The following is a 71,063-nucleotide window of genomic DNA, read 5'->3' as shown; positions in this document are numbered from 1 at the left end:
TTCCCACAGGGGCTGGGTGTGTTCAGGAGGGGGTGGTTGTGTGTGTGTGTGTGTGAGAGAGTGTGTGTTTTGTCTTGGGTGGGTGGGAAAAATCATCTGTGTGTAGGTGAAAGAGGATGTGTATCACTCCATAAGCATTGTAGGAAAAGCATGCACACACGAACCTTAGGTCGTGTCACATCCGTACGCTATGAACTTGATTCTAGGAGCAAGCTTACTTCTGCCCCCTATAGCTGCCATAGCCCCACCTGACTCTAAGGTGAGGTGGGAGCAGAAACCAAGACTTTGTATTTCCCCGAGCAGGGGCTGCACATGCCCAGTCCCTTTTGAGGCTAGAGCTGGAGCGCCCAATTCCTTAGCCCACCGAGTTCATTTCCTAGTGCACCCTCATGTACCTCTCCAGACGCGACTGTCTCTGCACCTGTGAGCATGTCTGCCAGAGAGGGCAGAGTGGTAAGAAGGTGGGTTTTTGTCTGTCCATACTTGAAACTTAGCACCGTACAAATAGTCCCGAAATTTCTCAGTGATGGCCCACTTCAAGGCCAGGAACTCCAACTTGTGGATGGAGTAACGAGTTTCACTATCAGACAGCCCTCGGCTGGCAAAGGCCACAGGTTTATGGTTGCCATTCACATCTTGGTACAAGACTGCTCCCAAACCATCCAAACTGGCGTCTGTATGTAGGAGGAATGGCTTGTTTGGGTCAGCAAAAACTAAGACTGGAGCATGAGTTAGCCAGCTAATGATCTCTCGGAAAGCCCTTTCACATCCCTCATCCCATCATGGTCCAAAGGGCTCTAGGGGGCCATATTGTCTTGGATCAGGAGGTCGTGGGGGCCTCCCCTTATTCTTGGTCTTAGCCTTCCTCTTGATGGCCGGGTATCCCCTGGTAAGATCATTCAGAGGCTTTACAATGATGGCATAATTCTTCACAAACCTCCGATAGTAGCCACTAAATCCAAGGAAAGTCTTAAGCTCTCTGTAGTTTCTGGGGCGCGGCCAGGTAGTGAGTGCTTCTACTTTATCCGGATCAGTACTCACACCTTCTTGGGACACAATATGACCAACGTACTTCGCTGATGTTCGGCAGAATTGACACTTATCAATGGAAAGTTTCAGCCCATGGGCCTCCGACCTGTCAAGTACTTTAAGAAGTCTGTCTTCATGCTCTTCCAAGGTCCTTCCAAATACAATCAGATCATCCAAATAGGCCAAGACTTGCAGTAAGTTCATATCCCCTACAACTTTCTCCATGAGGCGCTGGAATGTGGCGGGGGCCCCAGAGATCCCTTGAGGCATGTGTTCAAACTGATAAAACCCCAATGGGCAGATGAAGGCGGTCTTCTCCTTGTCCTCTGCTCCCAAGGGGATCTGGTAGTATCCACTTCGAAGATCCAATACTGAGAACCACTGGCTTCCCAATAAACAATCTAATGCATCTTCTACTCGGGGCATCGTGTACTGGTCAACCACAGTACGGCGGTTCAGGGTGTGGTAGTCAATACACATCCGAATTTTCCCATTCTTTTTGCGGACTACCACAATGGCTGAGGCATAGGGGCTGTGGGACTCGGTAATGATGCCAGTTGCAGCCAGCTCCTGAAGGTGATGTCGCACATCATCCATCTCTGAAAGTGCAATTTTTCTAGATCTCTCCCTGAAGGGTTGGGGATCATGTAGCCTGATGTTGTGCTCAACCCCTTTGGCACACCCCACATCCCACTCATGCAGTGAGAATACTTTCAGTGAGAGGTCTTTCAGAGAACTTCTTCCTCAGGCGATCCTTCCACTCTTCGGGCAAGGGTGAATCTCCAAAGTCAAACCTTGCTGGATCTATAGTCTGAACGTGGGGTTCACACTGGGGACTCACCATCGATTCAGGCTCGAAAAGATCTGCTATCTTTTGCCCTTGATTCACAATAATATCACGACTTGTTTCATTAGCAATCAGTACCGTGAGCGGGTCCTGGGCTGCTGCTGGCAAGGTTATAACTCCACAGGGGACCAGGACCCCATCAGGAAGCTCTCCCTCAGTTGGTTGTTCTACCATGGCAAACACTCGTTTATTGCCTTTCAGCCAGGTACTCATGACGAGCACTTCCTGCTCTGTCCTTGCAGGCACTACTAAAGGGTTCGTGCCTGCATACCTTAGAGTACCCCTTGGTAGCTCAGATGTCTCCTGTTTAGCATCTTCAATTTTCCTATAGGCTTCAGCACAAAGGGCGTGGATCATCAGGGTGTCCAGATATTGGTCCCCAGCCCGTCGTCTGCAGTATTCTGCGAGCACCTTGAAGAGACTGGAGTTGGTCCCTATCAGCACCGACACATCAGGGACCCCTTTAGGGTCGGGGCACATCAAGGCTACTGTGTCCACCTCTTCTCTTACCCCTGCCACCTCCTCAGGGAATTCCAGGTGCACTATGACATACCCTTTGTAGGGATATTCATTCATGCTGAGACCACACAGGCCAAGGCCAGTCAATGGCTGGCTGGGCAGGTGCCTGAGCATCTGTTGGTAGAATGACTGGAATATAATTGTCACCTGTGATCCGGTATCAAGCACTGCTTTGCACTCTGCCCCTTCAATCCTCACTGTGACCTCTGCTCGAAGCCCTATCAGTCCTGAAGGGATCCTAGCTGAGTGGTCTTTTCTGGGGAATCCATCAAATCCTGGGGGCCTGGGTGGTCCCTGTCCCCCAACCGTCTCGTGACTGATTCTCAGCTTTCCATAAACTAAACTGGAGTTTTCCTCATTTTGGCAACGTGCAGCCCTGTGCCCATCTTGACCACACCGGTAGCAGAAGAATGATCCTCTCCTTTCGGCTGGGTGGGATGGCAGCTCCAGGCGCTGACTTCTCCATCACCACAGCCTGAGGTTCCTCATCCCTGCAAATCCTTGCTTGGTCACTGGCTCTCTGCAACTCAGCAATCCGTTCTGTCAGGACCTGAACTTGCTGGGCAAGGTCTCCTCTGGTGTTCACCATCAGCACGCCAGCTGTTTGTCGGGATGCAGTGCTGGTTGGCTTAGGTGTCTGGGCCTCCCAAAACTCACTGGCAGCCTCCCTTTCTTCCTCCTCTCTGACCTCCTTTATCAGTTGGGAGTATGTAGGGGGGGGGTGTTCCTGTTGTTCTTAGCCGGAGGTGTAGTAGAATCGGGCTGTAATATGGAGTTCCTCTTACAATTTGAGCCAGCCTGGTCTGGTCCATCTGCTCAGCAGTCACGGCTCCCCTAATGACAGCTCTCTGCAGCAACCTCTCCAACCTCTGTACATAGGCTGAGACCTTCTCTCCCCGGTGCTGCTTAGCATTGAGAACGTTACAGAAACTGTCTTCAGGCCCCTCCATGCTCCCAAAGGTGTGAGTGAGGGCCTCTAGGCAGTCCTTTACACTGACCTCAGGGTTAGTGAGCTTCAAGGTGCGAATCACATCTAAAGCTGGGCCCCGGAGACTGTCTACTAAACATCTTTGTTTTTCTCTGTCTGGCACAGCCCACTGCTCTAGCATTTCAGTGGTGTGTTCCAGCCAGGGTTCAAACTCCTCTTCCCCAGGGAATAATCTTAACTTACAATAGGAGCTTGCCATAGCATGGGATAGCACACATTTCTCCAAGATTTGCCCCAGGCTTTTGCCCAATCATCTGCTGAGGTTGCTGCCTTTGAGCTAGAGGCTTCTGAGCCAGGGCCCAACAAACCTGACAGACAAGCCATGATACAAACAATAATTTCCTCAAATACAAATCACAATTATTTCCCACAACAGCAACTCACTCAACATGTGCTTGCGAGGGGTACTGACCCAGTAAATCCCGGACGAGCCCCCAAAATGTAACCCTTCTGCCGGGTAGGCCGGGCAGTAACCAGGGCTGGGTTCAATATCTTGGGGTCAATCTCACATAGAACCGGCTCGAGCCCCCACCCAGTAATCTGAGAAATTCACGCACCCCTGGGCGCCTCTGAGAGGCAATGCTTCCCCACTCGCAAGCACTGAGTCTGAGTGTAGGAAAGAAACATTTAATGAAAGAGAGAGAGAAGTCATACGGCATTAACTTGGGGAAACCACCACAAACAGAGTTCATAACCCAAACAAGTCAAGCCCCCACCCCAGCCAAGAATCGCCCAAAGTCCAAAGAGTCCGACACCCCAAAAGTCTCTGTCCCTGGTCCGTGCCACCCAGAGTCCCAAAGTTCACCCACAGGGTTTCACCTCCCAACCTGGGTAGAAATGGGGGTGGGGGGATAGGGGGCACCTTATACAAAACTCCGCCACACTCCACCAGCTGTCTCGTCCCACGCCTCTGGACACTCCGCTGGGCACCTGCCGACGCTCCTTGTCTGCTGCCGCCACTGGTCACCGCTCCTCGCCTGCCGCCGCTCCACATCACACCGCTGATGGCCGCTCCTCGCCTGCCACCGCTCCACGCCACACCGCTGGTCGCCACCATTTCACTGGCTGCAATAGGTCTGGCTCTCAGCCAAACCAGTGATTTCAGCTCTCAGTGATTTCAACTCTTTAGCCACCAGCTGGACTGGCAAATGAATCCAGCTTTCAGTGGACTAGCAAAAGAAAAGACTCCTTGGGGAGTCTGCTTTAGGTCTGGCCTTAAAACAAAAGGGGGAAAGGTGCAGGCTGGGCCAGTCTTATAGCTCACACCTGGCAGGCATGAAGCAGACTGACTCAAGCCCTTTAACCCTTTCCCCCAGCTCAGTTCCCTCAACTCTGGAAGGGGGGAGGCTTGTTCTTCCGAGACCTCTTACCATGATGGTGGTGTCTCTCCTGCAAGCACTGGTGTCATGTTTTACAGTTCCCACATTTAGGGGTAGCATGATTAGTGACCCTGTCACGTTGCTGGATCTTGAGGGGAGCAGCCAGATCACTGATGCACCCATAGGTGGGGGTGTTGGCCCCAAAAAAAGGTATAGAAGGGGGCCATGTGAGGTATTGAATAGAAGCTTATTATCGGATAATCCTATGTACGCTGTTCATGTGTTTGTATAATGTCTGTGTGTGCAATTATTAGCATGTACTTGTATGGACACTGAAGATTTCCCTGCATGTGGTTAAGCATTGGGCAGGGCCGAGCCTGTGGAGCCTGTGGACATGCTAATTACCTGTGGAACAATGGCTCTCAATGGGCCAAGGACACACCCAAAGAATGGGGGCTGTCACCTGAGAGCAGCCAGCAGGGAACACAGAGAGGCTGAGGACCAGGTGACCTGCTGCATACCAGAAGAGGCCATGTGGTCGATGCCATTTTGTTCTCAGCTCAGCACTTCATCCCAGAGGCAGCATTGCAGGGATCGAAGAGCCCGGAAGACCTGTGAACCCATCCTGACCCTAGGATGTGCAACAAGAACTTTTAAAACAGCAGCTGTAACATCTCTGCTAGAGCCTGCATCGAGGACTGGGAGATTCGGTGCATGTAACGTACTAATCTTTAACAACCTTACTCTCATGCTTTTCTTTCTTGTGTTAATAAACCTTTAGTTGTTAGATGCTAAAGGATTGGCCCAGCGTGATTTGTGGGTAAGGTCCAGAGGGTAAATTGACCAGGGATCTGTGACTGGTTTCTTGGAACCGGACAGGACTTGTTCGGGGTAGGTGGGATTGGGTGCTAGGACCCCCCCACCTGTGTATGAGGCCCGGGGCCATCTGGGGCACGGATATTGCTGGGGTGTCTGAGGGGTTTTGCTCGTGAGGCTTCAGGCAGGCAGCCGAAGCGCTCTGTGGGACTGGTTTGTGGCCTGTTTGGAGAGGTCACCAGTCTGGGGGCTGTAAGGAGCCCCGGATTTGAGCAATTCGCCCTGAGCGGACACCCTCAGTTGTGCCCAGACATGGCCCGGTCCGTCACAGACCCCCACAACAGTCCCAAATTATTTACAATTCTTCACATTCCCATTCAGCCAGGGCTGATGGAGGGTCAGTGTTGGAATGGATTTCCATAGCCACGCCTCAGATTCTGTCCTGAGCAGTATTTACATAACAGTTAACAGTTAATTACCTTGCAGAGCTAAACAATTGTAGTGGGCACACCCACCCCTCCTTTTAGCTGGCTGATAGCAAGCAGCAGTTCAGCCCCTGCTTACAGATATAAACACAATACTGTATCCATGGCATGTGTGCGCGTCCTGATTTAGTTATAGACACCCTGGTTACACACGCATTAGGGGCTTCTGATCTCAAATTGACCATGAACACAAAGCTCAAGAACACATAGGTACATGTGAATACACGCAAACATGCACAGAGACATATGTATGTTTTTGATATAGACATATGCCCAAGCTAGTTAGTACAAGCACTTTATAAAGTAAGTAACTTTCTGTTGATCACAATCTCACATTTATGGTATGGGTCAGCGAGTTACTTTATCTATGTATATGTCCGGGGTTTGGGGTTTTTTTGCAAATGTTGTGTGTACATTATATGATATATATATATATATATATATATATATATATATATATATATATATATATATGGTGTGTCTGTTTCTTACAACACAACAGTGTCTTCAGCTACGGTACAAAAAGTCGACTAATCCTGTGTTATGAAATGAAAAATAATTATAATCCTGTAGCTCGTGAAATCCCACGGTGCAGTATATTGAAGAAGGAGGTAGAAGGGAAGGATAGGCTGCATTGGTCGTCAATTTTTAAGACATTAAAAGAACAATCGGTAATGTTCGAAACTTTTTCTTTCCTTGCACAGAATATGGAGGTCTCTTTGATCTCCTTAGGTGTTATTCTGGCAAATGAAAAAAAAATGGCATTACTGCTGGAGATTATATTTCTAACGGGAAAAAGGCAATGTTAACAAGGGGAAAATATCTATGCGTTTTTTAAAAACACGATCAAGGTTCGCCAGGTCATGGAATATCAGCTGGTGGGTTTGGAGCTTGCAATTACACTACTGCGTATTACTGGAAGCTGCAACGGCCAACACCACAAACCCCATGCAACTATTTGTACGAGTGAGACACAGTGTGGACTCCAAGCAGGAAGGAACCGCTCTATTTAAGGGGCAGAGGGAGGGGGTTTTAATAGGATCAGTGGACAAAAAAAACTCTTGGGTGTAATAAATGTTCATCTGTATTCTGTAATCAATAAATAATTAACTAATATTAGCATGTGGTCTGACCGGGCAGGGACCACAAGACCAAAAAAAAAATTGTTTGGAAGTGTATGTTGAGTGAAAAAATCTGGTTTGCAGCAGGAAAGGGTAAGACGTGTGAATTCAAGGGGGAATATGACCGCTAACTTTCTTTCCTGGAGGCGGGGGGGGGGGGGGGGGGGGTGGAGAAAAAGAAAGAAAGAATATGACAGGGGAAGCAGTCCCCTAAACCATCCAGAGCTTCAGGTTCAAAAGCCCAGTTATACACATCTCAGAAGAAAGATCTGTGCATCCAGCTACCTTCCTCTGGCAAGAGAAGGAAACTAATCCCTTAGCAAAAGCCTGATTGCTCCTTGTAGCGGCTTCCCGCTCGCCACAGCGCCACCTGCCGTCGAGTTGGGGGATTAGCACTGCTGGCAGGTGGCCGGATCCCTTTCAGGACATTGCCCTCCGGTAATGTCCACAACAGCCTGAGCTTTCCCCCCTTCCAGGGGGGTTTGTGATAGGCTGGTGGGCCTTCAGGTGGCGGCTCCTCCGCCTCCTGCACAGTGGGAGACGTGCCTGCCTCCCTGCATTACCACGCCTTAAAACAGTCCAAGTGGGCGAGTCTCTTCCCGGCCTTCCTTCAGGTCGGTCCCAGAGGTAATCGTTCGCGTGCCTGGCCTTGCTTCAGGTCCGGGCCGCAGAGGAATAAGTCCACCCCTTCTCAGTCTATTATTATACAGTTCTGGGCAGGGCAACCGTTCTAGTCCTGCCCCTTTAAGAGTTCCCGCCCGATGCACGGACGGTCCCAAACGCCCCTAGGGAAGCCCACGCTCTCGAGCAGGGCGGGTGACAAATACAGTCTACAAGGCCCGGCTCTCAAGCTGGGCAGGCCAACCGACATCAAGCCAAACTCAGGCCCTAGCTCCAGGCAGGGCAGCAAACGGCGGCCAGGCCCTAAGGCAAGGCAAGGCTGCAGACAAACACCAGTCTGTAGACGCGCCTCATTCAGGAGCGAGGCTGGTATGGCACCTGCAGCAGCGGTGAGGGGGAGACTGCCACCCGGTTAGGGGGTGGCGGGGGGGGGGGGCGCAGGCCCACCCACCTCACTGCACCCCGGCTCAGGGGCCCTGAATGCAGCAGTGCAGCTGCGACTGGCTCAGCAGGGGCTCCGGCCCATAATTGCTGGCCGCGGGCCACTCTTGGCCCGGGCTACCCCTGGACCACTTCTCGTCTCCCTGTTCCCAGGTACCTGTAGCTCCAGCAGGTCCATCAGGGAGTCGAGGCGCCGTCGTCCCCACAGCGTCTGGCCAGCCCGATCCAGGGGTTGGAGCTTGGCAGAGTCCTGCACGCTCATCCGGCCCCAGCATTCCAGTACCCATCGGGGGTCCAGCTGGTCCACCAGGTCGGGCCCATCCTCCAGGTCCACAGGTGGTTCTGCTGGCAGGCTTGGCCAGACCTCAGTAGCCCGGGCAGGGAAGCCCTGGCTGGCCGGCCGCCAGGGAAGCAACTGAGGGCAGCCTAGCCCGGGTCTTAACCTCCCCAAGCAGGAGCTCCAGAGAGGCCTCTGGCTTCTTCAGAAGCTGGACCCTGACTGAGCTCCCCGACAACCTTCTTATAGTCCTAGCCCCGCCCTTTGACTTCCAGTCAGGTGAGGGGGCGGGGCTAGGCTGGGCCCAAAATGGCTCCCAGAGGGAATCCTCTGTTTCCAGCTCTGTGGGTGCCCACTGGATGCTTGTGAGAAGGAGGAGAGGGAGCAAGGTATAGGGGCTGCTCTCTTCTTTCTCCCCTTCTATCCTGGTCCTGCTGCCTGCACCAGCTGGAGCCCTCCCCACCTAGCTGCCTGCCTGCTCCCCTGGATGCTGCTCCAGCTGCTGCTCCCCCTCCTCACCGCTTTCACCACCACCACCACCAGCTGCTGCTACTGCCTGAGAGGGGAGAGGGGACCTGCCGGCTGCCCCCCCTCCCCTCCACCACTCCAGAGAAGGAGGACCACCCCACCAGCACCACCACCACCACCACCACCTGGAGGCCTTCCCCTGCTGCCTGCCGGCTGCTGCTGCACCCCGCTGAGGGGGAGAAGAAAAGATCACCATCGAGAACTGTGGCGGGGGTTTGTTTAAAAAGACTGAGCTTTTTTCATCTGCCTCAGGGGTGGTGGTGAATTGAGCTGTTAAAAGGGGGGCTGGGGGAGAGGCCCAGAGCCCTCCCCCTCAGTCCAGCTGCCCCCCCCCCCCCCGCTGCCACCATCCCCTCCACCACCCCCCACCACCTGGACTGTCTCTTCTCCCCCTTGTGGGGATTGCTGCCCTGCCCTCCACCTGGGACTCTGCTGCAGCAGTGGATGAGGTCGAGCCCCCACAGTGCTCGTGGGTGTTCTCCCTCCCCACCCCCTTGGACTTGGCCCCCCCTCCCTCAGCTACATTTGGCTGGGGGGCCACCCTTACCCCTGGTCACCCACCCTACCCCAGCAGCTTGTGTCCTTCCCCACTGCCTGCCCCTCCGCTGCTAGCCTAGTTTTTCATTTCCCCTCCCTCCCCAGTCACTTACCCGCCACACCCGTTCCCAAAATTTACCAGCCACGCCCCTACCCCAGCTAGCCCAACTGTGTGTGCCCCGCCCCTCTCAGCTGCTGTTCCACTTCCATTTCATCCCGTCCCCCCCCAGCCGCCTGTCAGCTCTTGAGCACTGCCCGATCTGCCCTGTCCCCCCTGCCCCGAGCGCTTGTGCCCCACCCCTCCCCTTTTAGTTAGCCCCCCCTGTTCACCACACTCACCCAATGGCCCCATAGCCCCCCCCCCTTGTATCCCAGTGCAGCCGGAGGAGCCGGCCCCCGCCCTGTACCCGTTACCTTGCCCCTTGTCTGCCCTGCCAGTGCCCTCCTCCTCTGTCTGCAGCCTTACAGGGAGGAGTGGTTGCTGGCCCCTCGGTGTCCCGTTTTCGTCCCGCCATTGCTGGTGCCCTCCCTCCCTGCAATAGTCAGCAGGAGGGAGTGGTTGCCTTCCCCCCCTCCGCCCAATCGCGCCCCACCCTTTTTTTCCCCCCCCGCATCCCTCCCCCTACAATAGCGCCCTCCTCCTCTGCCACAGTCTCAGCAGGGAGGAGAGGCTGCTAAACCCCCACCCCTTCCTCAGTTGCCCCTCCCTGAAACCTGTACCCTTCCTCTTTCCCCCTCCTTCCCTTCACTGACGCCCTCCTCCCCTGCCTGTTGCTCCGTGGGGAGGAGCGGTTAACTCCTGCCCCTCCCACTCCCCCTCTGCCATTTGAAAGCCCCTTCCCGCTTCATGGTGAAGGAAGCCCCTGCCCTTGTCAGTCCCACGGTCCCCCCGTTGCCACCGGGCCTAAAGAATGCCGCAGCCGACCTCCCGATCCCAGGTCCGAGCGCCACTGCTGCCACGGCCGATGCTCCCTCACATCTGGGAGCAACCACCACCTCGGCCGGGAAAAAGGGCGGGGGGAGGAAAAAGGGTAAAGGCCCGGCCCCGAAGGCCAAACCCCCCATGGTCAAGGTGTGACGGACCGGGCCGTGTCTGGGCACAACTGAGGGCGTCCGCTCAGGGCGAATTGCTCAAATCCGGGGCTCCTTACAGCCCCCAGACTGGTGACCTCTCCAAACAGGCCACAAACCAGTCCCACAGAGCGCTTCGGCTGCCTGCCTGAAGCCTCACGAGCAAAACCCCTCAGACACCCCAGCAATATCCGTGCCCCAGATGGCCCCGGGCCTATACACAGGTGGGGGGGTCCTAGCACCCAATCCCACCTACCCCGAACAAGTCCTGTCCGGTTCCAAGAAACCAGCCACAGATCCCTGGTCAATTTACCCTCTGGACCTTACCCACAAATCATGCTGGGCCAATCCTTTAGAATCTATATCTAAAGGTTTATTATCACAAGAAAGAAAAGCATGAGAGTAAGGTTGTTAAAGAATAGTACGTTACATGCACCGAATCTCCCAGTCCTCGATGCAGGCTCTAGCAGAGATGTTACAGCTGCTGGTTTAAAAGTTCTTGTTGCACATCCTAGGGTCAGGATGGGTTCACAGGTCTTCCGGGCTCTTCGATCCCTGCAATGCTGCCTCTGGGATGAAGTGCTGAGCTGAGAACAAAAATGGCATCGGCCACATGGCCTCTTTATACCTCCTTCCTGGCCTCTTCTTGTATGCAGCAAGTCACCTGGTCAGAGGCCAATCTCTGTGTTTCCTGCTGGCTGCTCTCAGGTGACAGCCCCCATTCTTTGGGTGTGTCCATAGCCCATTGAGAGCCATTGTTCCACAGGGCCTCGGTAATTAGCATGTCCACCAGCTCGGCCCTGCCCAATGCTTAACCACATGCAGGGAAATCTTCAGTGTCCATACAAGTACATGCTCATAATTGCACACACAGACATTATACAAACACAAGAACATCATACATAGGATTATCAGATAATAAGCTTCTATTCAATACCTCACATGGCCCCCTCCTATACCATTTTTGGGGCCAACACCCCCACCTATGGGTGCATCAGTGATCTGGCTGCTCCCCTCAAGATCCAGCAACGTGACACAAGGCCACCCCACCCCCTGTGGCCCTATCGCCTACCGCAGCCCCTCCTTCCCTTGCTGTTCCCACCACCAGCTCTGGGGGTGATTCAACCAAGGCCCCCAGAGTGTACGCCCAGGTGACCGCTGCCGCCCCCTCACCTGCCGTGTCATCAGCCCCGACCGCCGCCTCCAGTTCCATCCCGGGTGGCCCGGGGCCCCTTCCCCACCATGACCAGGAGGCACGGCGTTCGTTGCCTCCTGGTCGCCTCCTTGCCCCACGTGGAAACTTACGTGCAGGCGTTGGCGAGGGTGGTGGGGGCCTCGGACGTGGTGGCAGCCTCCAAAATGTACGGGAAGGTTGTGTTCTTCCTCGCCCAGGAGGCGGTGGAGAGGGGCCTGGCAGTGGGGGGCGTTCACGTGCCCCTCGAGCCATTGGAGGACCTGGGAGTACGGGTGGTTCTTACCTCCGTCCCGCCCTTCCTCCCCAATGCTGCCCTGTTGCCTTCCCTCTCCACCCTGGGGAAACCTATCTCTGTCATCAGCCCTCTCCCGTTGGGCTGTAAGGACCCCGCCCTCCGCCACATTTTATCATTCCGCCGGCAGGTGCAATTGCAAATGCCGCCGGCGGCACGTGGCGGGGTGGCACTAAAGGGATCCTTTATGGTGCCCTACCAGGGGGCCCTCTACCGGGTCCACTATTCGATGGGTGAGGCCCGGTGCTTCCTCTGCCGGGCGATGGGGCATGTTCGGAGGGACTGCCCCTTGGCCTGGTTGGGGGAAGCGTCCGGGCCCACCGGGGCCTGGGAGGGCGCCAGCCCCACCACTGCCAGCCCCCCTGGTAGTCCGGCCTCTGTGGCTGCCCCTCGTCCAACCGAAGGCTCGTCTCGGGAGCTGGAGGTGCCCCCTCTGGCGTGGATACAGGGGATACGCCTTCCCCTGCTGACCAGTCTTCCGCTTCCACATCGGAGGGCTGGACGCTCGTCGGGGGAAAGCGCAGGGCCCGCCAGTTGTGGACTCAGTCTCCCTCCTCTGATGAGGAGGGTGGGAAGGCCCCCCTCTGTAAGATCCCGAGGGGGGCCAGCGCTTCTAAGATCGCCCCCGACGAGCATCAGCGGGAGGCACCGGCCAAGAAAGCCGTGGCAGCGAGGGGGGACGATGTCTTCCCCCCTGCGGAGCTTACCCATGAGGAGGCCTCGGGTGGAGCTCCCCCGGCGCTGGTAATAGCTGACCCCCCCCCCCCCCCCCCGCAGTCGCCATCGAGGTAAGTGTCGAGGGGATGGAACTGAGCTCCATCTTCGAGGAGATCGAGGCCCTGGGTCTGACCCCGCTCACCCAGGGGGATGACGGTCTTCCGCCAGCGGGCCTCGGTCTGGGCGGCGTCTCTGTGACGCCGCCCCCTCCCTCCCCCAACCCCAATCCTAATCCTATGTCCCAAGTGGCCGACCCCGTCCTCACACTCGGGGCGCCCCTGGTACGGCCCGGCCCGACTCGGGCGCCGGAGCTGAAGCCACTGAGCCCTTCGGGGTGGCGGCTGGCGACGAGCGGCCGGGTCCCGAGCTTGGGGGCGCCCCCTCTCCAGCAACTGAGGCGGGGCGGTCATCTCCCCTTTCCGTTGGGGGCCCAGTGGAAAACCTCATTCAAGCCAACGCCGTGGCAACACCTCCTGTTCCTTCATCTGAGCCCGGCGTCGGCGTGGGCCCCCTTTCTGTTCCTGTCTCCTCGGTTCCCATTCGGGAGGAGCCACAGCCCGGTGGCACAAACAAGGGGGACCCTTCCCTAGACCCCGCTCCAGTCTCTGGTTCCCTTCCCTGTCCCGTTCCTTCCCTCACCCCTGCACGTGCCCTGGGCCCAGACCCTACCCTCTACGAACCCATTTCCAGCCCCGAATCCTCCCCTGCCCCTGACCCCTTTCCTATTCTTACCGCCCCCTCTCTTCCCACCCCTGTCCCACCGTCCGGCCGTGAGCCCGCCCCCCCCTTCCACGCCTACCGTGCTGCCTGTCCCGTCTGCACCGTCCTCCCAAACCACCATTATTGCCACCCCCACGGGAGCCGTCTCATTCCCATTAGCTGCAAGCGGCTCTCGTGTGGTGGTATTTGTATCCCCGGTCCCCAACCCGTTAGGGGCTGCCTTGTTCCCTCCCTCGCCGGGGTCGGGGACGGGCGACGCGGCGCCATCTCTGTCGGCGCCGCGTTAGGGATCGGATCCCTGTTTGCCCGTCTCCGTGGCCCGTGAGCTCCACCCGGGGGCCCGGACAGAGGAGATCCCTGATTCCCCCCTGGTGCTGAGGAGCGAGCTGCGCCAATTCCTCAAGGACAACCGCGGAGCAAAAGGAAAGGTGCAGCTCACCCTCCAGCGCTGGGGGGACTTTCATTCCATCCTTCAGGCCACTAGAGCCCTCTTGCAGGAGGGAAGAGGGACTAATAGGCAGGACAGCGCGGCCTACCACCGGACCCGCAGGTTTCAAGACGCTCTCCTGACCTTCGGGTCGGGGAGCGGTCTGCTGCGGGGCCTGCGGGAGGCCGCCGATTCACCTGCCCGTGAGGATCTACCCCAGCCCTCATCATGAACTACACCACCATCGCGACGCTGAACACCCGTGGCTGTAGGGCGGGTCTCCGCAGGAGCCGGGTGCTCTCCTTCCTTCCGGAGGGGGGGTACTCGGTGGTCTTCCTGCAGGAGACCCACATGACTCCAGCCGTCGAGGCTGGCTGGCGGCTGGAGTGGGGGGACGGGGTGTATTTTAGCCACCTCAGCGCTCGCTCGGCCGGGGTGGCCACCCTGTTCTCCCCTGCCCTATGGCCTGAGGTGCTGGGGACCGCCGAGGTTGTCCCGGGCCGCCTGCTGCACGTCCGGGCCCGTGCGGAGGGGCAGAGGTTGAACCTGGTCAACGTCTATGCCCCAAACGCGGGCCCGGACCAGGTCACCTTTTACCGGAAGGCGGCCACCTTCCTCGGCACTCTGGATCCTCGCGAGTGCTCGGTCCTGGGCGGGGACTTCAACACCACCCTCGATGACCGGGACCGTATAGGACTCGCGAACTGCCAGGCCGCGGCAGACGTCCTCAGGGAGATCGTGGAACATCACTCCCTGGTGGTCGTCTGGCGGGACCACCACCCGGACGACAGTACCACCTTTACTTACCTGGTGGCCGTGAAAGCCTCTCTGACTTCGGAGAGGCTGGGGCCGGCCTATTGGCACTTTAATAATAGCTTGCTGGAGGACATGGGCTTCGTGGCGTCCTTCCGGGAGTTCTGGCAGGCCTGGCGGGGGCAACGGCCTGCCTTTCCCTCGGCGCGGCGATGGTGGGATGTGGGGAAGGTGCGCGCCCGGTTCTTCTGCCGTGACTACTCCCGGGGCACCAGCCGGCGGAGGGATGCGGCGATAGAGCAGTTGGAACGGGAGGTCTTGAAGCTTGAGAGGCGCCTGGCGTCCGCCCCCGAGGATCCACTCCTCCGCGAGGCATGCCGGGAGAAGCGGGAGGAGCTCCGGGCCCTGGAAGATCACAGGGCCCGGGGTGCTTTTGTTCGATCTCGCATCCACCTCCTCCGGGAGATGGATCGCGGCTCCCGCTTCCTCTATGCCCTGGAGAAAAGGAGGGGGGCTAAAAAGCATGTCACCTGCCTCTTGGCGGAGGATGGTGCCCCCCTCACGGATCCGGTGGAGATGCGTGGAAGGGCCAGGGCCTTCTACGCCAGTTTGTTCTCCCCGGATCCGACCGAAGCCGACGCCTGCAGGGCGCTCTGGACCGAGCTCCCGACGGTCAGCGCGGGCGACCGAGACCGGCTGGAGCTGCCTCTCACTCTGGCCGAGTTCTCGGAAGCCCTCCGTCTCATGCCCAACAATAAAACCCCGGGCATGGACGGGCTGACCATGGAGTTCTACCGCGTGTTCTGGGACGTCCTCGGCCCAGACCTCATCACCGTCTGGGCCGAGTCCTTGGAGAGCGGGGTCCTCCCTCTGTCGTGCAGGCGAGCGGTGCTCGCCCTACTGCCGAAGAAGGGGGACCTCCGCGACCTACGGAACTGGCGTCCCGTCTCGCTCCTCAGCACGGACTACAAGGTCGTAGCAAAAGCCATCTCGCTGCGACTGCGGTCCGTGCTGGCGGACGTGATCCATCCCGACCAGACCTACACCGTCCCGGGCCGTAGTATATTTGATAACTTGTATTTGGTCCGGGATCTCTTAGAGCTCGGGTGTAGGGACGGCTTGTCGTTCGCCCTCCTGTCCCTGGACCAGGAGAAGGCGTTCGACAGGATGGACCACGGGTATCTCCTGGGCACCCTGCAGGCCTTCGGCTTCGGGCCCCAGTTTGTGGGTTTTCTCCGGGTGCTGTACGCCCTCGCGGAGTGTTTGGTCAGGTTCAACTGGACCCTGACCGAGCCGGTCAGCTTCGGGCGGGGGGTACATCAGGGGTGTCCGCTGTCGGGCCAGCTGTACGCTCTGGCGATCGAGCCCTTCCTCTGTCTCCTCCGTAGGAGGTTGACGGGGTTGGTGCTTCGGGAGCCGGAGCTGCAGCTGGTCCTGTCAGCTTACGCCGATGACGTGCTCCTCGTGGTCCAGGAACCGGGCGACCTGGCGCGGGTGGAGGCTTGCCAAGCCGTCTACTCGGCAGCCTCCTCCGCCCGGGTCAACTGGGTCAAGAGCTCTGGCCTGGTGGTCGGGGACGGGTGGCGGGCCGGCTCCCTCCCACCCGCGCTTCAGGCCATCAGGTGGAGCGCGGGTCCGCTGCTCTATCTGGGCGTCTATTTATCCGCCACGCATCCTTCTTCGCTGGAAAACTGGCAGGGTTTGGAGGCCAGGGTGGGTGAGCGGCTGCGGAGATGGACGGGGCTGCTCCGATGTCTCTCCCTTCGCGGGAGAGCACTGGTGCTCAATCAGCTGGTCCTGTCCATGCTCTGGCACCGGCTCAACACCCTGCGCCCGGCCCCGGAGGTCCTGGCCAAGCTCCAGAGGGCAGCTTTGGGGTTCTTTTGGCCAGGACTGCACTGGGTCTCTGCAGGGGTCCTGTCCCTCCCCCTGGAGGAGGGGGGCCAGGGCCTGGTCTGTGTCCGCTGCCAGATCCGGACCTTCTGCCTCCAGGCCCTGCAGAGACACCTCTTTAGTGCAGGTAGTCCGGCATGGGGCACCTTGGCGCGCGCCTTCCTCCGCCGTCTCCGAGGGCTCCGATACGACCGGCAGCTCTTTTTTATTCACCCGAGAGGTCTTCCGCGAAACCTCTCAGAGCTGCCGGAATTCTACCAGGACCTCCTCCAGACCTGAAGGCTGTTTTTAGTGACCAGGTCCGTTGTGGCCGCCGAGGGAGCAGACCTCCTCGCAGAGCCCCTGCTCCACAATCCAGCCTCGTGCGTGCAGGTGGCGGAGTCTCCCTCGGTGCGCCGGAGGCTGATCCTGGCAGAAACCACCATGGTCGGAGACCTCCTGGACTATGACGGGGGACTGGGTGGACCCCCGGGCGCTCGCTCGGCACATGGGGCTCTCCACCCCCCAAACCCCTCTGCACCTACTCCAGGAGGTGGAAGGCGGCTTTGCCGTGGCCCGCTCTCGACTTCCTACAGAGAGCCCTGCAAGAGAGGACACCCTGCCCCTCCCTTCCTGCAAAGCCTCCGTCCCTAATTATCAGGCCCCTGTTCCGCAGGTCCCCCCGGCCTTCCCATCCTTGGACCCCCAGCCGGCTGCAAAATCTGCAGCCGGTCTGTTTTCAAACCGCGCCAAGGCAACATCTGTACACGCTCGTGCTCCACACTTTGCATCTCCCCACCCTCGTGTCCCGCCCCCATACCAAGTGGCGGGACTACTTAAGACCCATAGAGGGTGGGGAACCCCGATGGGCCAGGGTCTATTCTGATCTAATCCCGCGGCCCATCGGGGACATCAGTTGGCGGCTCCTTCACGGAGCCGTGAGCACGGGCGTGTACTTGGCGCGGTTTACCCCAATCCCGGACACCTGCCCCTTCTGCGGCGTGAGGGAGAACCTGGCGCATGTTTACCTGGAATGCGCCAGGTTGCACCCCTATTCCGGCTCCTCCAGAACCTCTTATTGAGGTTCTTGCTGCACTTTTCCCCCCACCTTTTCATTTATGCACACCCTATCCGTGGCCCCACAAAGTCGCGAGACCTCCTCGTCAACCTACTCCTGGCTCTAACGAAAGCCGCGATTTACAACACCAGGAGTAAGATGTTGGACGAGGGGGTTCTCTGCGACTGTGGGGCCTATTTCCGTTCCTCCCTTATGTCACGAATCCGGGCAGAGTTCCTCTGGGAGGTGTCCTCTGGCTCCATCGACAGCTTTGAGGAGCAGTGGGCGCTGTCCGGGGTTCTCTGCTCGGTGTCCCCATCCGGTTCCCTAGTTATAAACCTTTAGCCCACACTCCTTGCCCCCTTTGTCATTATTTGTCCCCAGTAATTAATTGAGCACGGGTCCAGTCGTCCCTCCCACAAGGCTTCGCCCGCCCACTCTCCCGTGTCTTCAAATAGAACCGCACTACACTCCTGTTGAAGCAAATGCTCCTCTCTGTTTTGGCGGCTAATATACAGCTTTATTGATCAATAAGGCACAGAGTGAGCCAAACGTGGTCCCAGCAGAGCCAGGCCCAGTAAGGCTGCTAATACAATCAATCCTAGTATCTTTATACCCTTAACCAAACAAGTCTGACGTCAGGGCATCCAATTACAGAAATCATCAATTAAACTCAGAAAGCAAAACCGTTATCAGCAAGATGGTGGGCAGGTACTAGGGAGTGAAGCTCCTTTCTCAACCAGCTCAATTAACACATTCCAATAGCTTATCTGTCTGGCCTGGCACGGCACATGGGGGTGATAGAAAGTTCACTCTGGTCTACGTGCTAAAGCAAGAATCTGAAATGGTTTGTTATACAAGATGGCTTCTAGCTAAATATGAAATGGTTTCCACACTCTCTTGAAGTCAGATGAGCTCCTATCTCCTATCGCCTTGCGATTAGATAGGTGGCGCTCCTCCTCTGCTAAATTCTCCCCTAGAGCCAGCCAGGGCACCTGCACAAACCAGCAATCTCATAAAACCATTGGGGATATCAACTCATGTGCCAGGTGAGTAATCGACAGGATAATCCAGAGAGATTGCGTGCCGTTTACCTCCATCCACAAGTGCCACAATAGTTACACATTAACGTAATACAAAGAAGACACACAAAACATAAAGCCCTTTGCAAGCCAGAATTCCGCCTGGGGGTGCATTACTCTTCTCTTGGAGGGCTGGAACCTGGGAAAAGAGCAACCAGGCAAGGGAGAGCTGTCCTTACCTCTGATCTCCAGGTGTGAGGCTTGGGTTTATGGGGCTATACGTGGGACACAGCTATTTTGCTAAGGACTAGTTAGATATTCCAGTTCCACTGAGGCATTTGGGGTGATATGCCTAAATGAGCCCAGAGGCAGCTGGGGGGGGGGGGGGGGGGGCAAAATAGGGGGAAATTGCTTTAAAGCCGTCATCAACAATGAATTTCACTCTTCACTCAAAATCCTCTACCTGAAAGTATTTCAAGGTCTCTGCCCAAGAAGGCATTGCAAAAAGAAGCTACAAGTACCTATGGGCCCCACCCAGAGTACATTATACCGCTTCCGTGAATAACAGAAAAGTGATGGATAGTGCAATTTCTTTACACACATTCTCCTTTTCTCTTCCTCCTCTGCTTAAGTGACATTCTAACATGGTGGAGATGGGATCTTTTCCAATACATTTTCTTGTGTATCAATCATTGCACATACCAGAAGCACATGAACTGCATGGCAGCTAGATCAAATGGCGATAGACTACTTTAGGAGCTGTGTGTGTAACATACAACTTCTGGGTTTTGACCATTCCCAGCCAACAGCTTTTTGGCCTAGGAATATTTAGGACAAATATTTTTCAAGTTGGGTTGTTTTATTATTTAGAGTCCAGCTAAGTGGTGCATCATTGAAATGATTTTTTATTAGTCCTCCCAACGGGCTTGTGAGAGCCCCAAAGGGGAAAAAACGCTCATTCCCACCCCTTAATAACACCAGTGGGATCTAGCAAAATTTAACATGCAGTGGTTTAAAACAAGCCCATCCACCTAGGTCTCAAATGTCAGGAAACACCCTTAAGTGAATGGAGACTAGGAATATAAGTGCAAGATGTATGTTTAGGCTGAGTGTGTGTGTATGTGCGTTTGCAGTGTGTGAATGTGTGTGCAATATGTAGGATGTCTACACGGCTCTTATGCGGTGTGAATTTGTGTGTAGTATGAGTGCTTCTGTTAATGTCTTTGTATAGCTGTGTTACTGTTCCTAAAACTCCTGTCATCTTTCTCTAGTCCCTCTACTGAGAAAACACAGAAAAGTCAAAATGCTGGACTCAACATTTTGAGCTTGTATCCTGTAGCATAAATAAGGAAAAATCTTTTTTGGGGGATTACATTTTAGGATTAAATGTCCCTTTTCTCTCCAAAACTCTCCATGAACTGAGGGTGGGTCTAGACCACACCCTTCTGTCAGAATAAGCGATGCAATTTGCACTGAGGATGTTAAAATGCGGTTAATCGACTAGTCAATGGAATTTCCATCGACTAGTCCACTAGTCGATAGGCACTTCTGCATTCCTCCTCTGAAATGTACAAGAGCCCCCACTGGGGCTCTTGTACATTTCAAAGGAGGAACGCGGAACACCACATACAGCCTGGGGCCAGCAGGAAGTCCCACTGACTCCAGGCTGCATGCAACGTACCTGCTTTGAAATGCACAAGAGTCCCCAGCAGGGGTTCTTGTGCATTTCAAAGCATTTCAAAACTCACAGTCCCTTGCTGACCCCGGGCTCCATGCTACGCTGCATGTCACTAGGAGCCTGGGGTCAGATGGGGACTCCTTAGCTGACCTCGGGTTCCAGGTAAGTGCTGCACAGAGCCTGGGATCAGCTGCGGAGTCCCCAGCTGACCTCGGGCTCCACAACTGCCCCTTTGAAAGGTGCGGAGGTGGCCGTTTCAAAGGGGAAGCCGCCGCACAGCTGATCTCAGCTGTGCGGTGGCTTCCCTTTTGAAACTGCCACCTCCACACCTTTCAAAGGTGCAGTGGAAGTCCCAGCTGACCCCGGGCTCCCCATGGCACTTACCTGGAACCTGGGGTCAGATGGGGACTCCCCAGCTGATCCTGGGTTCCGGGGAAATGCCACGGGGAGCCCGGGATCAGCTGGGGTGTTCTCTGCTGACCCCCAGGCTCCATGGCTGCCCCTTTGAAAGGTGCAGAAGTGGCATTTTAAAGGGGCAGCGGCTGCCCCTTTGAAACGCCACCTTGGGGTTTTAAAGTGGCAGCTTCGCTGTGCGGCACTGCCACTTTGAAGTACCCCTTCCCTACCCCCTCCTTTGCTGCCTCTATCTCATAGACTCTATGACATAGAGGCAGAAAAGGAGGGGGATATCAACTAGTCGACTAGTCAAAAGACTATCCGATAAGCAAATGCTTATCGGATAGTCGAGTAGTCTTTTACATCCCTAATTTGCACTACGCATAGCTTATTCCAAGTCTAAATCAAAAGAGATTATTTCAAAATAAGGCACTATTCTAACAAACCCTTTAACCCTCATGGAATGAGGGTTACAGGGATACCGAAATAGCACGCCTACTATTTCAGGAAATGGTGCTTTTAAAGATGCAGCATTGCTATTTCGGGATACTTCCAGTATCCCGAAATAGCAATGCAGTCTATATGTACCCTGAAGAAGATTGGATCAAATGAACCCCAAAGTGTGACTAATCCCCTTGTTTTGCATGAAGTTTTCTGCAGCAGTTCTCATTAAGGGAAGTGGCCAAGTGTCCATTGAAAAGAGGGATTTTAATAGTTTTATAGAAGACTGTTGTGTATATATCCACTTTCACCAACAGGACCTCTGTTTATCTACAAATGACTCAATTCAGAGGCCTTGCAGGGCGGCAGAAGAATAAAACAGGATACAGCCTGGAAGTGGATCCTTTTAATATTTATTACTAGCTGGAGATGAATCACTTTCCAATACAGGCAGTCCCCGACTTACGCGGATCCGACTTATGTCGGATCCGCACTTACGAACGGGGCTTTCTCGCCCCGGAGGTCGAGGTGGCGGATTGCTACCTGCGAGCTCTGGGGCGAGAAAGCCCCATTCGTAAGCTGCTCCGGTGCCCCTGGTCTGCTGGAGACCATCTCCAGCAGACCAGGGGCACCGGGCGGGTTCCCGCGCTTCTGAGGCTTTGCCAGAGCAAAGCCTCAGAAGCGCGGGGAACCGCTGCTGCTGCCGCTTCAGTCCCGGTGCCTGTGGTCTGCTGGGGACCGTCCCCAGCAGACCACAGGCACCGGGACTGAAGCGGCAGCCGCGGCGGGGTCCCGCGCCTCTGAGACTTTGCCAGAGCAAAGCCTCAGAGGCGCGGCACCCCGCTGCCGCTGCGGCTCTGCTCCCTGTGTCCCTGGTCTGCTGGGGGGGGGGGGGGGGGGCGCAGCTAGTGTGCCCCCCCCCAGCAGACCAGGCTTTTGTTTTGGACCCTGGGGCAGAGCAGCTGGGGCGCTGCCGATTGGTCCTGCAGCGCCGCTCTGGGCACTACTGGACCAACCCGGCAGCACCCCAGCTGCTCTGCCCCAGGTCCTGATTCAGCCGCTGCTGGTCAGTTTCAGCAGCGGCTGAATCAGGACGCCTGGGGCAGAGCAGATGGGGTGCTGCTGGGTTGCTCCAGTAGCGCCGCTCCTCGGTGCTACTGGACCAACCCAGCAGCACCCCAGCTGCTCTGCCCCAGGCATCCCCAAGTCAGCTTCTGTTGAAACTGACCAGCGCTGACTACAGGAAGCCCGAGGCAGAGTTGCTCTGCCCCGGGCTTCCTGGAATCAGCTGCTGATCAGTTTCAGCAGCAGCTGACTTGGGGACGCCTGGGTTTCTTAAGTTGATTCTGTATGTAAGTCAGAACTGGCGGTCAGTTTCAGCAGCGGCTGAATCTGGACGCCAGTTCCGACTTACATACAGATTCAACTTAAGAACAAACCTACAGTCCCTATCTTGTACGTAACCCGGGGACTGCCTGTATATGGGCCACTAAGGGTGTGACTAGTGTCACGTTGCTGGATCTTGAGGGGAGCAGCCAGATCACTGATGCACCCATAGGTGGGGGTGTTGGCCCCAAAAATGGTATAGGAGGGGCCCATGTGAGGTATTGAATAGAAGCTTATTATCTGATAATCCTATGTATGCTGTTCATGTGTTTGTATAATGTCTGTGTGTGCAATTATTAGCATGTACTTGTATGGACACTGAAGATTTCCCTGCATGTGGTTAAGCATTGGGCAGGGCCCAGCCTGTGGAGCCTGTGGACATGCTAATTACCTGTGGAACAATGGCTCTCAATGGGCCAAGGACACACCCAAAGAATGGGGGCTGTCACCTGAGAGCAGCCAGCAGGGAACACAGAGAGGCTGAGGACCAGGTGACCTGCTGCATACCAGAAGAGGCCAGGGAGGAGGTATAAAGAGGCCATGTGGTCGATGCCATTTTGTTCTCAGCTCAGCACTTCATCCCAGAGGCAGCATTGCAGGGATCGAAGAGCCCGGAAGACCTGTGAACCCATCCTGATGATAGGATGTGCAACAAGGACTTTTAAACCAGCAGCTGTAACATCTCTGCTAGAGCCTGCATCGAGAACTGGGAGATTCGGTGCATGTAACGTACTGTACTTTAATAACCTTACTCTCATGCTTTTCTTTCTTGTGATAATAAACCTTTAGTTGTTAGATGCTAAAGGATTGGCCCAGCGTGATTTGTGGGTAAGATCCAGAGGGTAAATTGACCAGGGATCTGTGGCTGGTTTCTTGGAACCGGACAGAACTTGTTCGGGGTAGGTGGGATTGGGCACTAGGACCCTCCACCTGTGTATGAGGCCCGGGGCCATCTGGGACAGGGATATTGCTGGGGTGTCGGAGGGGTTTTGCTCGGGAGGCTTCAGGCAGGGAGCCGAAGCGCTCTGTGGGACTGGTTTGTGGCCTGTTTGGAGAGGTCACCAGTCAGGGGGGCTGTAAGGAGCCCCGGATTTGAGCAATTCGCCCAGAGCGGACGCCCTCAGTTGTGCCCAGACACGGCCCGGTCCGTCACAGTGGCGTAGTCGGCAGGATCCACAGATCTTGGTCAATTGAGCTTTGGGATCAGGACCCCACGCTGTCTAAATTTGATTTTTGGTGTTGAGAGTTGGGTTGATTAAAGAGCCGCTGCGATGATCCCGGGATTATATGAGAGTCTGGGCAAAAGTGCTCTGAAGGATTTGTGCTTGGGGAGAGGCATTGCCTTTAGGAAGAGGGCCTCTAAACTAGATCTGGTAGTGTTGTTACTAGCCAGAGATGTGGCTGAAAGGGAGCAGAAGCGAGCCAAGGAAGCTGCTGAAAGAAGGCAGAAGGCAGATGAAGAAATTGCTAAGAGACAGAAGGAGATGGATCGGGAACTTGAGGAGAAAAAGGCAGAATATGCTGAGAGACAGAGGAGGGAAGAGGTAGAGAATGCAAAGAAGATGGCCCTAGCCAAGGAGGAACATGCTAGACTTGACCTCCAGCTTAAGAGACTAAAAGAACAAGAGAGACTGTATCCTCCTGTATCAGAGGGGTAGCCGTGTTAGTCTGAATCTGCAAAAGCGACGAGGAGTCCTGTGGCACCTTATAGACTAACTGAAGTGTAGGAGCATAAGCTTTCGTGGGCAAAGACCCACTTCTGCATCTGATGAAGTGGGTCTTTGCCCACAAAAGCTTATGCTCCTACACTTCAGTTAGTCTATAAGGTGCCACAGGACTCCTCGTCGCTTTTGTATCCTCCTGAAGGTTCAATGTGTAACTCTGTGGGTATGCGGTGTGCTTATGATATGGCAGACGTATTTTGCCCAGCTGATGTGATGACCCAACCCCAAAGCATGTGTGAATGCAAACCTTTTGTGGTACCTGTAGCTAACAGGGAGGTTTGGGAAGGGGGTGCATGTGGGGTATGGAAAGTTTCCTGGAGCTGGTCAGTCTCCCTGTAACCAAGGGGAAAGTGTCTCTACATGTGTGCCTGTGGCAGATGGCTGTGTGTCTGTGCAGGGGGGCAGTGAGCCTGTGGGTGAGGGCCCGTCTGATGCCTCAGAGGTGAGGCTGGAATCAGAACCGGGGCAGGAAGAGCCCAGAAGTCAGGGAAATGTTTCTCTGGGGCAGCCTGGAGTGGCTGGCCAAAGCAGAGTTTTGGTTGAGGTGTTGGCTAGTGAGGTTTGTGAAATTGAACCTGCACAAGCTGAAAGTGATTTGTGTGAAGAAGCACAGTGTGTGCAAGCTGGCAATATGGCTGGTGGAAGTAGCTATGGGGAAGTGAAGGAAGCTGTCCCAGGCTAGCTGTATGACTGAGATTAGCCAGGGGTGTTGGAACAAGGGAGAAACTGTCTCTGATTGCCTGTCTGTGTGTGGGGAAGAGTTTCTTCCTTTGTCTAAGGAAGGTGCCTCTGACCCTGTATCTTGTGAGTCTGTCTGTGTGCCTGAGAGGGGATTGTCTGTGAATCCACCTGAGGGGCTGGAGATAACACGGGGAGTTAGGGAATTGCAGGAGGAGTTGGTTGTGGCTCAGCAGGGCAAGGCTGCTGCAGAGCCAGGGAAGGGTGAACTGTGGCTTAAGGAAGCTCATAGGGAGGAGAGTCCTGGCAGTGCTTGTAGCAAGCAGTTTGCTGTGACTGAGGGAGGTGACAGGACCTTGCTTGGAAAAGGCATTCAGGAGAAAGCTCTGCCTGTAAAAGGCAGCAGCTTGTTGTGTGAGGCACTTGTTTTGGTGCCTGATGGACAGAACTTGTCTGTTAGCAGTGACTCCACTGACTTGGGTTTAGGGAAACCCAGTGTGGATGGTGGTGGAGAAGTCTCAGAGGGACTGAGGGTTGTTCCAGATGAGGCAGGAACATCCAGAGAACTGGAGCAGGCTGCTAACCCAGTGACTGTGTGTGACCAGCTTGCTGGGAAGTCAGTGTGTGGGGGACAGGATTGTTCCCAGGTGAGTGAGGAGAGTGGGAAGTTAGTGTCTCAGATTCAGGAGAAGGACTGTGTAGCTAAGTATGCAGAGCAGAACAGCTGTGTGGTCACTCTCCCTAGGATGCAGGAGATGGCAATTAAGCTCCCATCTCTGGACATGGTGGATGCTCATAATCAATCAGGGAAGTTGATATCTGGTTCCATGTGGAAACAGAGGTTGGAGGTGGACAGAGGAGAGACTTGGGAGTCTACAGCTTACTCCTGTTACCCCACTGAGTGGGGGAAGGGGGAGAATTCCAGGGCCATTGTGAGCCAGGGCGTCACGCCCAGCCAGCCCATTGTCTTGTTCAGGCCAGAGGTTTCAGGCCTGGAGCCCAGAGGACAAGGGGGAGGGGTAGGACTTGCTTTGACAAAGAAGATTTGCAGGTTGAACCTGAAGGGCCAAAACTGCAATGGTGTGGCGCCAAAGAAGGGGCATGATGGGGAATGTCAATATACACCTGATATAGGATTGTTCTTGTTACTGATGTTAATTCTTGTAACCAATGTATTATTGTTGCAGAGAATTGTAAAGGTATACAATGTGCATGATCTTATGAAAATACCATGTAATCTGTCTGGAGATGTACCGAACGACAGACGGTATGTAAGGGGACATTGTGATGTTGCTATTTCATGGTTAACACTTGTAACTGGTTTTGGAACTTCTTACAGGACAAAAAGGGTTCCCGCCAGAAGGTCCCGTGTGAGAAGGGAAACTGAGGCACGCCACCATTTTTGTTTGGGGAGGCCTGTGATGCCCTCAGTGATGTTACTGGCATCACTTCCTGCATCAGTTTTGAGTTGGGGGTGTCACGTTGCTGGATCTTGAGGGGAGCAGCCAGATCACTGATGCACCCATAGGTGGGGGTGTTGGCCCCAAAAATGGTATAGAAGGGGACCATGTGAGGTATTGAATAGAAGCTTATTATCTGATAATCCTATGTACGCTGTTCATGTGTTTGTATAATGTCTGTGTGTGCAATTATTAGCATGTACTTGTATGGACACTGAAGATTTCCCTGCATGTGGTAAAGCATTGGGCAGGGCTGAGCCTGTGGAGCCTGTGGACATGCTAATTACCTGTGGAACAATGGCTCTCAGTGGGCCAAGGACACACCCAAAGAATGGGGGCTGTCCCCTGAGAGCAGCCAGCAGGGAACACAGAGAGGCTGAGGACCAGGTGACCGGCTGAGACCAGAAGAGGCCAGGAAGGAGGTATAAAGAGGCCATGTGGTCAATGCCATTTTGTTCTCAGCTCAGCACTTCATCCCAGAGGCAGCATTGCAGGGATCGAAGAGCCCGGAAGACCTGTGAACCCATCCTGACCCTAGGATGTGCAACAAGAATTTTTAAACCAGCAGCTGTAACATCTCTGCTAGAGCCTGCATCGAGGACTGGGAGATTCGGTGCATGTAACGTACTATTCTTTAACAACCTTACTCTCATGCTTTTCTTTCTTGTGTTAATAAACCTTTAGTTGTTAGATGCTAAAGGATTGGCCCAGCGTGATTTGTGGGTAAGATCCAGAGGGTAAATTGACCAGGGATCTGTGGCTGGTTTCTTGGAACCGGACAGAACTTGTTCGGGGTAGGTGGGATTGGGTGCTAGGACCCCCCACCCACCTGTGTATGAGGCCCGGGGCCATCTGGGGCACGGATATTGCTGGGGTGTCAGAGGGGTTTTGCTTGTGAGGCTTCAGGCAGGCAGCTGAAGCGCTCTGTGGGACTGGTTTGTGGCCTGTTTGGAGAGGTCACCAGTCTGGGGGCTGTAAGGAGCCCCGGATTTGAGCAATTCGCCCAGAGCGGACGCCCTCAGCTGTGCCCAGACACGGCCTGGTCCGTCACACCGGACTACAGGGTTTTGTCAACAAAACTATACCTGCGTCCACACTGCCTTTGAGTTATGTCGACATAACGTCAACAAAACTCAGCAGTTTTGTCAACGTATGTAAACCTCATTCTACGAGGAATAACACCTTTTGTTGACAGAGTTCTGTCAATAGAAGGCATTATTGCATCTACACTGTCCTTTGCGTCCACACTGTTATGTCGACAAAGCAGCTTGCTTTGTCAACAGAACTGAATGTAGTCTAGACACTCTTTGTCGACAGAAGCTTTGTCCACAGTATCTGTCGACAAAACTTCTGTCGACAAAACCCTGTAGTCTAGACGTATCCTAACTGTTAAAAACATCTTTTTAAGGAGGAAAAATATATATACATACTGCTTGAGAATGTGATCAAGGAGTTGGCAAATGTACAGAGAGCTGCTGCCAGTTCTCTTTATTTCTATTCTTAGTATGACCTCCAAGGCCAGGGGTGGATAACTAGAATACAAAGCCAATTATTAAATACAGAAATTGTGCTCCTGCTTCAGCCATTTTATGTCTTTATTATTATTACAACAACCATAAAACAGGACAAGTTGGAAAAAGAAAAATATGTTTTCAGGGCAAAATTAGAATTATTCTACTCTGAAGAACAGACTGAAATAAATACAATTGTAATGCCACAACACATTATAAGCACTTCACCTGAAAACTTTTGAGGTGGCCTTTGCATTAAATTTTAACAGCTCTATTCTCTAATTCTTCAGTGTTGCTTTATTAATTTATGATGGATAAAATCATAGCTGAGCCATTCTCGTTAACTTTTCAAATGTCATTTAATATTTTTCCATTAAAAGACTTGACTATATTGCATATGAATCTACATTTTAAAAAGCAAAGTAGAGGTAGAGAGGTAGTCGTGTTAGCCTGATCTTGGTAAAACAAAAGGAAAAAATATTTAGCACTTTAAAGACTAACAAGATGGTTTATTAGGTGATGAGCTTTTGTGGGGCCCACGAAAACTCATCACCTAATAAACTATCTTGTTAGTCTTTAAAGTGCTACATATTTTTTCCTTTTGTTTTAAAAAGAAAAGGAAGTATTATTAAACAGTTTGGTTAAAACTTGTATTTCCCCAGGAACATTGCAAGCTATCCTGGGTTGATTTAAAAGAGAGTCTTCTCAACTCATTTCACATGAAAGATCTTAGTTTTGATAGAGAGCAAAGAATAAAGAGACAGAAAAGGCAATATTTTAAAAATACCCTATGTTCTCCCTCCAATTCAAGATTTAGGAAAGTTTCTATTAAGGCATTTCACATGAGGCCCAAAGACATTTCAATAAAAATGTATTGAAACTTCAGTGACTTTTAAAGGGGGGAGAGTTATATAATTGTCAAAGAAGTTCTTGGTTTTTCTGTAACACAAAATATACCTTCACTTTTATTTTAACCAGTTCTGAGCACCTGACTTTCAAGCCATTAAAATATGCACCCCCACTTGAACAAACACAACAATAAGCATAACGGTAGTAAAAATCCATTGTGATTTTGACACAACAAGGGAATTGGAAAATAGGTCTTTTAAATAAAGAAAAACCTAGATTTTTCATCTTTTTTTTTCCCCAAGTCACCAGAAAAGTGTGTTGTCGTTTTATTAATATATATATTTTTAAATTTTATATGGAGAGTAGCATTTTCAACACACACCAAAAAAAGGTTAAATGCTACAAAGGCACATTTTTCATTCTTTTTTAAGTTAATTGATTTTTTTCTTCTTTTTCTTTTACGTTCAGTTCTTTTTAAAAAAAATTAGTTAAGTTTTTGTATGGTAATGAACCAAAATGAAAAGCGAACACTTATAAATGTGGTCTATTTGGTTAATTTGTTGGTTTTAGGTATATTTTTAAAGGAAATATGAAATTGAGAATGACTAAAACAAAACAAAAAAAACCAACTGCAGTCATTTTTACAGAGATATGTACAGTCAATAAATTAAAGTTTAATTTTGAGTATTCATATTCCACTTATTTACAAGTTATCAAATAATTACATAAATACTTTGTTTTAATAATAGTGTCCACTTTTTTCTTCTCATGATTATGTTTAAACTGTTATTGCGTATACAGTAAAAGAGGAAAAGCTGTAATAAACCTATAGTCAAGCTACAGAGGTTTTTAGATAAAATATTTTGTTCCCTTTCCAACTACATGTTTTTATTTTTGTTGCTACAAAGGGGTGGGGTGGGAAGAAAGGGGGTAAGGAACATATTTTTTTTTTATTTTTAGCCCTGGGATTTTTAACAAGCATCCAAAAAAGCAGACTACTATGGAACATGCAAAAAGCCAAAAGGTGTTTTGAGACATCACAATATGTCAAAAGACACAGCTTCCCTTAGTATAGACTAACAAGAGCTATATTTAATAACCCAACCCGCAAAACAATATTTAAAGAACTGATATGTGAGTTACTTATGGGGGGGGCGGTTAGGAAAAAATCACTTTTCTTACTTTATTTTTAATCCATGTTTGCTTTACACAGTGAAGAAGAAATGACCACCACTCACCAAACCACCTATCTGGCCCAAATGTCATTCCTATGACCAGTATGATTCTTTCATGGCAGCTTTCAAACCAGCTCTGCCATCCCCAGACCCCCACCTTTCTCCTTCCCCCATTTCAAGATAAGTTTGCTGACAAGCCAGCCCAGTACGCAGGACAATGTGGTTTCTTTCAAACAAAGTGCACCGCAATAGTGATTTGAAATGAGACAATAAAGGGGAGTTCCCGTGTTAACACTCTCTTCTCCCTCCCACCTCGAGAGTGGAAGGGAGGGTACAGTAGAGAGGGGGAGGGGATATTAAGGAGATCCACTCCTGGATCTGTCTTGCTTGGATTCAAGTCCACTCACTAGACGCTGGATGTTCTGCAGTTCGCTGGTCGCTTCCTTTTCAGAGCAGAGTTTAGGGGACAAGGACACGGATCCCGAAGAGAGAGTGGAGGACCTGCTGTTGAGTTCTGAGCCAGAGTTCAAAGCTACGGACTCTGCCATGTTGCTTGATTTGCCTTCCCCTGTGCTGCTGGCCACGCTGGGGAGAGCCGTGGTCAGGAGGCTGCTGCTGTCTGGCAGGGGCACAGGGATGGAGTAGGGGCTGTACCTCAGTCGGGGGCGCACTGCGCTGAGGAAAGGATGCCGGTGCACCGAGCTGGTGGCTGCGGAGGAGGCAGCGGCTGCAGCAGCCATGTAGGTATAGGGATAGGGGAAGAAGCTTCCGAAGGGAGACATGGCCAGGTCCTGGAAAAGGAAAACAGAAGCAAAGAGGGGGAGGGGAAACCGTCAGTGGTTTTCACCCTTTTGCCCAAGTTCCTATGCAACCAAAAGAGCCCGAGAGAAAACACCGCTGACTCAGCTTGCCACAAATCATGCCCCCGGCTGGTAATGGTGGGTGGGTGGGTGGGGGAGGTTTGTTTTATGGCACAGGGGACTCACCCACAGGCCTGCATGTCAAAGGCAAAGCAGCTGGGAGCGTGAGAACCCACCGCCACAGCCAAACCTGCTAGCCAGGATTTGCAGCCTGGATTCCCAAAAGTCGAAGCACTTCATTTAGAAATGCCTCCTGGACTTTCCAGAAGGTCTTGAGCACCCCCATTCACACCTCCCTGCCCATCACCTCTGACCATCGGGCCATTTACATAGGAATGCGACTTGACCTCTCAGACACTTCGCCAAAGGATTAGTGCCCACAAAACAGATATCAGACAAGATCACAAAGAAAAAACTATTTCTTGCCATTTTAACCAGAAAGGACACTCTCTCAATGACTTAACCACCTGCATTCTGCTACAAAGACCTTTTACATCTGCACTTGAAAGGGAATCCTCTGAACTGTCATTCATGTTAAAATTCGACACTCTCGGGGGGGGGGGGGGATTGAACAAAGACCCCAACTACCTTACCCATTACCAAGATAGCTTCCCCAATTATCACCTCTAATACCAATAGCTCACAGACATCTACCTTTCCCCACCTCTAATATCATTAACTCACAGACACTTACCTTCCTTCCCCCCCCCCCCCCCGCATCCCCCTCCTGTTCTGCAATGTGATTTGTCCTTTTCATATTTGTTCATTTTTTTAATTGTATCCTTTGGTATATATGGCTGTGACTATTTTCTTCCACTATTTGATCACGAAAGCTCATCACCTAATAAACCATCTTGTTAGTCTTTAAAGTGCTACATAGTCCTGTATTTTGCTTCAGCTACCCCAGACTAACACGGCTACATTTCTATTACTTGACTGTAGGCACCCAAAGTTGAGAACTGTGGGCCTATGAAGATGAAAGAGATCGTGGTCTCTAATGGAAATTAGGGAAATCCCTCCCTTCTTGCCCAACATACTTTGTTGTGCTTTTGAGATCCCGACATTCTCTCTCAGAGCTGACTGATGGATTTCAGCTAGCACCTATTCCTCCCACACCTCCAAGCAAATTCGCTGCGCTTCTTCCAAACACACACACAACAGACCCGGGGTTACTAAGGGTTACCTGAAGTTCCAAGCCATTGAGTTTGGAAGGGAACCGAGATCTATATCAAAGACGCCACTTTCCCAGGGGGGAATACCAGTGAAAGACTCCAAAAGAAAAACCCTCTCTCCCATTCCAGGGTAGGTTTTATACCACCTGGCGCTTTTTTCAACCCATTGCCACTGTATGAAACCGCACCCTTTAGGCTGGGGGTCGGTTCTGGCTCTGTCCTTAGGTGCACCGCAGGGGTGGAAATCAAGCCCCGGTGCAGAGGAAAGGCAATCCAGACCCCTGACTTGCGATTACCAGTGTCGCAGCAGCGCGAAGGGAAAGGACGCCCCAGGCCTGAGGGCGCTTACCTGAGAGGCCAGGACGTGCTGCTGAAGATGAAACGGTAGCGCAGCTGCCGACGCCCCCGAAAGTCCCTGAGCCGCTGCTGTGGCCATGACCGTGCTGTCCAGTCCGCTAACTCCGGCTGAGGCCCCGGAAACGGTGGCCAGCAAGGGCCCCATGCCAGCAGCCATGCCGGAGAAGGCTCCCCCCATGGCGAACTGGCTGGGGTGCAGGAGGAGCGGGTGCCCGTTGCCCAAGGGACTGAAGAACTGCTGGCTGGCCAAGCCAGGGGGGAAGCCGAGGTTCTGCAAGGGCCCCTGGCTCAGATGCGCCGGGCTGTCTGTCTGCACAGTGAGCGGAGCAAAGGAGCTCAGCAGCCTAGCCTCCTCCACCTTCGGGGCGTCCCGGAGGGGGCTTTTGAGCTCCTCGCGGCCGACGCCCCGGGTGCTAGAGGAAATGGCAGCTGGGCTGTGCCTGGAGTCAGGGGGGGCTTTCTCAGTCCGGCCGGGGCCGTCCCTGCTCTTGCTGGCCGCCGATTCCGGGGCAAAGAAGGGCGCTTTGGCTGGGCTGCCGCCCTTCTCCCGGGGATCTTCCGCAACCGCGGTGGTGGTGCTGATCTTGCCGGAATCACCGGCCTCCAGCAGCGGCTCATCTTTGCTTTCGGCATCGCTCTCCCCCTCGCTGGGGCACAAGTCTGAAAGGCAAGGAGCAGAGGCTATTGCGTAAGCTGGCTCCGACAGGCAGCAGCGCTCTGGGCGCTACTCTGGGGCGAATATTCCGAGCAAACCTGCGTTAAAAAACAAAACCAAAAAACCCCAACAACACCCTAATCCTTACACAACACCACACGTACATGTAAAATTGCCCCCGAACTGAACATGCCTCGGGCCAGAGCCTTCATCTCAGATACGCCGGAGCAAATCCGGATTAGTTTCCACATAAATCTGTATTGGTTGCTCCGGCAGAATTTGAGATCAGGTCGTGGTGCGCACTATGAATGTGTTTATAACAAGCCAAATCTCCCTCCCCTCCACCTCGACTTTAAGCAACAAAAATAATTTAAAACATGGGGGGGGGGGGGGCGCGGGGAGGAGAGAATTTAAAGAGAAATCCAGCGTCTCTGCCAACAAAGCAAAGCCCAAACCGATTTCAAAACCGCCGCCGAGAAAGTGGGATTTTATAAAGGGGAGCTGGGGGGAAAAGCCTTCCTTTAATAGCAGATTGAAACATGAATATTAATGGACTGGCTCCGGTTTTGAACTTTTGCCCCGTGGTCTGCCTTTGCTCCCTTGACTCAGGGCTGGCTCCTTTAAGAACCAGAGGGAGGGGAAGGGAAAAAATTATTCAAAACACAGCGGCAGAAAAAAGAGGGAGGGGTGAGGGAAGAGATGTGGGTCTGTATATCTAAAGAGCCTTTAGCGGATGCATGTTCAAAATCATTTGCTTCGCTGTAGCCAGAAGTTTTGGTCAGGAATAAAACTTTTCCTTCAAGCCAAAAAGGAAAAAAAAAAACACAAAACACACAGATGAAGAATGGCCGGTGTCTGGTGTAGGGACCTTCAAGATGCATGCGGGGAGGAGACGGGGTCACACCTCACCTTTGAGATTGGATGTGCCCACCGCAGACACAGCGGGGGATGTGGACTGAGCGAAACACTTAAAGGAGGTCTGCTCGCTAGAGGACTCATTGGAGGTGCCGGTCTCCTTTTTCTGCCTCTCGTCGTAAGCTCTCATGGACTGCAAGGTCAGCTGCTTTCTGCGGGGACAGTGAAAATTTCTTCAGCGGGGCTTGTCGCTCGCCTAGGAGTTCAAGTTATCCTCCTGCTAGCACAACTGCCCTCTTGCACCACACTACCTTCAGCACAGCGGGCGCAGCCAAGGCCCTCCTGGCTATGCAGCACGACCGGGCCACTCTATACAGCAATAATGACTTTGTACTACATTTCTTATTTTTTTCACGTTCTTAACGGGGGACCGGACCCCATTTATTACAGATCAGGAGTCATGGAGAGAACACATTTTTTCAGGCAGAATTAAAACGTTCCGGATTGTCTGTTAATGAGAAGAGATTGTTGGAAGCTGTTAGCATCAGTACTTAGAGAGGGCAGAGTATTAAATAAATGAGAGGGAAAACATTCCCAGGCGATTGGCTTTTAAAATGTTAGGGTGTTCCTGGGATATCAGGCATCTTAATGGCTGCTAAGATTGCTAGGAAGTGGTTATTTTGCTAGGCACTTTATGTAATCTTTTCACTAACAATTAACCCGGAGTGAAATCTATTTATATTTAGGGAGACATTAGAAATAATTTCTGTCTTGTGGCTTCAAATATGGGGTTTGTTTTCACAGGCTACGCCTAAACTACGAGTTTTCTCGGCAACAAATATGCTAATGAGGGACTCATTTGCATGAGTCGCGATCTCATTTGCATATTTTCTGCCGATCTGTTTTTTCGCTAGCGTTTTTGTGCAAAAACAAGCGGTGTGGACGTTTCCGTTTTGCGCAAAAACCCCTTTTCCCGCAAGATCGGTAAACTTCCTTTTTTGGGGCATGAGGCTCTTTCGGGAAAGGGGGGTTTTGCGCAAAAAGAAAACGTCCACACCGCTTGTTTTTGCACAAAAACCCTAGCGAAAAAACGGATCGGCAGAAAATATGCAAATGAGATCGCGACTCATGCAAATGAGGCCCTCATTAGCATATTTTTTGCCGAGAAAACTCGTAGTGTAGACGTAGCCAATGTGAACAATAACTATGGGCTCTCAAATCTATAGTTCATTGCTCCTATTTTTTCAGTACCAGCTGCAAACACATGCTTCAATATCCTTGTCTTTTAAGAGAGATTTCCATCCTTGGCTAGTCTATTCTGAGGATACCAATGGCACTTCTCATACCAATCCAATGACATATAGAAGCACGATCTGCAATCGGTTTGAGTTGCGCTCATTATTAAATTTGGTGGGGAAAGGGGCTAGTTTGGAGCAAGATTGGAAGTCATATTGACCTCTGGATATGTTCTAAAGTTGGCAAAAGAGAATGAAACAGGACAACTTTTCAGACTTACCTTTTCTCCCTCCTTCCATTCACGTTGTCCCGAAAACCTCTGGCAAATGGATTATTGTCAATTTTTAACTGAGTTATCTAAAAACAGTGGGGAGAGAGCCACAAGTAAGCAACCTACATTTTCAAAATCTCCTCCCTCCCCTGCAATTAATACAGCAGTAGGTTTACTCTTCAAGAAACACACAGCACGTAAAATCAATATGTGGAAGTACAGAGTTTTTTGCATTGGTAGGTGCAAGCAGATGACTTGGTGAAGCTGTATATTGTCATTTGAACAGGACTATGTTTGTCTCCTTGGGTACAGCGACTGGCTTAGTAAATAGCATACCATGGCTTGCCACTGAAAATGCCCAGTGTTGCGAATAACGCGCTGAAACGAAAGTTAACTATGTGCACCGTGATCCATTAGAGTTATGCCTCAGTTTAAATTCTTTAAATGCCATAATTAAACCGCAAACGAATCAGCCACCCCGTTGCTATAATAAAGTACTTTATATAGTTACATTTCAGTGGGGGGAGGGGCGAACAGAACAGCTGATTTTATTGAAAACGCTTTGTAATGCATCAAGATTTTTTAGATTAAAAGAACTGAGTTACCCTTGAAAACATTTGTTTTTGCTTACCTGCTTTACATTTTTAAAGCCTGTTTAAAGAATCGGTGGGGCCCATGAGGTGTTGAGACACAACGGACAGATTTCACCCCGTATCCAAGTTTGCGGAGTTCTTGTAAATAAGAGGCGCGGAGTTTACACCAGAAAAATGCACCAAGGGTTTCATTTACAAAATCAGGGGAGGATGAGCGGGTGGAAAGGGTTATTTATTTATTTTATTTAAAATCCAACGACCTCTGCGTAGAAAGTAAAGCAGTTCCATAAAGTGTAAATTATGCCTTCTCGTTTGGATTCTGGGAACGTTGCACAGTATCTCCTCGGTCTATAATGTTAAACCTAAGACCCAGCGATTGCATGAAAAGTACTTCTTGAAACTATCAAAGGTCTGGCTAGGTGAGTTGCGGAATGTGGGTTCTGACCTCGAGGGCTGAGTTGCTTCCATTACAATACGCTTTACAGTTTACACACAAATTCATGGCAATAACACAAGTACATTTATTTCTATTCTGCAACCAAGTCAGGCTCCGCTGACGGCCCCAAGCGAGCACCGTTGCTAGCAAAACGCAGCCATGACTTATCTCGCCTGCACACATTTTCTAGTTACTTACAAAAAAAACCCTACCGGAACAGTGTAAACTACTGTCCTTCCCCCAGATGACAAATAGTTATTTAAAATATAATAATTAAGGGGTGAGGAATCTTCCAACTTTTAAAATCTCCTGGGACAACAGAAGGGGAAAATACAAGGATTTCATATCACAAAACGCGAGCAACTCAGTCAGGTGCTTTAAATCCAGCACATTTAGTTTAACAAAAAGTTACAATGTGTAGAGAGGAAAATAAAATAAGCCAGTTTTGGCTCCTTGTGCCCCCAGACACCTCTCCATTGTCATAAATTCAGCATTCGCTAATCTCCCAAATATAATTCCTTGCACACAACCAATACACTGGCAGAAGGAAAAAGAAAATCTGAAACTCTACAACTTTTTCACTCTGGTTCCTTCAGCCTTTAATGCTCAACTCTGTTCCAGAGCCTCCGTGATCAGAAAATATTTTCCCACTCAAATCAATAATAAAACCACTGCAGAATAGAAATAATAATGATCATAGGAAACAAAGGTGAGTTGCAGCCTCATCGCCAAGACGCCAATGTTGTTAAAAGAGGTAAACTAGTGCAAAGGCATTGCAAACTACAGCACACGGCAAACTACAACACACAGCTTTGTCCTGTCTTTCTAATCAGCAATCGGCTTGAGTCCCCTTGCACGTGTTTCTCGCATTAAATCCATGCCGAAAACACACACACACCCTCCCACACGCACAGTCTGTATACACTCCCTTTAAAATAACATTTTGTCAAGCCAAATCGGACAGGCGATATTATAAACCTTGTTTGCATTGGGAAAAAAGCAGACTTCCTGATTTTTAAAGCAACGATGTCTAGGAAAAGCTTTATTAAAACCCAACACACGTAAAACAATCCCTCCCTAATCGCCTTACCTTATCATTCTGGTATGCGGTCACAGCGATGAATTCAGTCTCAGGGAACACATAGGTTCTGAACGTACTGTAGGGCAGCTTGAGTATGTCGTTGGCTCTGACAATATGGAACCTCGGTTGGTATTTGTGCATGGAGTTCAGAATGGTCTGCAATTGGAGGGGGGAAAGGGACGATACAATCAGACACAAACCCGGCACTCAGACTCGAAAGAGCGCTCCGCTGGCGAGGATGGACTTGTTCTCTCTCTCTCCATTCCCAACGCACACCTTACAGCGCACACGCATGGACAGCTACCATCTTCAGTTGTAAACGATCTACCTATACATGGTGAAATCCACCAGCATTTTGGCAGCATCTGGGGCTTGGGGGAATAGTTTGCGATAAGGACAACATGTATTTTAATTTAAAAAACAATCCAGGGGCTAAGTTGTAGCTAATTGGTCACCCCAATACATTTAAGACCTTCTGGAAAGAGCAAACATGTATTATCTAATCAAACAGCCAGCAAATGTAATGTTCACAACACTGAAGAATTCCCAGCTCCCTACTTATATGCAGAATCTTCCCAAAGAGAGAGAAAACTCGTCTTTTAGCACTTATCAGCCTACTTGTTTGTTTTATTTAGTAAGTTAGGTTTTATCGCTGCACATGCAGTAAATGTAATGGAGTGGATAAAAACGAACGGGCACCTTGACCTCTCATTTATGTGTCTGATTATTTTCCCTGACTTGCATTATAGTATCTTGATTAATATATATATGTAAATGTTTGCATTCCCAGGCATTGAAACCCTTTATGCACATATATAATTTCCTATCGTAAAAAAATGTGATTATCTATATTTTAAGGACAGAGTTGCTCCAATGGGTTTCTAGAGGTACCAAAAGATTAAAATATACTATATTCACCAAAAGGAAATTAGTAAATTATATTTTAAGATGGACACATGGGTGTTACAGAGGAGGGTTAATTATTTATTTCCACAAAGCTGTTCTTTACTAAGTTAAAAATTAGTTCAAAGGTTTTTTCTCCCTCTTTGCAACCCCCTTCTACAATTTTCCAGAGCTATTCGATTCTGTACTTTCCCATGCTGCAGCCTCTTCAAACTTTAGTGACTGGTTCTGTTGCAAACTGTATTATGGGGGTGGGGGATAGGAATGAAAGAACAATCAAGAGAAGAATCAAAAGGAACATGGACGTACAAATCCATGTTTGTCAGAAATATTGTTAGTCAGTTTAAGTTTGTGGAAAGTGACGACTTTGGACATCCATTGTTCTCCTGTAGCCGGACTATCCGGGTGGATGCACATTCTCTTTGGCATTTCAGGGTCAGCTTTGCCAGCTACCATCCACCGGGAATTATGGAATTTATATCTGCAGTCATCAGCCGCCACAATATCCATCAATAAAATGTACTTGGCCTTTTTATCCAGCCCAGTACATCTCGCTTTAAATGGAGGAAACATTCTCCTATGAAAAGAGAAAAACAGGAAGATAGAGAAAAGACAAGATAAAAACAAACAAAAAACCCTCAGTGAGTAAACTCCAGTGAGCAAACTCAGTGCCATTTCTCAATAGCAACATGCTCTCAAATAAACAGGGATTTATTCCCCCAACAGAAAATTTATTTTTGCAGTCGCTTAGAGGTTTCAAGAGAAAATTCTTCCTCAAAAAGCATGTATAGTTCCCTACAATCTACACACATCCACTCACAAACTTCAAAACCTAACATGGCATGTGGATCTTGAAGAGATTTATATTTATTGATTGATTTTATTTCCCTGAGTGCTAAACAAGGAAAGATGGGAAAACATTAGTTAACTGGGTAAATGCTCTACATTTTTAGGAGTCATTCTATTAGCTGTGGAGGTGAAACAAGATTTCTGCTGGGGCTCGGAATGAGCCACAGTGTTGTATGTAAGTGTGAGATTCAGAATTCAATTATGTCTCAATGTACCAGAACATATCTGAGCAGAGTTCCTTGCAAACGGCATTCCCCTATGCTCATCACGTATGTGTATATGTATAATGCATATACATACGTGTGTTTTTAGTACCCACAATATATAATACACATATAAAATATGCATATTGATATTTAATATGTGTCTGCATGTGCGTATGTGTGTATGCACACACCCCTCATCAATGTATATATATTAGGATACCAAAATTGCTTGCAAAACCTTCTCTAAGACAGAAACCGGTACCTATGCAGTGTGTGTAAGATTAATTTTTCCTTTCATCTTATGTATTTCCAAATACCATTAGTCAGCACAAATTCTTGCACAGATTCACAAGGAAGTGACTGATAAAGATAAGTGATTTCATCTGACATTACTACCTTTATTTCAACAGCAGAATTATGCCATTTTATTATTGTTGTAAAGAACACGGCAGTAACACTGAAATCAAACCAGTAAAAATCCTAACCAAAATTATTTTGTTCTGCTAATATTTCAATAAAGTAATACTAAGCCACGTCTCTCACACACGTGTGTGTGTACATATACACAGTCACACACGTAATGAGCCTTGACAAGTGTGGCCCTGCAGTCTCAGAGAGAGGCGCAGCATTTCAGCTGTCTCCAAACTTTTAACAATTTCAGATGAAACAAGTTTTATGGGGAAGTCATGGACTCTCTTTGGACCTGCATTGTAGGTTGGAGGGGAATAAAGAGAGAAACACACACACCTACCTTCCTGATTTAGTAATCACCATTTCTGTTCCCCTTTTGTGGAATTGTTCCCAAAGTTCTTTGGCTTCCAGATGCACTTTGGGGTCATCTTCCACCTCTTCTTCTGGCTCCAGCGTTTTTAGAGGCCTCGGATGAGCTGCCGCCTGGTGACCCAGGGAAGAAAAAGGGATGCCAGTCTCTGCCGCTCCGACTAATTGATCCATAATCGGTTTGGCCAGAGCCCCGGGAAGGGAGAGAGCAGCCGCCCCATTGGGAGGCAAAGCAAGAGCCGGGAAGAAGGGAGGTTGGTGTCCTAGCACTGCACTCATGGCAAAGTCCGGTGCCCGGTGAGGTAAGAAGGGGTGGTAAGCCATGCTTGTCCCAGGGATTACTGGATCTCTCATCGATATACTCATCCACCCCCACCCCACCCCCGATTTTCCTACTGCTGGAGCAGCCCTTGAGTGGTTTCTAACAGTACATTGTGGGAGAAAAAATCACCCCAAATGGGGGATGGTGCTGAGGAGTACTATAGATAGATGCACAGCACAGGAAACAGAAAAACTCTACAGACTGGAAGTGGCCCAGTCGGGAGACATAATCATTCAAGACACTTTCTCCTAGTGGCTGCTGCTGCTGCTAAGTGTTATGGGTTTTTCCCCCTGAGTGGAAGTTCTTGCAATTGAAAAGTATGCAGAAGAAGAAAAAAAATCCAGTGATGTCGCTTCTGCTGCCTGAGGTCTCCGCTTTGGATACTGGAACTCCTGGAGTCTGTCTATGTATGTATTTTATTTTCCTCCCTCTTTCTCTCCAACCACCCCCTTCTCTCCGTTGGTTGCAAAGGCTGAAGGTTCGAAGACGGGTTTTCTTTCTGTGGTTTGTTTTCTTGTTGCTGTGAGTCTGTGTATCCCTTCCCTCTGCTCTCCCTTACACAGTTAGGCTGCGGAACAGAGCCTGGAAAGGGAAGAGGAGGGGGAAAAGAAAAACAAACACAACTCCTCACAATACAAAAAAGGACCCCCTGTCTGAATCGCTCTTCTAGCAAGCGGCAGCCACAAAACTTGGTTGTGAAAATCTTGCTTCCGTTCCCCTCCCCCGCAGAGCCTTCTCACGGTGCCCTGATTCCAGTAAGAATCTCTTCTTCTTTCCTTTCCCTTCTCTCTCTCCCTGCCTTTTTTTTTAAAAAAGGAATTACACTCTTGTCTCCGCTCCAACACACTCCAGCAGAGGGGAGAGCGAGCGAGCGAGACAGACTCGCCGCTCCAAGAATTCCCCGTGAGTCTGCTTCCCTTGCCCCAGATTGTATGGATGTGTTGTGGGTCGCAGGGGAACTGGAGCCTAGTTGATTGGCTCTTTGACGCTTTCGGACCAATTGTGTGGCTCCATAGGCGTGGTTTTGACAGGTCGGGTGGAGGGGGACAGAGCCGAGTTATAAAAAGAAGGTGTCGGAAACTGTAACGCTGCAGCAAAGCATCACTACTACTCCATGGCGTGTGAATATGTCAACATGATCAGAGGGGAGGGCGCAATGAGCCGCTGGGGGGAGGGGGAAGAGAGAAACCCGCCTCTAGGTGGCTTCTCGCAGATGAAATCGCCCCTATAACCCGGCTCGAGCCGCTCCAGCCCTAGAGAGGGGGAGGGGGGAGGCTGGGAAAGTCTCGCCGGTCCCTGGAACAGTGCAGGACTCCGTCCTTCTGGCCAGACCTAGGGCTGGCTCGCGCCGGGCCATCTCATTTTCGACTCCGCAGCCGCCTGGCGCTGCAGGGTTCGCCTCGCCTCGCCTCCTCGCAGTGCGATAGCAAGAGAAGCGAGCCCAGCCTGCTCGGCGCTGCTAGCGGCACCTTCTGCAATCGATGGGGGTGCGCACTTTGCGTCCGGTGAGCGGGCCCTTAATGAATTGAGTCTCTGGGGATTTGGGGGTGTTGTCTCTCCAGCCCCTCGTTAGAACCGCAGAGGCTAAGGTCCCCCGGGGCAGGACCTCCCATTTTAAACACATTACTCTCAGCCATGTAAGTACTCTGCGCTATCTTCTCCCGTGTGCAGCCCTTTGCATCCAGCCTGCAGGGCAGATACATGGGATGGCTCGTCTACATTCTGTTACCGCCAGAAACACATGATGCCGAAGCTGCATGAGGCTAGAGTCAGACCCACTGGTAGAGAATATTCTGCATGCGAGACACGCTATGGTTCGGATACAGTCGAATGCCGGGTAGGTTAGAGATGCATGTTCTAGATACATTATCTCGAGAGACAGACGATGTTACACGTGTGTGAGAACAACAGGACACGGGGAGGGCGGGGGGACCCGCCTGGTATGGGGTCTGAGCTAACGCCTGATTCTGAAGGCGAAAGTGTCCCAAGGCCTGGTTCTTGTTCTAATCTTTTTATCCTTCTATCGCCAAGTCTTGCAGCAGGGGTGGGAGTGGAGGATATCTGGCTCAGGGATCGCCTTTATGATGTGTAGTTTCGCTGCCTGCTCTTTTCTTCACCCCACCTTTATCTGCACAGGAATCAGGACTGATTTTTTTTCTTCTTAAGAACATAAGAACGGCCGTACTGGGTCAGTCCAAAGGTCCATCTAGCCCAGTATCCTGTCTGCCGACAGTGGCCAGCACCAGGTTCCCCAGAGGGAGTGAACAGAAACAGGGAATCATCAAGTGATCTCTCTCCAGCCATCCATTTCCAGCCCCTGACAAACAGAGGCTGGGGACACCATTCCTACCTGTGACAGGGTGTGGCAACCCTGCACTGAACGGCAGAGAGTTGCCTTGGCCAAAAGGGCCCCACCCCCACAGCCCTGCTGGGCATGCTCGCAAGAGTGGCCAGGTATAAAAGCCCAGGGAGTCACTCAGTCTTGGCTCACCACCAGAGGGGAAAGAGCTCAGACTGGAGCTCTTGACCAGCCCCTGCAGCACCAGCTTGCCCCAGGAGCAACAACCCCAGTGGCAGCAGCCACAGCCTCACCAACAGCCCTGGTCAGGGAGGATGTCTACAAGGGTCTGACCTGCTGAGCAATGCCCCAAGAGCTGAACTGTGCCAGGAAAGGTAAGAAGTGGCCCAGGGTGGAGGGTTGCCCTCTGGGAGCTCAGTGTGCTGTGGCAGGAATCCCTGCTGAGCAGGCAGTGAAATTCCCCACTGCTGATAGGGCCCTCAGCTGGGACCTGGTGGAGCAGGAGGACTTGGGTCCCCCTACCTCCCCATCCTGGAACAATCCAGCTCCCTAGCAGTTGGGAGGCTTACCTGTGGACTAGGCCTCTAGGCCATAGTGACCCTGAGAGAGGGAACTGTATTTTGGGACTCGGCCTGTGAGGCTGTATTTACCCTAATAGAGGGAACTGTGTTTGGAATGAGGCCAGGAGGCCATATGTACCCTGGTAGAGGGACACTTCAGGGGAATTGGGTCTATGGGCCATATTTTCCCTGTAGAAAGCAGGCATGGACCCTGACTCTGGGGCTTCTGGACCATTGAGGGGTCCTGCTCCTTGACACTACCCATCCTGGCTAATAAGGATTGATGGACTAACCTCCAGGAATCTATCCAGTTCTTTCTTGAACCCTGTTGAAGTCCTGGTCTTCACAACATCCTCTAGCAAGGAGTTCCACAGACTGACTGTGAAGAAAAACTTCCTTTTGTTTTAAACCTGATACCTATAGTTTCATTTGGTAACTCCTATTTCTTATTTACTTGCATAACATCCTATTGACATCCAAAATACTGACACTGCCTAGTTGCATTGTGAGCTCCTTCAAAAAACCTCACCCATAGCCAGGTGTGATCAGTCTCTATTGTCTCTCCTGTTTACCCCTAAACAAATCCAGTGTTCTCCTCAAACTATTGTCCTATCCCTGTAAACACTCCTACCCTTGCCCAAGAAACTGTTCTGATACCTGGATTTAAACTGCATCAGTTCCATTGAGACTTCTTCATCTCCTGTCTGATCGTGCTGGGGGCTCTGCTCTGTTTGTCTCCTGCCCTCTGGAGCCCTGGCTCCCATCACTATCTGGGAACCCCGATCAGTGCAAGCTCCACGGAGTGGTGAGGTTGCTCTCTTTTCCCCTCCCCCCCATCTCTCTAAGCATAGCCTCCTGAACCTGCCCTATGTAATCAGTTATATGGTTAGCTAGCCCTAACACTTGTAATCAGTTTAAATTAAGATTTAATATTGTAACTGTTTTGTGTGTTTGGCTCCATATATATAATATCTATTCACTACCCAGAAATAAATAACTCTTTGTTAAGCTGGTTGCTTCTCTCTTTCTTCCACTCACTCTTCCTTAAGGGGTGTTTTATCTTCCCCATTCGCTCTGCAACAATGCTTCTTGTACCCAAGCAAAAGATCCCTGTAGAGCCCAAAATCCTGTGGGGTTTGCTCATTGTGTGGTTTGCCAGTGAATGACTGTGGTGTGAAAGTGGGGATGGGGGTGCTGAACCTGGGGGCATATGAGGATGGCAGCTTAAAGTGCTGTTAATCCAGCCCACTGAGTCCAAAGGCGCATGAGGGTGCAGTGTGGCATTGCTGTTAAACCCAGTCTGAGTCCAGGGACATATGAGGCTTCAGCTTGGGAGTACTGATTAACCAGTCCTCTCAGATGTGCTCTGATTAGTGGGTGTGAGTGTCTGTGTGTGTTGCTAAGGTGGGAAGAACCCCATCCTGAGAACCTAGTTCCTGCAGGAGAGCTCCAGTGGGAGGGGGAATTGGCAGCAGGGAGAATTCAGCTCCATATGAGAGCACAAGCAAGCAGTACACGGATAGAATTGTTAACCTCCCCCCAGTCCCGTAAGAGTAACCCTAATAAATGAGCATACCCCAGAGTAATGGGCAAATCTGGTAATAAATTGGTGGAGAAATGCGGGCAGTACGTGATCCTGATCACAGGGTGCTTGTTGAGTAGTTGCTGCAGAGTGGGGAAACCGAGGCACAAGCCTGAGCCAGTGTTTTTCTTTTTTTAGCCTTTTAGTCAGCTCCTATCATTCCTATAAAACACTTGGTAAAATTCTGAATTGTGCTTGGAATTATTGTGGGACTGTGCAATAGGAAGTTAAATATTGGGCCTTGAAAGTAAATGTGTTAGAGCTATACTGTGACTGCAGGTAAAGATCACTAGTGAAATAAGAAAGTAGAGATGTCGGAGGACCCCTTTGGCTGCTCGGTTGACAGGAGAAAACCAAGAGGTTAGAGAAATGGGTAACGAAGGGGAAATGTCCCTGGGAAAGGGGGTGCTTTAAGGGTGTGGATCCCCTGCTTGAAGCAAGTTTGAGCTTTGAACAATATTGCACAACCATTAAACCACAAGGTAGTACAAAAGATGCAGCTGCTGCATGGGCATTGTTTTATGCATGTCTGGACATGGCTGAAATGGTGAAGGGAAGGCAGGAGCTGGAGAAGCAGTTACAACAGTGTTTGGACAAATGTGAGACTGATGTGAATTTATAGCAGAAAAGCTTAAAATGGTGACTTGACTTAGAAATATGCAGGGGGAAAGGGACAAGGTCAGTATGGGTGCAGAACAGCATAGAAAAGAGTTGTCTCACACTAAAATGTTAGAGGAAGCACGAGCAGCAACTTGCTTCCTAGCAGATGAAAACAAGGCAGCTAAGGCAGCAGCCAGCCATCAGAAGTGTGAGGCAGAGATCAGTAAACTACATGCCCAACTTAGTGCCCATAAGGGGGTGGTAACAGCTGTAAAATTGAGAGGACTGTGATTGGGAACCCCCTGCGAAAATAGAAATATTCCCAAGCCCCATTTAACCCCCAGTGGTCACACAGGCATAATGTTGCCCCTGTTTCCACAAGGGAAGTTAAACACACACTGTGGCTGCATCTAGACTGGCAAGTTTTTCTGCAAAAGCAGCTGCTTTTGTGGAAAAACTTGCCAGCTGTCTACACTGGCCGCTTGAATTTCTGCAAGAACACTGACTTTGTAATGTACAAAATCAGTGCTTCTTGCGCAAATACTTTCACGCTCCCGCTCGGGGGGGGGGGGGGGGGGGGGGAAGCCCTCTTGCGCAAGAATCAAGCTCAAGAGGGCCAGTGTAGACAGGAAAGAACTCTTTTGCACAAAAAAGCCCCAATGGCTAAAATGGCGATCGGGGCTTTCTTGCCCAAAATTGCGTCTAGACTGGCCACAGATGCTTTTTCGCAATCTAGACGCGCTTTTGCGGAAATACTTTTAGCGGAAAACTTTTCCATGAAAAGTGTTTCTGCAAAATCATGCCAGTCTAGACACAGCCCCTGGGTATGTCTACACTACAACAGTATTTTGAATTAACTTAATTTGAATTAAGCTAATTCGAAATAACACATCTATACACAAACTATTTCGAAGTAGCGCGTCCACACTGAACTAAAGCTAAGACTGGCCGGAACCAGTGCCAGCAGGGCATCAGGTTAGGACTTAGTGTGTGAGGCTGCTGCCTGAGACTAACTGAGCTCCATGCTTAAAGGGACCCTACCCCCACCCCAGACAGTTCTCAGGGTTCCCCACTTGATTGTCTACCTTGATGAAGGACTGCTTTGCTGTCCTGTCTTGGAGTGTCCTGAGTGCCCACAGTCGGGACACCACAGCACTCGGCCACATGGAGCCAGAGCTGCCCCTGGGCACTCCGACTCCACAAGACACACCGGTGCAATCAGCCTGGCTGCACTTGCTGCAGGCTGCCATCCGGGGGGTGCAGCGGGGGGTTGTCAGGATCCAGGAGGCCCTGAGGGAGAGCATCCACCATGAGGAAGCCTCAGAGCCTCCCTGGTCCTCCCCACTGGGGACTTGTGCCCCATTCCTCCCTCATGTCCTTCCACTTACCCCTCCCCAGCCCCCCTTCCTGATGTCAAACAAAAGACATGTATGTTCAAAAATAGAAACTGGGTTTATTGAACAAAATTAGGTGTGTGTGTGGGGGGGGGGGGGGGGGGGATGAGCCTCTGGAGAGACTGGGAAAAGGTGGGAGAAGGGAAGAGAGGGTGGGAGGGGGAAACCTGGGAGGAGGGAGCTGGAAGGGGGAGGGGAAGCTCAGGGTTCAGGTTTGGGGGTCTCGCCAGACCAACGTGACTTTCATGCTAACCTGCTCCTGTGTTCGCATGTGGCCTTTGGTGGCCAGGCTGGCAGCTATCCTGCCATAGACGGCCATGTTCATAGAATCATAGAATACTAGGACTGGAAGGGACCTCGAGAGGTCAGTGAGTCCAGTCCCCTGCCCTCATGGCAGGACCCAGTACTGTCTAGACCATCCCTGATAGACATTTATCTAACCTCCTCTTAAATATCTCCACAGATGGGGGTTCCACAACCTCCCTGGGCAATTTATTCCAGTGTTTGACCACCCTGACAGGAAGGAACTTTTTCCTAATGTCCAACCTAAACCTCCCTTGCTGCAGTTTAAGCCCATTGCTGCTTGTTCATCTTGGCCTCTGGGGATAGAACAAGTTTTCTCCCTCCTCCTTATGACACCCTTTTAGATACCTGAAAACGGCTATCATGTCCCCCCTCAATCTTCTCTTTTCTAAACTAAACAAACCCAATTCTTTCAGTCTTCCTTCATAGGTCATGTTCTCTAGACCTTTAATCATTCTTGTTGCTCTTCTCTGGACCCTCTCCAATTTCTCCACATCTTTCTTGAAATGCAGTGCCCAGAACTGGACACAATACTCCAACTGAGGCCTAATCAGCGCAGAGTAGAGCGGCAGAATGACCTCTCATGTCTGGCTCACAACACACCTGTTAATGCAGCCCAGAATCATGTTTGCTTTCTTTGCAACAGCATCACACTGCTGACTCATATTCAGCTTGTGGTCCACAGTAACCCCTAGATCCCTTTCTGCCGTACTCCTTCCTAGACAGTCGCTTCCTGTTCTGTATGTGTGAAACTGATTGTTCCTTCCTAAGTGGAGCACTTTGCATTTGTCTTTATTAAACTTCATCCTATTTACCTCAGACCATTTCTCCTACTTGTCCAGGTCATTTTGAATTATGCCCCCATCCTCCAGATTAGTCGCAACCCCTCCCAGCTTGGTATCATCTGCAAACTTAAGCGTACTTTCAGTTCCTCTGTCTAGGGCTGAGATCATGGAAGTTGGGGGCATCCCCCCCAAAACCTGAATAAGGTCTGTGATCTCCACCCTGGACCAGGAAGGCTCCTACCTTCTCCAGCCCCTGTCAGGCTCCTGGGAGCTGGCAGCTTGATCTTGGGGAGCAGTGGAGGGCTGGGGCTGCCAGTGGCTTGGTGGCTCATGTTTTGGGGCCTCTGGATCAGGGGCCCTGGTACCCACTGCTGGCTGTGGGCTGGCAGGCTTGGAGCTGGCACAGGCACTGTGGCCAGGGTCTACCCCTTTAATGGCTCCAGGGCTGGGGGAGAGGAGAATAAGTTTTCCTGGTTGTGCCCAGAGTGGCCACCAGGGCTCCCTGGGAAGGGCTGGAGGCCCCCTGTTTCAAATTAAGTGTCTACACAGTACTTGTATCAAATTAGCTATTTCGAATTAGGTAAACCTCATTCTACGAGGAATAACACCTAATTTGAAATAAGGGCTCCGCTATTTTTAATTTTTCAAAATAGCAGATTTTTGTGTAGACAGCTATTGCAGTTAATTCGAATTAACTCTGTAGTGTAAACATACCCACAGTTGCAGGAGCCGAACTTCCCACAACAGAGCTAGTCTTATTACATGTATGACTATCTCCTAGCCAGGCCAAGGCTATTGCTGAGAGGCTGGGACCACTGAACCGTGACACAGCTGTGGCATGGATGGCTCATTTGGCAAATGGACCCCTCTGCTGATGGCATGGACCTTACCCAGTTGGCTCAGTTATGTGCTTCTCCTGGTGATGCAGATGCTCTGGACATAGGCATAGGTTCATGGGAGCGGACTGCCCCTGGGCCCTGGGAATGGATAAGTGCTCTCAAAATATTACTACCTGCTTCTTCCCTTAAACTCTATATTCTGGAAGAGCATAAACCTGGAGAGGCCCCTGAAGCTTACCTAATTAGCAAAAAGATGCTGGCAGCTCTCTCTGATTCATTGCCCCAGACAGAAGAGAACCGAATTATCACTTACCGTTATCAGGGACATGAATTGGTACAGAGCGCTTATGCAGGGCTAAATCCCCAGCTAAAAATGACCATGGGGGCTGTGGATTTGGAACACCTTACATGGAATGAGCTAGTGGCAAAAATTAAACAGGTAGATTTATTAAGAGACTGTTTAAAAAAAAAAAAAAAAAAAAAACAAATCAGCAAAGACTAACTGAGCCTGTACAGGCTATTACTTTTGCAAATAATGGTCTTCATTCTGCCAATCGCCCTCCCAGTGGTAGTCCCCCTACTTCCCACAGTATTGGGCAGCGCTGACCCAAGGAGACCCTTAGGAATGTGATCTGGATGGAGCTAGTAAAGTTAGGGGAAGACTTGAGGAAATATGATCGCCAGCCCCTCAGCATTCTAATTAATGCTTTGTCTCAGGTGACGCAGAGAACAGAGTTGATGGAGGGAGCCCCACCTCAGCCCACTGCTCCAGTGAGGAGTGAGTCCCCAACACTCACTCCCTGTCAAAGAGGAGGCAGGATTCTGGTTGAGTGCAGGCTTTCGAGGGAGTCAGCTGATCAGTAGCAGTGCCTGGTTCCCCAAGGGCCTCCCCAGCTGATCGCAAGACTTCATTGACAGGTGGGGGAGACCAACTGTAAGGGCTACATTGGGGAATCCAGGGACGTTAGCCCAGCTGCTAGTGGACACAGGAGCCTCAGTAAACATTCTGAGTCCTCACTGGATCTCGGGAGGGAGACCCACCACTAAACAGGCTCAGCTCAGTGGGTATGGGGGAGAAATCCAGGAAGCACCTGTTTGGCAGGATGGTCCCTTGCTAGTAGACAGACTACAGGGGCAAATGGAATGCTGTGCTCATGAGGGAAATGAGAAGGGAATCTTAGGGGTACCTTTCCTCCAAACATTTCAGTTGACTGTGGATCTAGCTAATGGTGTGTTACGGAGGTTAGAGGGGCCTGAAGAGATCTCAGCTGTGCATCATTGTGCTGCTATAAAAGCACCCACATCCACCCTAGTTTCCATTAGTGATCCATGGGTACAAGAATTTCCCAGTGTATGGAGTAAAAATAAGGCAGAGTGTGGGAAAATAGATGTGGAAGTTTTACTTGAGGGAAAAGATCCTCCTCCCCAGAGGCAATAAAAGTATCCAGCTGCAGCAGAAGAAGGCATTAAAAATACTATAGACTGTCTCTTGGAACAAGGGGTGCTTGTGCCAATGCAGAGTGTCTGCAATTCACCTGTGTGGCCTGTCCTCAAGGCAGATGGGGTCACTTACAGAATGACAATAGACTTCCATGCCTTAAATGCAGTTGCCCCTGTAGTAGCTAAATACAATGAAATTGTAGCAGCACCTGGCTCAAAATGGTTTTCTGTAATTGATTTGGCTAATGCTTTTATGGTTATACCCCTCCATCCTTCTTGTTGGTATAAGTTTGCTTTTATCTCTAGGGGACAACAATATGACTTCACCTGGGCCCCCCCAAGGTTTCCATTCTTCCCCTAGTATTTGTCATGCCCACATCACTGAAGTGTGGGACCAGTTGCACCCTGACCACCTCTCATGTAATTTCATATGTGGATGACATCCTAATATACACCCCCACTCCAGAACTGAACAGGGAAATCACCAGGGAGGTGTTGGATATCGTGCAGGAAACTGGATTTAAGGCAAACAGAGAAGGCTCAGCTAGTACAGCAAAAGGTGAAATACATGTGTCTTGGGGACGAAGGCTGGACTCCTGATCAACAAAGGGTAGAAATGATAGGAAAACTACCTGCTCCGACTGATGCACACTTTCTGCGAGCCCTTGTGTGAACTTTTAATTTCTCCAGAGTTTATTGAAATGTTCTGACCAAGCTAAGCCTCTATCACTTATTGAAGGGGGGGGGGAACCCCAGGATTTGGGAATAGGGACCAGACCAACAAACTGCCCTGGCCACGTTGAAACAAGATTTGGCTAGGGCTCGGGCTCCTGCTCCTGCCCTGGCTTATCCTGATCCTGCCCTGCACTTTGTGATTCAATTGACTTCCTCAGAAACAAGCATTGGAGCTACTCTCAACCAAAGGCAAGGTGACAAGCTCAGAGTTATTGCATATGCCTCCAGGCTCCTTGCAGGAGGAATAACAGGTAGTTCGAACTAGGGCTTTATTTCAAACACACGTTTCACTGCCGTGTGTAGACGCAGGCAGTTATTCTGGTCTTGTAAACTTCAAAAAAAGGCACCCGGCCAGGAAGATGCAAATCAAGCGTGGGGATACAGGCAGTCCCCGGGTTACATACAAGATAGGGACTGTAGGTTTGTTAAGTTGAATCTGTATAAGTCGGAACTGGTGTCCAGATTCAGCCGCTGCTGAAACTGACCACCAGTTCTGACTTGCATACAGAATCAACTTAAGAACCCCAGGCGTCCCCAAGTCAGCTGCTGCTGAAACTGATCAGCAGCTGATTCCAGGAAGCCTGGGGCAGAGCAACTCTGCCTCGGGCTTCCTGTAGTCAGCGCTGGTCAGTTTCAGCAGAAGCTGACTTGGGGACACCTGGGGCAGAGCAGCTGGGGTGCTGCCGGGCTGCTCCAGTAGCGCCGCTACTGGGTGCTACTGGACCAACCCAGCAGCACCCCATCTGCTCTGCCCCAGGCGTCCTGATTCAGCCGCTGCTGAAACTGACTAGCAGCAGCTGAATCAGGACCTGGGGCAGAGCAGCTGGGGTGCTGCCAGGTTGGTCCAGTAGTGCCCAGAGCGGCGCTACAGGACCAATCGGCAGTGCCCCAGCTGCTCTGCCCCAGGGTCCAAAACAAAAGCCTGGTCTGCTGGGGGGGGCACTAGCTGCGCCCCCCCCAGCAGACCAGGGACACGGGGAGCAGAGCTGCAGCAGGTTGCCACGCTTCTGAGGCTTTGCTCTGGCAAAGCCTCAAGCACAGGAATCCACCGCTGCTGCCGCTTCAGTCCCGGTGCCTGTGGTCTGCTGGGGACGGTCTCCAGCAGACCAGGGGCACCGGAGCAGCTTATGAACGGGGCTTTCTCGCCCCAGACCTCGCAGGTAGCAATCCGCCACCTCAACGGCGAGAGAGCCCCGTTCGTAAGTGCGGATCCAACGTAAGTCGGAGCCGCGTAAGTCGGGGACTGCCTGTATTTAAATCCCGGGCTTGATTTGCAATTCCGAATGCCTACATTTGCAGTCGTAGTTTGAATTAGGCTGCAAGTGTAGACATACCCAAACAGAGCAAGGCTTACCCCCTGTGAAATTGAGTGTCTTGCCCTGGTCTGGAGTCTCTCACATTGGGAGTTTATTATTGGGGGAGCCAATGTCATTGTACTTCAGTGGGGAGTGCACTGTCTGAACATGATATCAGGAAAAATACAGGATGGCCAGGTCTCTAACCCCCGCATTGCTCAATGGACCCTCACCCTAGTAAACCGAGGAGTTGAGTTTAAAAAGGAGCAAGCTGTTTCACCAGCCCCCTATGGGCAATCATAGAAGGAGAAGAATTTACCTGCCCTCTGCTCCTTATAAAATGCTTTGAGTGGCCAGTCAAGGGAGGCATGAATCTTGCAGATGCTAAATGAAAGGGAGCTGCAATTTGGTTTACAGGTGGCTCAAGTTTCTACCATCAGGGTCATTCCCAAACAGGGTATGGAGCCATCCACATAAATGATGGGGAGATGCTCCAAGGACCAGCTTGCCCCCATTCTGCCCAAGCAGCCAAAGTGGAGGCAGTTAGAGCTGTCCTAGCTTATGAATCCTGGGACACCTCTGTTACTATTTACACTGACTCTGACTGGACTGCCAGAGCAATCACTGTGTGGCTCCTCCTTTGGCTGGGCAGAGAAATGCTAGCTGCAGATGGGAGCATTTCTCATTCAGACAAATGAAGGCAGATGGCAAATCTGATCAAGGAAAGAACTGGAGACGCTTGGGTGACTCACACAAAGGGGCATCAGAAAAATCACTCGGAGGAAGCACACTGGAATAACAGAGCTGATAGGGTGAATGGGTACAAATGTGGCAAGGGATCAAACATGTAAATAGGGTAAAGAGTTGAAACATTGGCTTGCACCTGTAGGAACAGGAATTCCTTTAGTTGATGCTGCAAACATATAGGTTCTGCCTAATAAGTTATCATATGCCACTAAAAATATGGGAGAATCCCCTTAACATCCTCTTTGAAACAGTTAAGTGAGGAACAGCAGCTAATAAGTAAGGTATTTCGTGGGTGGGAGACTCATACAAAAAGACAGTCAATCATATCTGGTGTACAATCCCTCCACAACAATGTCTCGAACTTTGCATGTGAGCAAGCTCAGGTTCTCACCCAATGTAATCATGGGAATGGTTTGGCAAGCCTGAGCAGGACTAATTCCCATGGAGGCAATCAACTTAATTCAGCCCCATGTAACAGAGAAAGAACTAGTCCTCCAGCCCTGGTGGAGACTAGTTAATGCTTCATATAATCATGACCAACAAAGCCTGCAGTTATTCCTCATAACTGTGGCAGGGAAAGAAATCAGAGCAATTAACCCTGTTGTCCCACTGGGATTACAAATTAATGACAATTCAGTAATGTACTCCAAGGATCCCAACACTCGGGCCTGGCAGACAGATAACAGGGTATGTCTACACTACAATGTTAGTTCGAACTAACATTCATAGCTGCTACACTAGCGCTCCGCTAGTTCGAATTTAAATCGAACTAGCGGAGCGCTTAGTTCAAACTAGGAAAAACTCATTTTACGAGGACTAAGCCTAGTTCAAACTTACTAGTTCAAACTAAGGGGTGTGTAGCCCCTTAATTCGAACTAGTGGGAGGCTAGCCCTCCCCAGGTTTCCCTGGTGGCCACTCTGGCCAACACCAGGGAAACTCTATTGCTCCCCTCCCGGCAAAGGGGCACGGGCTGGCTGGCTGGCTACGGTGCCCATGCCAGGTGCAAGCCTGCCAGCACCCACCCAGCAGACCCTGCACCTGGCACAGCACAGAGCCACCCACCCAATGTCCCCCAGCCCTCCCCCTCTTCCCGGGACCAGGCTGGCAGCTCCTGGGAGCTTGCCCAGGACCGCAAGAGGCGGGCACCTTCCTGGGCTAGTGCAGACATCATGGACCTTGTCTACAATCTCCACACTAGGCACAGGAAAGTGGCCGTCTAGGGCAGGAGAGCTGCCAGCCTGGCCACCCAGGAGCAGGTGTGCATGAAAATCAAGGGGGTCCACTGAGACCCCTGAGCCCTGAGCTTACAATGGCCGTCCTGGGTCAGACCAAAGGTCCCTCTAGCCCAGTAGCCTGTCTGCTGACAGCAGCCAACACTAGAGACCCTGGAGGGGATGGACCGAAGACAGTGACCAAGCCATTTGTCTCGTGCCATCCCTCTCCAGCCTTCCACAAACTTTGGGCAGGGACACTACTCCTACCCCCTGGCTAATACCACTCCATGGACCCAACCTCCATGACTTGATCTCACTTCCCTTTAAACTCTGTTCTAGTTGTAGCCTTCACAGCCTCCTGCAGCAAGGAGTTCCACAGGTTAACTATTTGCTTCGTGAAGAACAACAACTTTCTCTTACTAGTTTGAAGCCTGCTACCCATTCCTTTCCTTTGGTGTCCTCTAGTCCTTCTTTATGGGAACTCATGAACTTTTCTGAATGCACCCTCTCCACCCAACCCCTGCTTTTAGAGACCTCTATCCTGTCCCCGCTCCGTCTCCTCTTTTCTAAGCTGAACAGTCCCAGTCTCTGTAGCCTCTCCATCTGGGACCTGTTCCCAACCCCTGATCATGTTAGTTGCCCTCCCCTCTCCCAGCCTTTCTCTCCCCCCACCTCCTTTTCCCAGCCTCCCCCAGTTTTGGTCAATAAAGACAGAGTAAATGTTGGAAGAAACATTATCTTTATTTTGTACATCAAGAAGAGGGGCTAGGGAAGGGTAAGTGGAAGGAGGTGAGGGAGGAATGGGGTACGAGCCCCCGATGGGGAAGACTGAGCTGGCTCTGCAGGCTTCTGGGGGTGGAAGCTCTCCTGCAGCCCCCCAATTGCCCCCTCTCCGCAGATGGCAGCCTGTGGCAAGTGCAGCCGGGCTGATGGCAGAGTGCTGTGATGTGCCCAGTGTGGGCACTCCAAGCCAGGACTGGTTTTCAAGCGGGGCACCCCTGAGAACTGTCTGTCTGGGGTGGGGGTCGGGTCCCTTTAAGCGCAGCCCTCGGCTAGCCTGAGAGAGCATCTCCACGCTCGAAGTCCTCCTCTGATGCCCTGCCGGCACTGCTTCCGGCCATCCTTAAGTCCTGTTCAGGGTCCACTCAATGTGGACATGCTAGTTCGAATTAGCAAAACGCTAATTCGAACTAGTTTTTAGTTCTAAACGCATTAGTTAGTTCGAATTAGCTTAGTTCGAATTAAGTTAGTTTGAACTAACTCTGTAGCGTAGACATACCCCCATAGGGTATGTCTACACTACCCTCCTAGTTCAAATTAGGAGGGTAATGTAGGCATACTGCACTTGCAAATGAAGCCCGGGATTTGAATTTCCTGGGCTTCATTTGCATAAGATGGGCGCCGCCTTTTTTAAATCCCGGCTCATTCGAACCCCATGCAGCGCGGCTACACACGGCACGGACTAGGTAGTTCGGACTAAGCTTCCTAGTCCGAACTACCTAGTCCGTGCCGCGTGTAGCCGCGTGGCATGGGGTTCGAAGGAGCCGGGATTTAAAGGCGGCGCCCAGCTTATGCAAATGAAGCCCAGGAAATTCAAATCCCGGGCTTCATTTGCAAGTGCAGTATGCCTACATTACCCTCCTAGTTCAAATTAGGAGGGTAGTGTAGACATACCCATATGGAATGCAGTAAATGGAAAAGGGTGTAGGAGGAAAGAAGGTTTGGGCTACGTTTGTGAAGACCAAGCCTTGGAGGAACATGACAAGTGTCTCTTCCCACAACCAGGAAATACATCTCACTGTTCCTTTGTTATCCAGGAAGATGGGTCTGTTATTGTCTATATTGGTAAAGCGCGTGTGTGTAAGAACAAGATGTAGTATTAATGGACATTGGATTCAACCCATGGTGCCTTACATTAATCACTGTGGGTACGTCTACACTACAGCGCTAATTCAAACTAACTTAGTTTGAATTAACTAATTCGAACTAAGCTAATTCGAACTAGCGAGTCCACACTGGACGCAGGGGGGCATTTAAGGGCAGCTGAAACCGGTTCTGGCAGGGCATCAGGTCAGTAGTTGCTTTGTGTGGCTGCTGTCTGAGGCTATCTCTGAGGCTCGAGCTTAAAGGGACCCCCCTGGACAGCTGGTTCTCAGCTTTTCCTGCTTGCTTGCCAACCTCGCCGAGGGACAGCAAAGCGTTGGTCTCTCTGCCCGTCTGTCGGTGCTTCCCTTCGGGGGGGCCGCCACAGGTGGCAACATGGAGCCACAGCTCGCCCTGCACCTTCTGGTGCACTTCCTGGACTTGCTGCTGCAAGCCTGCCAGCAATAGCTCGAGGCTGCCTGGCACCACCTGGTGAACGTCAGCCCCTTGCCTCTCCGCCTGGCCGCCCTGGGGGCAGTGGAGGAGCCACGGTGGCGCCCCGGCACCGGCATGCCCCGCCGCGTCTGGCGTCTGGACACCAGCACCGACTGGTGGGACTGCATCGTCCTGGAGCGCTGGGAAGACCGACAGTGGACCCAGAACCTCAGGATGAGGAGGGACACTTTCCTGGAGCTCTGCAAGTGGCTCGCCCCTGCCCTGCGCAGAAGGGACACTCGCATGAGGCCCGCCATCCCCCTCCAGAAGCGGGTGGCCATCGCCCTATGGAAGCTCTCCACGCTGGACAGCTACCGATCGGTCGGGAACCAGGTCGGCGTGGGGAGATCCACCATCAGAGCGGTGCTCATGCAGGTATGGTGCTTGTCGGCCACCGAGCCGAGGGGGAGGGGGGCTGCGAGGAGGGGATGGGCTGCCCCAGGGACAAAGGGGGGGGGGGGTGGGAGGAGGCAAAAGCGCCCCGCACCGGAGGGGTCGGGCTGTCCCGGCCATACTACACGCCGCCAGGGGGGTTGCTACTAGGAGTGGGGCGCAGGGCACTGCCAGGGCACGAACACTCCCGGGCGCCCCACTGATTGGTGCTTTGCTGTGTCTCTCCGCAGGTGGTCAAGGCCATCAACCAGGTGCTCCTCTGCAGGGTGGTCCGCCTCGCCGACCCGGACGCCGTCATCCGGGGATTTGGCGCCCTCAGCTTCCCCAACTGCAGGGGGGCCATTGACGGGATGCACATCCCCATCTGTGCCCCAGAACACCAGGCGTCCCGTTGCGTGAATCGCAAGGGGTACTTCTCTGTGATCCTGCAGGCTGTGTGTGACCACCGGGGCCAGTTCACGGACATTAATGTGGGCTGGTCCAGCAAAGCACACAACGCCCGGGTGTACCGCAACTCCTCCATGTGCCAGCGGCTGCAGGCCGGGACCTTCTTCCCTGACCGCCACATCAGGGTCGGACGTGGACATGCCCGTGTGTCTGGTGGGGGATGCTGCCTACCCACTGCAGCCATGGCTGATGAAGCCCTACACGGGACACCTCAATCCCTCCCACCAGGCCTTCAATGCCAGGCTGACCAGGGCCCGCATTGTGGTGGAGGGGGGCCTTCGGGCGACTGAAAGCCCGCTTTCGATGCCTCCTCACCTGTCTGGACCTGGCCGAGCACAACATCCCTCCCGTGGTGGCAGCATGTTGTGTGCTCCACAATTTGTGTGAGCGGAAGGGGGAGGCTTTCCTGCCAGCCTGGATGGCTGAGGCTGACCGCATGGCTGGACACTACGGTCAGCCCTGCACCGCCGCCATCCGGGAAGCCCAGCAGGGGGCCTGTCACATTACTGAATTGGAGGGAAGCAGCCAGATCGCTGCTGCACCCCTAGGTGGGTGTGTTGGCCCCAGAAATTGGTATAAAATGGAGCCATGTGGGGTATTGAATGGGAGCTTATTGTTTGTTGATCTTATGTACGCTATTTATGTGAGTATATAATGTCTACAGATTCCTACCTACACACATAATCTGTGTGGAAGCTGAATATTTCTCTGAATGTGGTTAAGCATTGCTATGGACAGGCTGATTAGCCAGGCCCTGTGGGACAATGGCTCTCAATGGGCTATGGACACACAAAGAATGGGGTTTGTCACCTGAGGGCAGCCAGCAGGGAACATAGAGATTGGCCTCTGACCAGGTGACTTGCTGCATACAAGAAGAGGCCAGGAAGGAGGTATAAAGAGGCCATGTGGTCGATGCCATTTGGTTCTCAGCTCAGCACTTCATCCCAGAGGCAGCATTGCAGGGATCGAAGAGCCTGGAAGACCTGTGAACCCATCCTGGTCTTAGGATGTGCAATAAGAACTTTTAAACCAGCAGCTGCAACATCTCTGCTAGAGCCTGCATCGAACTGGGAGATTCAGTGCATGTAACGTACTGTACTTTAATAACCTTACTCATGCTTTTCTTTGTTGTAGTAGTAAACATTTAGATATATATTCTAAAGGATTGGCCCAGCGTGATTTGTGGGTAAGGTCCAGAGGGTAAATTGACCAGGGATCTGTGGCTGGTTTCTTGGAACCGGACAGGACTTGTTTGGGGTAGGTGGGATTGGGTGCTAGGACCCCCCACCTGTGTATGAGGCCCAGGGCCATCTGAGGCACGGATATTGCTGGGGCGTCGGAGGGGTTTTGCTCGTGAGGCTTCAGGCAGGCAGCTGAAGCGCTCAGACTGGTTTGTGGCCTGTTTGGAGAGGTCACCAGTCAAGGGGGCTGTAAGGAGTCCCGGATTTGAGCAATTCACCCTGAGCGGATGCCCTCAGCTGTGCCCAGACACAGCCTGGTCAGTCACAGGGCCGTCCGGATCCGGGAAGCCCTCCAGGAGAGCTTCCTGCTGGAGGACTGACCTCTCCCTGCATGCCCCACTGGGGCCTTCTTCCTCCCTACCTACTGTCAAAGATACCTGTTTTTGAAACAAACATCTGTTTATTTAACATAAGGGGGGAGGGGAGGGAAAGGAAAGCTCAGGGGTGGGAGTCCAGCTGCCTCTCCTGTCTCACCACACTGCAGGTCCAGGGGCATTGGTGGGAAATGATTGTGGAGGGGGGGCTGGAGGGACAGGGGTTGTGGAGGGAGCGGGAGCAGGGGAAGGAGGAAATGGGAAGCAGTCAAGCAGGCTCTAGAAGTGGCCTCGCAGGGCAAGGCCCAGGGCCTCCAGACTCCTCCAGCGCAGCCTCAGGTCCTCCTGGACCCAGTGGTCCTGGGTGTGGAGCTGGTGCTCCATGAACTGGAGGTGCCGCCTCTGGTAGTCCTCCTGGTTCCTGGCTCTCCTGCTTGCCCAGGCACGGGCAGGTGGTGTGGTGCGCCCTGCAGGCCCAGGTGCTGCAGCTGTGGTGCAACAAGACCAGCAGTCAATTACCCCAGGGGCCCAGGTGTGTGAAACCCAGCTCCCCTCTGCAAGGCCAGGATCCCCAGCTGCTGCTCCTTGGTGGGCAAGGCCCAGGCGCACGGTCCCGGGGCTCCCTCTTGCCCCAGCCCCCCGTACCCATAAGGGGAACATGATGGTCCTCACAGGTGCGTGCCTCCCCGGCCTCAGATGACACAGGCAAGCAGCTCTGTGGGGTGCCTTGGGGGTCCCGGGTCCTGGGCAGGCTGGCAGCAGGCTCCTGGCTCTCAGAGCCCTCCTCCGTCTCCAGGAGCGGGCCCTCTGCCCTGGGGTCAATCACGTCCTGGGGGGCAGGGACAGCATGAGCCCCCAGGAGGCAGTCCAGGGCATGGAAGTGGGGGCAGGCCTCCAGGTTGGCCCCTGGCTGGCAGGCCCTGGAGTAGGCCTTAATTTTGCACCAGACCTGCTCCCGGCCGCGCTGGTGGCCCCTGGCGGCCAGGCTGGCAGGCATGCAGCCATAGATGGCCGCGTTCCTGTGGCTAGTGCGGAGATCGTGGACATTGGAGACTTCCCCCCCCAAACCTCAATGAGGTCCACAATCTCCGCACTTGACCAAGCGGGTGCCCGCCTTTTGTGCCCCCAGGCAGGCTCCTGGGAGCCGCCAGGCTGGTCCTGGGGAGCAGTGGAGGGCTGGGTGTCGTAGGGTGGCTGGCTCATGTTGTGGCAGGTGCAGGGTCTGCTGGCACGGGTGCTTGCAGCCTTGCAACTGGCACAAACTGTAGCCAGCCCGTGGCCCTTTAAGGGCTCCAGGGCCGGGAGGGGGGCAATAGAGTTTCCCTGGTATTGGCCAGAGTGGCCACCAGGGAAACCTGGGAAGCCTTAGCCTCCCACTAGTTCGAATTAAGGGTCTACACAGCCCTTAATTCAAACTAGCTAGTTCGAACTAGGCTTAATCCTCGTAAAATGAGGTTTACCTAGTTCGAACTAAGCGCTCCGTTAGTTCGAATTAAGTTCGAACTAACGGAGTGCTAGTGTAGCGCCTAGGAAAGTTTAGTTCGAACTAACTTTGTAGTGTAGACATACCCTGTTTCTGTAATGTAACCAAAATTGTTAGCTGTGGTAGCACACTTACCGTGCCTATATCAGCTGTACAACATTTCAAAGCCTACCCTGAGTTACCCAAGGAGATTTTTCCCCATTGCACTGGGAATGGGTCTCTATGCTATTAAGGGATAATTAACTCATCCCTCCTTACAACATGAGCTTCAGAAGCTCCAAAGTCCAGGAGAAAAGGGTAAACTTGAGATTCAGCACTGTAACCAGGAGATCTCTAGGCTAGCAGTTAGTTACAGTCTCCTGGTGGGAGACTCTGCTTGGGTGGAGACCCTGTGCAACTGGTCTTTTCCAAATTATACTAATAATTGGTCTGATTCTACTGGTTTGCTGGGTCCAACGACTGATGTGACAGCTACAATGGATTGAAGACCAGACTCACTACCATGGACTAAGGATGTGATGGGGATACTTGCTCAGCGCAAGCACCCCATCAACGGGGGGACTTGTTACCTACCAGCTCTGTGTTCTTGGGGAACCAGAGCATGGCCACCTGTCAGCCTTGTGCTCTTGGAGTCAGGGAGTGACACTCATGGAAAACCATCCCCCTTCCTCAGGCCTCTGCTAGAATCAAAGTCAAAGCAATGAAAATGCCAGGGAGGACACACCTAAACTGCTTCAGACAAGGGTGATACAATTAAGGAAACACCCCAGACTCATTTGCATTGAAGATAGAACAGAGACACATCTCCATTAGCATACAGAATGGAGACCAGCTCCTCCAAAGCAGGAACCGCACTGAACTATAGGATACCGAAAGCAGAGAAGCAGTGCCTGATGGGGAATCCCTGCTCCAGATGCTAATGAATCCAGGCCTGCTCACACCTGCTCATTATCAGACCAATTCTAGTAATGGAGCCTATTGACATCTAAAATACTGAAACTGCCTAGTTGCATTGTGAGTGCCTTCAAGGAACATCACCCATAGCCAGGTGTGATCAGTCTCTATTGTCTCTCCTGTTTACCCCTAAACAAATCCAGTGTTCTCCTCAAACTATTGTCCTATCCCTGTAAACACTCCTACCCTTGCCCAAGAAACTGTTCTGATGCCTGGATTTAAACTGCATCAGTTCCATTGAGACTTCTTCATCTCCTGTCTGATCGTGCTGGGGGCTCTGCTCTGTTTGTCTCCTGCCCTCCGGCCCATCATCATCATCCGGGAACCCTGATCAGTGGTGGGGGGGGGGGGGGTATGTCTACACTACAAAGTTAATTCAAACTAACAGACGTTAGTTCGAATTAACTTTGATAGGCGCTACACATACAAACCGCTAGTTTGAACTTAATTCGAACTAGGTAAACCTCATTCTTCTTCGAGTGATGTCCCCGTGGGTGCTCCATTGAAGGTGTTGGGCTCGTCCCGGCGCCACAAACCGGAGAGTTTTTGCCAGCAGTAGCTCCCTCCAGAGGACCGCGCATGCGCAGAAGTGCCTCGCACTGTTCGCGCTTTTCTGCGTTGAGCAGTTCCTCCTAACCATCCACGGTCACAGACTGAGTTAGAACACGCTCCTCCTTTTCTGAGGAGACTCGTACTATTCGAGGTCTCCATCTCACTATTTCTGTCGCTCACGATCTCCATGATCACCCTCCTGTGCGTATTATCACCATCGCAGGAGCACCACCTCACGTTCACCTGTCTACTTGCACCATGATTATCACCGCTGGCAAGACACCTTGCACTATTGTGACCACTCATGCTCTCCCACAAGGCTCTCACAACCCTTGTCTCCGCAAGAACGTCGGTCATATTTACCACAACCAGAAACCCAAGACTCCATCCCATCCCACCAGCGCAGCGCCCTCCAACACCCACCGGTGACGATTCACATGGAGGCACCCCTCAATCCCCGGTAACAGACCAGCAACCTACAGGTTCCCTGACGGACCTCTCCTCCTCCCCAGATGATGCGGTTTTTAACGATGAGCCCTCTCTGGTGGATGATTATAAACAGTTTCATGAGCTTTTTTAAAAGGGTCGCCTATTCCCAGTATCTACATACTTCGGAAGCACCCCAGAAGCAGCACGTGCTCCTTAGGAATCTTCAACAATCCAGCAAGTCAAAGCTGGCCCTTCCTTTCGATGCGGCAATCCTCAATCTCTAACGACATCTGGCAGACACCAGCATCCATGCCTCCTACAAACAAGCACACGGATAGGAAATACTTTATTGACGCAAAGGATGCGGAATTTCTTTTCACCCATCCCACCCCCAACTCTATCGTCTGAGGCTGCCCAACAGAAGGCAAAGTCTGCCGAATCTAGGAATTCGGCGATGGACAAGGAAGCGAAGCGTCTGGACCTCCTCGGCAGGAAGGTCTATTCGTCTGCTACGGCCACCCTGAGAATAGCCAACTACTCCGCCCAGCTCGCTAACCACAATTTCGACAACTACTCTAAGTTGGCTCCCCTCATACGTCATTTACCGGAGTCCAAGAGAGGTACTAAGATCTATCGTGCAGGAGGGTTACACAGCAGCCCGCACCGCACTCCAGATCTCTCTCGATATTGCTGATTCCGCTTCCCACACTACAGCGACGTCTATCGTCATGCGACGTGCCTCTTGGGTACACCTGGCATCCGTGCCCAAAGACCTACAACCCAAGGTGGAGGACCTCCCCTTTGACCGCGCCTCGTTGTTCGTGCAGAACACCGATCAAGTGTTCCATTCGGGAAAGGATTCCTGAACTACGTTGAAAACCCTTGGCATGTATACCCCGCCTTTCAGGCGCAAGAGAGCTTGGCCCTATAACAGGCAGAGGTCTTCCTCCTCCTATACTGCCCAACGCTTTAGACCATATGAGCAACACAGGCAGAGGCAGCGCCCTCAGCGATGGCGGCAACAACACAATAAGGGTATGTCTACACTACCCTCCTAATTCGAAATAGGAGGGTAATGTAGGCATACCGCAATTGCAAATGAAGCCCGGGATTTGAATTTCCCGGGCTTCATTTGCATAAGCGGGGCTCTGCCATTTTTAAATCCCCGCTGGTTCGAACCCCGTGCCGCGCAGCTACACGGGGCACGAACTAGGTAGTTCGAGCTAGGCTTCCTAGTTCGAACTACCGTTCCTCCTCGTGGAATGAGGAGTAACGGTAGTTCAAACTAGGAAGCCTAGCTCGAACTACCTAGTTCGTGCCCTGTGTAGCCACGCAGCATGGGGTTCGAACGAGCGGGGATTTAAAAATGGCAGAGCCCCGCTTATGCAAATGAAGCCCGGGAAATTCAAATCCCGGGCTTCATTTGCAATTGCGGTATGCCTACATTACCCTCCTATTTCGAATTAGGAGGGTAGTGTAGACATACCCTCAGGCGCACAACCAACAACAACCTCGACGGCAGGTTTGACGCCCTTGTCGAGAGACTGCGTGCCATACCCCTGTTGGAACCCTACCCGCAGGTAACCAAGTTATTCCAGTATTGCCTGAGGCCCTACTACCGCCGTTGGTTCGCCATCACCACGGACCGTTGGGTCAGGGAGATTAGTCACTTCCGGCCTCGCCATCCCCTTCACCACCCTCCAACCCTCCATCCCCATCCCTTTTCAGGGACCCCTCTCACAAACTTCTACTGCGCCAGGAGGTCCCACGCCTACTTACTACCGGGGCAGTGGAGGAGGTTCCTTCCGACTTCAGAGGCAAAGGCTTCTACTCCCGGTACTTTCTCACACAAAAGAAATCCGGCGGCTGGAGACCAATTTTAGACCTTCGTGGCCTCAACCGCTACCTACGGAATCAAATTCAAAATGGTTACTTTGGGTTCCATCATACCATCGCTACATCAGGGGGATTGGTTCGCGTCCCTCGATCTCCAAGACGCGTACTTTCATATCTCCGTCCATCCGGTACACAAGAGATTTCTACGTTTTACCCTAGGCACCAACCACTACCAATATGCTGTACTTCCTTTTGGTCTTTCTGCGGTTCCCAGGGTATTCTCAAAGACCTTAGCAGTTGTAGCCGCATACCTCCGACGCACTGGCATCACCATCTTCCCCATCTCGACGAATGTCTACTCAGGGCCCCTTCTATGCAACAGATTGAAACCGCAGTTACCGTCGCGAGAGACATCTTCGAAGCTCTAGGACTGGTAATCAACCTACCAAAATCAACTCTGATTCCGTCCCAGTCCATCGAGTTCATTGGGGCCAGGATAGACTCTATAACCGCCAGGGCGTACTTACCCACGCCGTCCGAGATCTAGTGAATGTCCTGCACACCGCTCCGGTGGTCTCGTTCCTCACGTGCCTCAAGTTATTAGGTCACATGGCTTCTACGACGTACGTCGTTGCACATTTGCGTCTCCACATGCGGTGTCTGCAGCACTGGCTCCAGATGGTATACAGTCCCGGCATCGCCGATTATACACAAGTTGACATCCATCCCTGCTCGCGTCAAAGATTCACTGACGTGGTGGCTCGATCCGACCAAGGTGCTTGTGGGTGTCCCATTCCGCGCTCGAGCTCCATCTCTACAAATTACCACCAACGCATCCCTTGTGGGCTGGGGCGCTCACATGCTACAACATCAGGTCCAAGGTCTATGGTCTTATCAAGAAGCCCTACTCCACATAAACTTTCTGGAGCTCAGAGCAGTTTTCAATGCATGCTGTCACTTTGTTCATCACATTCAAGGTGCCTCAGTACAGATCCTTACGGACAACATCTGCACCATATCAATCGCCAGGGCAGAGCCAGATCCAGAACCCTATGTGCAGAATCAATACGCCTTTGGAACTGGGCGATTCGCCACGGCATCACACTCAAAGCTGCTTACCTACTGGGCAAGAGCAATACCATCGCGGATACACTGAGCAGATCTTTCCACTCCCAACACGAATGGGAGCTCCTCGACGAGGTAGTCCACGGCCTCTTCCAACTATGGGGCCACCCGCAAGTGGACCTCTTGGCCACTCGAGACAACAAGAAATGCAGTTCTTACTGCTCGAGAGCTGGTATAGGCAGCGGATCGATAGGAGATGCCTTTCTGCTTCACTGGGGGAAGTACTGTCTTCTATACACCTTTCCCCCAATTCCCCTCATTCCTCGGGTGATAGACAAGATACTGGCGGACACAGCAACAGTAATCCTGGTGGCTCCCTTCTGGCCCCGTCAGACTTGGCTGCCGCAACTTATGCACATGTCGATGTCTCAGCCTCTCCAACTTCTGCAGCGGCCCAACCTCCTCTCCCAGCAGCATAGCACCCTTCTCCACCCCAGTGTCAACCGGCTGCACCTAACAGCCTGGCTCCTGACTGGCTCCAAGGACTGGAATTAACCTGTTCCCAAGCAGTCAGAAGTCCTCATACAAAGCAGGCGCCAATCCACCAGGAGATCTTACCTCTACAAGTGGCGACGCTTCCAGACATGGTGCCACTCACAGGACACGGACCCTCGAAGGGCACCTATACAATCCATCCTGGACTATATGCTCTACTTGCGCTCACAGAGCTTGGCGATAACTTCACTTAAGGTTCATTTGGCTGCAATCTCAGCCTTCCATTCTCCCGTAGATGGATCTTATGTCTTTGCACATCCACTCGCAGAGGTTCATGAAAGGAATTACCAACCTTTACCCACCATACAGGCCCACTCTTGAGCCCTGGGACCTTGCCTTGGTATTGGACACTCTTACTCGGCCACCATTTGAACCGCTGGCAACTTGTGACATGCAGACTCTCACCACTAAGGTCGCCTTTCTCCTGGCGATCACGTCAGCCCGCCGCGTTTCTGAACTCGCAGCGCTTTCCACCGATCCTCCGTATACGTTATTCACCCAACAGGGGGTCACATTACGCTGTCACCCAGCCTTCTTGCCAAAAGTCAATTCACCATTCCATGTCAACGAGCCCATGGTTTTTCCATTTTCTTTCCGAAACCACACGCTAACCCCGAGGAGGCACGCTTGCACACACTAGACATCAGGAGAGCGCTTGCATTCTACTTGGACAGAACGTGTTCTTTTCGAAAGTCCTCACGCCTACTACTATCCCTGGCAACCCGCTCTAAAGGCCAACAGATCTCCTTGCAGCGCATCTCCTCACATATTGTGAATTGCATCACTCGCTGTTATACCATCCATGGCAGACCCCTGCCCTGTAGACCAAAAGCACACTCGACCAGGAGCATGTCCACTTCCATGGCATTCCTGAAAAACATTCCCCTGCGGCTACTTGGTCATCTTCATCTACGTTCACTAGGCATTATGCCCTGGATAGCTTCAGGGCTACAGACATAGCCGTCGCTCAAGCAGTTCTCTCTTCTGTGCACAGATAATTCCGAAGCACGGCATCTCTGTTTGGGCTACTGCTTCCTACTCACCTTCAGTGTAGCACCCACAGGGACATCACTCAAAGAAGAAATTGTTACTCACCTTGTGCAGTAACATCTGTTCTACGAGATGTGTGTCCCCCCCGTGGGTGCTCCACGACCTGCCCTCCTCCCTGCTTCGGAACTCTTACGTTTATATTTTGCAGATGTTCCGGCTAGGAGGAACTGGCGTGTCGGATCACTCAACACAGAAAAGAATGGCACGAGGCACTTCTGCGCATGCGCGGTCCTTCAGAGGGGGCTACTGCTGGCAAAAACTCTCCGGTTTGTGGCGCCGGGACGAGCCTGACACCTTCAGTGGAGCACCCATGGGGACACACATCTCGAACAGATGTTACTGCACAAGGTGAGTAACAATTTCTTCTACGAGGACTAACACCTAGTTCGAATTAACTAGTTCAAATTAAGGGCTGTGTAGCCACTTAATTCAAACTAGTGGGAGGCTAGCCCTTCCCAGCTTTCCCTGGTGGCCACTCTGGGCACCACCAGGGAAACTCTTCTGCCCCCCTCCCGGCCCCGGAGCCCTTGAAGGGCCACAGTCTGGCTACAGTGCCCGTGCCAGGTGCAAGCCTGCCAGCACCCAGCCAGTAGACCCTGCACCTGGCACGGCACAGAGCCACCCACCCGATGCCCCCCAGCCCTCCCCCTCTTCCCGGGACCAGGCTGGCGGCTCCCAGGAGCCTGCCTGGGGCTGCAGGAGGTAGGCGCCTGCCTGGTCTAGGGCGGAGATCGGGGACCTCATCCAGGTTTGGGGGGAAGCCTCCAACGTCCATGACCTCCGCACTAGGCACAGGAAAGTGGCTGTCTAGGTCAGGAGAGCTGCCAGCCTGGCCACCCAGGAGCAGGTTTGCATGAAAATCAAGGTGGTCCAGTGAGACCCCCAACCCTGAGCCCTGAGCTTAGAACGGCCATACTGGGTCAGACCAAAGGTCCCTCTAGCCCAGTAGCCTGTCTGCCGACAGCGGCCCATGCTAGGTACCCGGGAGGGGATGGATCGAAGACAATGACCAAGCCATTTGTCTCATGCCGGCCATCTCCAGAGGCCAGGGACACCATTTCTACCCCCTGGCTAATACCACTCCATGGACCCAACCTCCATGAACTGATCTAAATTCTCTTTAAACTCTGTTCTAGTTGTAGCCTTCACAGCCTCCTGCAGCAAGGAGTTCCACAGGTTGACTCTTTGCTCTGTGAAGAACTTTCTGTTACTAGTTTGAAGCCTACTAACCATTCATTTCATTTGGTGTCCTCTAGTCCTTCTATTATGGGAACTAATGAAGAACCCCTTTATGCACCCTCTCCACACCACTCATGGTTTTATAGACCTCTATCATATCCCCCCTCAGTCTCTTCTTTTCTAAGCTGAGAAGTCCCGGTCTCTTTAGCCTCTCTTCATATGGGACCTGTTCCCAACCCCTGATCATTTTAGTTGCCCTCCCCTCTCCCACCCTCTCTCTTCCCCTCTCCCACCTCCTTTTCCCAGTCTCCCTGAGTTTTGTTCAATAAAGAGAGTTTCCATTTTTGAACACACGTGTCCTTTATTTTGTACATGAGGGAGGGGTAAGTGGAAGGAGGGGAGGGAGGACTGGGGTACGAGCCCCTGATGGGGAGGACTGGGGTGGCTCTGCAGGCTCCTCAGCGTGGAAACTCTCCTGCAGCCCCCCAGTTGACCTCTTCTCCTCCCCCCCCCCCCCGCATGGCAGTCTGTGACAAGTGCAGCCAGGCTGATGGCCGAGTGCGGGCACTCAGGGCACTCCAAGCCAGGACTGCTTTGCTGTCCCTCGTTGAGTTAGACAAGCGAGCAGGGAACCCTGAGAACTGTCTGTCCGGGGTGGGGGTCGTCTCCCTTTAAGCACAGCCGTCGGCTAGCCAGAGCGTGGCACTGCTGTCTCAAAGTCCTAACCTGATGCCCTGCCGGCACTGCTTCCGGCCAGCCTTAACCTGTGTTCGGGGTCCACTCAATGTGGACATGCTATTTCAAATTAGCAAAATGCTAATTCAAACTAGTTTTTAGGTCTAGATGCACTAGTTCGAATTAGCTTAGTTCTAATTAACTAATTTAAGTTAGTTCAAATTAGTGCTGTAGTGTAGACATACGCAGAGAGAGTAACTCTAATGAAGTTGGCAGCAGGGAGAATTCAGCTCCATATGAGAGCACAAGTAAGTACAAGCAGTACCCAGATAGAATTGATAATCTCCCCCCAGCTCCGTAAGTGTAACCAGGGCCAGCCTTAGGCTGATTCGACCAATTTGGTTGAATCGGGCCCTGCGCCCCTGAACCCGGAAGTGCCAGTGAGTTAGAGTCGGGGGCCCTGCTCCACCACTATGTGGAGCTGGGTCCCTCCCCCGGCTCTGCCTGGAGCGCATCCTCCCACCCTGCCCCTAGAGCATCCCCTGTGGCCCCGGACAGTCCCTGCCGTGCGCGGCTCAGCGCGGCTCCTCCTTGCCGCCTACTGCTGCCCATGTGCGGCATTGCAGGTGGGTGGGGAGGACGCCCGGGCATGATGTGATGTCACGGCCCGGGATTTTAAAAGTCCTGGGAGGCACGTTTTGGGGTCTCGCTGGCTCCGGGTTCGGCCTCCGGGGCCTGAGCGCAGACTCCAGCCCCGCAACTGGAAAGCAGAAGGTGGGAAAAGGGCTTGTGCGGCGGCGGGGGAGGGGCTTGGGTGGAGGCAGAGGGGTGGAGCAGAGCAGGAGGGGTGGAAGGAGAAGGGGCTTGGGAGGGGAAGGCACCAAGGGACAGGGTGCAGGAGAGACAAATGCCAGGGGGCCAAGTGCAGACAATGAGGCAAAGGGCAGGAGGGGAGGTGTCAGTGGGATGGGGGACAGGGTGATGCTGGGAGAGGAGAGGGGAAGGGTATTGAGGGCTGGAGGGGGAGGTGCTTGGAGAAGGCTTGAAAGAAGGGGTGGGCATGAGAAAGGTGGGGATGGAGCAAGGCATGTGTGAGGGCACAGAGGGGCATGAGGGGAATGGGGCAGAGTGGTGAGGGGATAGGCATCAGGGAAAAAGGGGGCAGGGGCAGTGAGGGAAGGGGGGGCACCAGGAGGGTGCAGGGCTAAGGGAAGGTGCAGGTGCCAGGGGATTCTGGGGTGAAGCAGAAGGGCAGACACCTGCAGGGGAGGGACCAGCACCAGAGGAGAGAGGCAGAGCAGGTGTGTAGAGGGAGGTGTTAGAGGAGGGGTAGCTCACACGATCAGAGTGGGGCTACTGGAGGAGTGGGCACAGGGGGGAGAGAAGGGCTGGCGGAGGGGGGCAGGTCGCAGGCGGGCCGAGGGCAGTGAGAAGGGCAGGAGTCAGGACAGCAGAGGAGGGTAAGGAGTTGGGGGGCAGCAGGCACCAAGGGAGATGATGGAGCAAGGAGAGGAGACATGGCAGCAGAGAGAAAAGGGAAAGGTTTATAAAATATTTATTAATAACTTGGTATGCTGCCCATGGCCAGTTTGTTTGCGCCCCGCGGTGCAGTTTGGGTTTATGTGGGGATCAACACATGGCCGGCGAGTGGGAGCCAAAACTAAAAAGTAATCAGTGTAATGATCTTCTGTTGATACGTGTTTTAGTAGCTAAATTCTTGGACTGTCATTGCTCATGAAAAGTGCTGTCACATGGGTAGAAATCGGGGAAATGTTGCATTTTATTAATATCAGCAGAACTGACTTAAATGGGGCCTGTGTGTTGTGTAGTTTTGCCTTAATCTTTGTATTCATGCCTGTCAGTGTGAGAGAAGCTATTTGTATAGATTTGCTTGCATATGCAACCACACTTAAGTTGAGGCCTCAGCATGTTCTGTAAGTATCAGTGTGGCCCCTGGGGCTTCCAAAGTTGAGTTGCCCTAGCTCATCCCTGACAGGTGTCTGTCTAACCTGGTCTTAAATATCTGCAATTTAAGCCCATTGCTTCTCATCCTAACCTCAGAGGCCAAGCAGAACAATTTTTCTTCCTCCTCCTTATGATACTCTTTTAGATACTTGAAAGCTGCTCTCATGTCCCTTTTCGGTCTTTTCTTTTCCAAGGTAAACAAGGCCAATTTCTTCAGCCTTCCCTCATACCTCATGTTCTCTAGA

The 71,063-nt window shown here is 51.9% G+C and overlaps 1 protein-coding gene across 1 annotated transcript; it reads right to left on the bottom strand.

Annotated features, from left to right (window-relative positions):
• Positions 1–28,495: 28,495 nt before the first annotated feature.
• Positions 28,496–40,991, bottom strand: LOC102445486 (T-box transcription factor TBX3). Its single transcript, XM_075915891.1, has 7 exons — positions 40,178–40,991; positions 38,681–38,948; positions 37,478–37,624; positions 35,368–35,444; positions 33,906–34,063; positions 32,334–33,001; positions 28,496–30,743 (listed from the first exon to the last, which is right to left on the bottom strand). The coding sequence occupies exons 1-7, from the start codon at positions 40,570–40,572 to the stop codon at positions 30,309–30,311; spliced, it is 2,148 nt and encodes a 715-aa protein (XP_075772006.1). The 5' UTR covers positions 40,573–40,991; the 3' UTR covers positions 28,496–30,308.
• Positions 40,992–71,063: the final 30,072 nt, after the last annotated feature.

This window comes from Pelodiscus sinensis, unplaced genomic scaffold (assembly GCF_049634645.1).
Source record: "Pelodiscus sinensis isolate JC-2024 unplaced genomic scaffold, ASM4963464v1 ctg51, whole genome shotgun sequence".
Classification (NCBI taxonomy): Eukaryota; Metazoa; Chordata; order Testudines; family Trionychidae; genus Pelodiscus; species Pelodiscus sinensis.
Note: the sequence above shows the minus strand (reverse complement) of the source record. Positions and strands in the feature narration are given on the sequence as shown.

What these genes read in the sequence shown, in the direction of transcription:
- LOC102445486 (XM_075915891.1), bottom strand. Translation starts at nt 40,572, where the DNA reads ATGAGTATATCGATGAGAGATCCAGTAATCCCTGGGACAAGCATGGCT. An exon ending in GTGATTACTAAATCAGGAAG is followed by an intron (nt 38,949 to 40,177) that starts GTAGGTGTGTGT and finishes CTCTTTTCATAG; the next exon opens with GAGAATGTTTCCTCCATTTA. An exon ending in TTTCTGACAAACATGGATTT is followed by an intron (nt 37,625 to 38,680) that starts GTACGTCCATGT and finishes CTCCAATTGCAG; the next exon opens with ACCATTCTGAACTCCATGCA.